At 42.5% G+C, this 72,089-nt stretch overlaps 2 protein-coding genes and 1 long non-coding RNA gene across 4 annotated transcripts in view; all 3 read left to right on the top strand.

The window, feature by feature from the left end:
- Window positions 1-4,480, top strand: part of LOC120053828 — a 7,321-nt gene extending 2,841 nt beyond the window's left edge. The window contains exon 2 of the long non-coding RNA XR_005477549.1: window positions 3,910-4,480. This is a non-coding gene — a long non-coding RNA (uncharacterized LOC120053828). The remainder of the gene's footprint in view (window positions 1-3,909) is intronic.
- A 22,954-nt stretch (window positions 4,481-27,434) lies between these two features.
- On the top strand, window positions 27,435-50,069 carry LOC120053826 (SUMO-activating enzyme subunit 2). Its single transcript, XM_039001089.1, has 17 exons — window positions 27,435-27,627; window positions 28,168-28,251; window positions 28,888-28,958; window positions 29,045-29,109; window positions 29,242-29,342; window positions 29,466-29,587; window positions 32,955-33,022; window positions 33,170-33,291; window positions 33,422-33,521; window positions 36,263-36,411; window positions 36,552-36,645; window positions 37,213-37,325; window positions 37,594-37,749; window positions 38,033-38,129; window positions 48,746-48,851; window positions 48,960-49,099; window positions 49,319-50,069. The coding sequence occupies exons 1-17, from the start codon at window positions 27,487-27,489 to the stop codon at window positions 49,522-49,524; spliced, it is 1,935 nt and encodes a 644-aa protein (XP_038857017.1). The 5' UTR covers window positions 27,435-27,486; the 3' UTR covers window positions 49,525-50,069.
- A 909-nt stretch (window positions 50,070-50,978) lies between these two features.
- On the top strand, window positions 50,979-62,539 carry LOC120053825 (carbonic anhydrase 5B, mitochondrial-like). Of its 2 annotated transcripts, none has more exons than XM_039001087.1 (7): window positions 50,979-51,549; window positions 53,808-54,005; window positions 54,458-54,576; window positions 55,512-55,607; window positions 57,448-57,510; window positions 59,762-59,920; window positions 60,065-62,539. In XM_039001087.1, the coding sequence occupies exons 1-7, from the start codon at window positions 51,408-51,410 to the stop codon at window positions 60,233-60,235; spliced, it is 948 nt and encodes a 315-aa protein (XP_038857015.1). In that variant the 5' UTR covers window positions 50,979-51,407; the 3' UTR covers window positions 60,236-62,539. The 2 variants fall into 2 exon arrangements, with proteins under 2 accessions (XP_038857015.1, XP_038857016.1); XM_039001088.1 differs by lacking the exon at window positions 50,979-51,549 and adding an exon at window positions 52,830-53,680.
- Window positions 62,540-72,089: the final 9,550 nt, after the last annotated feature.

The raw sequence follows: 72,089 nt of genomic DNA, 5'->3' as shown, positions 1-72,089 counted from the left end.
AAAACACACACAAAAAAAAAAAATTAACATGCAGTTCAGAATTGAAAGACACCCTGTTTGTTGTTTTGTGATGTATTGTGTCACACCCTGATCTGTTTCACCTGTCTTTGTGCTTGTGTCGACCATCTTCCCCATTATCCCCTGTGTATTTCTCTGTTTGTCTGTTGCCAGTTCGTCTTGTCTTACCAGGGTTCTTTCCCGCATTCCTGTTGCGCTATTTCTGTTTCCTAGTTTTCCCCGGGTTCTGACCATTCTGCCTGCCTGCTGTCCTGTACCTGTCTGACTCTGACCTGATCACGAACCTCTACCTGCCCTTTGCATGCCCTGTGTTTCTAATAAATCATCTGAGAACTGTACTATCCACCTTCCGTGTTTTCATCTGGCTCATATCCTGAGTCGTGATAGTATTGTTGTATTTCTGTGCATCATCACACCCCCTAAACTCAAAGTGCAGAATAATGCCTGGATGGATTGGGAATGGCCCACATAAGCTCATGTAACCAAATATTGCAAGTTCTAATATTGCTAACATTTGGAATACAAGTATTCAGTTGTCTGCCCTACATAATCAAAAATAATTAAGATCTCTTAATATGTGGACACCCCTTCCAATTAGCGGATTCGGCTACTTCAGCTACACCCGTTGCTGACTGGTGTATAAAATCGAGCACACAGCCATGCAATCTCCATCAACAAACATTGGCAGTAGAATAGCCTTACTGAAGAGCTCAGTGACTTTCAACGTGGCAACGTCATGGGATGCCACCTTTCCAACAAGTCAGTTTGTCAAATTTCTGCCCTGCTAGAGCTACCCCGGTCAACTGTAAGTGCTGTTATTGTGAAGTGGAAACATCTAGGAGCAACATCAGCTCAGCCGCGAAGTGGTAGTCCACACAAGCTCACAGAACGGGCGGCCGAATACTGAAGCGCATAGCGTGTAAAAAATTGTCTGTCCTCGGTTGCAACACTCACTACAGAGTTCCAAACGGCCTCTGGAAGCAACATCAGCACAACAACTGTTCGTTGGGAGCTTCATGAAACCGGTTTCCATGGCCGAGTAGCCGCACAAAAGCCTAAGATCACCATGCGTAATGCCAAGGGTCGGCTGGAGTGGTGTAAAGCTCGCCTCCATTTTACTTTGGAGCAGTGGAAACCCGTTCTCTGGCATGATGAATCACGCTTCACCTTTTGGCAGTCCGACAGACAAATCTGGGTTTGGCGGATGCCAAGGCATAGTGCCAACTGTAAAATTTGGTGGAGGATGAATAATGGTCTGGGGCTGTTTTTCATGGTTCGGGCTAGGCCCCTTAGTTCCAGTGAAGGGAAAACGCCACAGCATACAATGACAGTCTAGGCGATTCTGTACTCCCAACTTTTTGGCAACAGTTAGGTATGACCCTTTCCTGTTTCAGCATGACAATGCCCCTGTGCACAAAGCAAGGTCCATAAAGCAATGTTTTGTCAAGATCGGTGTGGAAGAACTTGACTGGACTGCACAGAGCCCTGACCTAAACCACTACGAACACCTTTGGGATGAACTGGAACGCCAACTGTGAGCCAGGCCTAATCGCCCAACATCCGTGCCCGACCTCACTAATTCCCTTGTGGTTGAATGGAAGCAATGAAGCAATGCAGCAATGTTCCAACATCTAGTGGAAAGCCTTCCCAGAAGATTGGAGGCTTTTATAGCAGCAAAGGTGGGACCAACTCCATATTAACGCCCATGATTTTGGAATGAGATGTTCGACGAGCAGTTGTCCACATACTTTTGGTCACGTAGTGTATGTTGGGAATCCAATATCCCCACCATAATTACTCAAACACTTTTGCCTGTGTATATAAAAGGCAGCAGACTGCCTGGCATGGCAACACCAAGTATTTCAATTCACAAGCCTCTTTGAGGATCAATGAGGCAACGATGAGGCTCCAATGAAAGGAAAGAGAATACAACCATGGACTCGGACACCCGCTCCCTCGCTTTACAGCTTGCCCCCCACTGTGGAATATAACTTAAGCCTACAGAATTGGGCTATAATGTCACCTCCTTATCATATAGAAGTGAGTTTGATTCATATAGTCCAATATGGCTGCCTGAATCCAACATTACCTTATGCTGGCTTACTGCATTCGTGATGCACATTGACATGTTCCGGTGACACTCTTATGCTGTTCCGGTTGAAAAGTCTGCCCTGGAGTTGCTGTATATGTTTACTTGGTGACATCATGGTATGTCGAGAGGATGAAACCACACACATGACAAGCGCATAAAGGCAGGTGTTCACCACAATGAACCAACACAACCTGACACTCATTGACAAGAAATGCCATCAACTTAGAGGGCCTTCACATGTCATAGGAATTGCACCTCACCAATGTTAATGTCATCCTGAATCTCCCAGAACTTAAATCCGCCATCAGTCCTCCCCTCTGGCAGTTACTACAGACAGAGACACCATGGAACTGAACTGCCACATGTCAGGAAGCCACTCAGCAGCTAAAATGCCATCTGGAAAGTGCTGATGTGCATTGCCCTTATATGTACCTAATTTGCTAACACCCATTGTTGACCAGCCCATGTGACACCTGAATTGGACTGGCATATGAAGAATGAGCTCTCATGCTGGGGTTATTCATGCATTTGTCTGGGAAACTGTTCCTTAATCCCAACTTCCCTATAAGGACATGCCGTATATTTCAAACAAGGCACCTTAGGATGGTCAAACTTAGACAAAGATAAGTGTGATCGTGAATGGTGGCTGGGACTTGACTGTGAGATAGTGGCCTTTGTGAACCATTCTTGATCAACTCCATTGATCAAATGATTTTGGGTCAGACTCGAATCTTTTGCGCTGGTGCAAAACAAATTGTAGTCAACTGAATGCGCCGCTTAGTTCATAGCCGTGGTTACGTGAAGCTCCCAAAGTAATCCACCACTCTAATAAATGTAAAGCAATCGCTGTGTGTGGTCAACTATAATTTTTATCACCGTTTTGATTGGGACAGCGCCATTGTGCTGCTTTGAAAACAGCATGGGATCTCGTCTTGACAAAATCAATCAATGTCAGATTATTGTTTTCACTGAATCTCCGTTTGGATATTTGGTTACAATTAGGCTGGGAAGTGTTAGCTAAATTGAGGTGAGTGCTCATGACCATTAGTCTAGCAATTGATAATGTAAATTGTCCAGTGGCGATTTTTATGAATTGTTTAGCAGTCTAATGGCTTGGGGGTAAAAGCTGTTGAGGAGCTTTTTGGTCCAAGACCTGGCGCACCGGTACCGCTTGCCGTGCGGTAGCAGAGAAAACAGTCTATAATCATGAGTGACTGGAGTCTCTGACAATTTTATGGGCTGAAACCGCCTGGATGGCAGGAAGCTTGGCCCCAGTGATGTACTGGGCAGTTTGCACTACCCTTTGTAGCGCCTTACGGTCAGATGCCGAGCAGTTGCCATACCAGGCGGTGATGCAACCGGTCAGGATGCTCTCAATGGTGCAGCTGTATAACCTTTTGAGGATCTGGGGACCCATGCAAAATCTTTTCAGTCTCCCGAGGGGGAAAAGGTTTTATCGTGCCCTCTTCACGACTGGCTTGGTATGTTTGGAGCATGATAGTTTGTTGGTGATATGGACACCAAGGAACTTGAAACTCTTGACCCGCTCTCGACCCGCTCTCGACCCGCTCTTTGTGTTTGAAGCTGTGTTTAAAATTCACTTCTCGAATGAGGGACCTTACAGATAATTGTATGGGGTACAGAGATGAGGTGGTCATTCAAAAATCATGTTAAACATGATTATTGGTCACAGATTGAGTCCATGAAAAGATGACAAAAATATATATTACACTTTGACATTATGGGGTATTGTGTGTAGGCCAGTGACACAATCTCAATTGAATCCATTTTAAATTCAGGCTGTACAGGTTATGAGCAGAAGGTGGTGGAGTGGTTCAATCGAGACGGGTCCAAGACAGCTGGGGAGGATGTAGCAGAATGGATCTTCCTGGTGTCTGAGGACAGGATCCAAATGACATACCACAGGGAGGATGACCGGGTTATTCCTGCTTGGAGAAACTTCAAGCCCAGAGATTCAGGGGATTCCCAAATCCCACACTCCTTCACCCTTCAGATGGCTCCCACCTATCCACCTGGCATCCACCTTTCAGGTGTAATCTTCAGGGGCAATAAACAGTAGCTAAGCAATCTACAGAATTTACACCTGGCTTAGATCATCTATTTGGTGCCACCAGCAATTTGAGATATAATGTTCTTCCGTTATGTGGGTTAAGTAACTGTGGTGTTTGTCCAATGGTCTTTATGTATGTGCTTTCAGGTAGATCCATTTTAGAAGCCAAGTAAGAATCTCTGTATGAAATGTTAGTCTATATGATGGAGGAGGAGAATGTGGCACAATCAAGGAGTCTGAGAAAGAGGTGTGCATGTGTTGTGTATGTACTTTGGCATGAATAAATAGACCTTTTCTGACATGTCTTCAAATTAGAGAAATAAAAAAGTAATAAACAGTATTTTTGCTCAGGTGAGGGCAATACTGGGTGTAAGAGAACAAGAAGAGGGCAGTACTGAGCTTCACATCTCCATCTACAACACAGTGAGGAATGAGAGAGCACGCTGTCGCTGAGAGGCACTAGTAAGAATTACACTCACCCTCTCATCACAGAAGGCTGGCTGACACTCGGTGCCGCCTTCTTACCCTACAGTATTTCCTCTCTACCTCATGTCATGTCCAGGAGAGCATGGCCAAAGAGGAGCGTCTTTGACAGGAGGTGAAAAAGCTGGACATCTTAGCACCGTTTCAGCTGGGTGACCCAGAGAACCTGACCAGACAGGCTGCTATACAGCTGACCTGAAGAAGTGGCTTGTCGATAAGGCCAACCTCATACATGCTCGTTTTGAGAGGGTACTTCAAAACATATGATAATAGGATAAACATAGGATAAAATCTAAAGAACTAAAGGGTTCTTTACAGACAATAACTGTGTCATAAAAATGTGTGGTTGACAAAAACAAACAAAGATTTAGTATTACTTAGTTCATACATTTGTAAAAGATGGTTTTAATTTTGATAGATATGTCTGTATTTTTCTAATGTTGGTCTGTATTGCTGTTATACAGTATAATGTAATACATAATATATCTGTAGGAGACCCAGGACCTTCAGCAGAAACAGCAGTGCTGCAGAAAAAACAGCCCACTATGACCAAGGAGGATGAAGATGAATACCTTGCTTACTGCTCTGATGCCATGTGCACGATACATATTCTCAAACTGTGTTTGAGCAGGTAAAGCACTGTAAAGGCTTGATTAATAGTGGAGAATTATTTCACATGAAATCAAATACAGCTGTATTTGTCACATGCTTTGTATACAACAGGTGTAGACTAACAGTGAAATGCTTACTTACAGGTCCTTTTCCAACAATGCAGAGTTAAATCATTTACAAAAAATAGTGACAAGAGGAATAAATACAGAGTGAACGAATAACAATTAAAAAAATAACATGGCTATATACAGGGAGTACCAGTCCCGAGTCAATGTGCAGGGGTAAAAGGTAATTGAGGTAGCTATGTACAGTGCCTTCAGAAGTATTCATAGCCCTTGACTTATTCCATATTTTGTTGTGTTACATCTTGAATTCAAAATGGATGAAATGTTCTTTCCCATCTACACACAATACCCCCATAATGACAAGGTGAAAACATGTTTTATAAATGTTTGCTAATTTATTGTAAATTAAATACAGAAATATCTCATTGACATAAGTATTTACACCCCTGAGCCAATACTTTGTAGAAGCATCTTTGGCAGCGGTTACAGCTGTGAGTCTTTCTGGGTAAGTCTCCAAGAACTTTCCATACCTGGATTGTGCCACATTTGCCAATTTTTTTATTTTTTATTCTTCAAGCTCTGTCAAATTGGTTGTTGATCATTGCTAGACAGCCATTTTCAGGTCTTGACATATATTTTCAAGTAGATTTAAGTCCAAACTGTAACTCGGTCACTCAGGAACATTCACTGTCTTCTTGGTCAGCCACCCCATAATCTTAGAAAAAATGGTTCCAATAGGGTTCTTCGGATGTCCCCATAGGATAACCCTTTTTTGTTCCAGGTCGAACCCTCTGTAAAAAGGGTTCTACCTGGAACCAAAATGGTTATACCTGCCACCAAAAAGGGTTCTCCTACGGGGACAGATGAAGAACCTTTTAAGGTTCTAGATAGCATATTTTTTTCTAAGAGTATAGTGTAGATTTGGCCTTGTGTTTTAGGTTATTATCCTGCTGAAAGGTGAATTCATCTCCCAGTGTCTTGTGGAAAGCAGACTGAACCAGGTTTTCCTCTAGGATTTTGCCTGTGTTTAGCTCCATTTTGTAAATTTTTTACCCTGAAAAACTCCCAGTCCTTAACAATTATAAGCATACACATAACATGATGCAGCCAGCATTATGCTTGAAAATATGTTGTTACTCAGTAATGTGTTGTATTGGATTTGCCCCAAACACAACACACTTTGTATTCAGGACAAAAAGTTAATTGTTTGGCCATTTTTTTTGCAGTTTTACTTTAGTGCCTTGTTGCAAACAGAATGCATGTTTTGGAATATTTTTATTCTGTACAGACTTCCTTCTTTTCACTCTGTCAATTAGGTTAATATTATGGAGCAACTACAATGTTTTTGATTCATCCTCAGTTCTCTCATCAAATCAAGTTTATTTTATATAACCCTTCGTACATCAGCTAATATCTCGAAGTGCTGTACAGAAACCCAGCCTAAAACCCCAAACAGCAAGCAATGCAGGTGTAGAAGCATGGTGGCTAGGAAAAACTCCCTAGAAAGGCCAAAACATAGGAAGAAACCTAGAGAGGAACCAGGCTATGAGGGGTGGCCAGTCCTCTTCTGGCTGTGCCGGGTGGAGATTATAATAGAACATGGCCAAGATGTTCAAATGTTCATAAATGACCAGCATGGTCAAATAATAATAATCACAGTAGTTATCGAGGGTGTAGCAAGTCAGCACCTCAGGAGTAAATGTCAGTTGGCTTTTCATAACCGATCATTAAGAGTATCTCTACCACTCCTGCGGTCTCTAGAGAGTTGAAAACAGCAGGACTGGGACAGGTAGCACGTCCGGTGGACAGGTCAGGGTTTCATAGCCGCAGGCAGAACAGTTGAAACTGGAACAGCAGCAAGGCCAGGTGGACTGGGGACAGCAAGGAGTCATCATGCCCGGTAGTCCTGACGCATGGTCCTAGGGCTCAGGTCCTCCGAGAGAGAGAAAGAAAGAGAGAAGGAGAGAATTAGAGAGAGCGTACTTAAATTCACACAGGACACCGGATAAGACAGGAGAAGTACTCCAGATATAACCAACTGACCCTAGCCCCCCGACACATAAACTACTGCAGCATAAATACTGGAGGCTGAGACAGGAGGGGTCAGGAGACACTGTGGCCCCATCCGATGATACCCCCGGACAGGGCCAAACAGGAAGGATATAACCCCACCCACTTTGCCAAAGCACAGCCCCCGCACCACTAGAGGGATATCTTCAACCACCAACTTACAATCCTGAGACAAGGCCGAGTATAGCCCACAAAGATCTCCACCACAGCACAAACCAAGGGGGGCACCAACCCGGACAGGAAGATCACGTCAGTAACTCAACCCACTCAAGTGACGCACCCCTCCTAGGGACGGCATGAAAGAGCACCAGTAAGCCAGTGACTCAGCCCCTGTAATAGGGTTAGAGGCAGAGAATCCCAGTGGAGAGAGGGACACCGGCCAGGCAGAGACAGCAAGGGCGGTTCGTTGCTCCAGAGCCTTTCCGTTCACCTTCACACTCCTGGGCCAGACTACACTTAATCATATGACCTACTGAAGAGATAAGTCTTCAGTAAAGACTTAAAGGTTGAGACCGAGTCTGTGTCTCTCACATGGATTGGCAGACCATTCCATAAAAATGGAGATCTATAGGAGAAAGCCCTGCCTCCAGCTGTTTGCTTAGAAGTTCTAGGGACAATTAGGAGGCCTGCGTCTTGTGACCGTAGCGTACGTGTAGGTATGTACGGCAGGACCAACTCGGAAAGATAGGTAGGAGCAAGCCCATGTAACGCTTTATAGGTTAACAGTAAAACCTTGAAATCAGCCCTTGCCTTAACAGGAAGCCAGTGTAGGGGAAGCTAGCACTGGAGTAATATGATCAAATTTCTTGGTTCTAGTCAGGATTCTAGCAGCCGTATTTAGCACTAACTGAAGTTTATTTAGTGCTTTATCCGGGTAGCCGGAAAGTAAAGCATTGCAGTAGTTTAACCTAGAAGTAACAAAAGCATGGATACATTTTTCTGCATCATTTTTGGACAGAAAATTTCTGATTTTTGCAATGTTACGTAGATGGAAAAAAGCTGTCCTTGAAACAGTCTTGATATGTTCGTCAAAAGAGAGATCAGGGTCCAGAGTAACGCCGAGGTCCTTCACAGTTTTATTTGAGACGACTTTACAACCATCAAGATTAATTGTCAGATTTAACAGAAGATCTCTTTGTTTCTTGGGACCTAGAACAAGCATCTCTGTTTTGTACGAGTTTAAAAGTAGAACGTTTTCAGCCATCCACTTCCTTATGTCTGAAACACAGTCTTCTAGCGAGGGCAATTTTGGGGCTTCACCATGTTTCATTGAAATGTACAGCTGTGTGTCATCCGCATAGCAGTGAAAGTTAACAATATGTTTTCGAATGACATCCCCAAGAGGTAAAATATATAGTGAAAACAATAGTGGTCCTAAAACGGAACCTTGAGGAACACCGAAATGTACAGTTGGTTTGTCAGAGGACAAACCATTCACAGAGACAAACTGATATCTTTCCGACAGATAAGATCTAAACCAGGCCAGAACTTGTCCGTGTAGACCAATTTGGGTTTCCCGTCTCTCCAAAAGAATGTGGTGATCGATGGTATCAAAGGCAGCACTAAGATCTAGTAGCACAAGGACAGATGCAGAGCCTCGGTCTGACGCCATTAAAAGGTCATTTACCACCTTCACAAGTGCAGTCTCAGTGCTATGATGGGGTCTAAAACCAGACTGAAGCATTTCATATACATTGTTTGTCTTCAGGAAGGCAGTGAGTTGCTGCGCAACAGCTTATTCTAAAAGTTTTGAGAGAAATGGAATATTCGATATAGGCCGATAGTTTTTTTATATTTTCTGGGTCAAGGTTTGGCTTTTTCAAGAGAGGCTTTATTACTGCCACTTTTAGTGAGTTTCTTACACATCCGGTGGATAGAGAGACGTTTATTATGTTCAACATAGGAGGGCCAAGCACATGAAGCAGCTCTTTCAGTAGTTTAGTTGGAATAGGATCCAGTATGCAGCTTGAAGGTTTAGAGGCCATGATTATTTTCATCATTGTGTCAAGAGATATAGTACTAAAACACTTAAGTGTCTCTCTTGATCCTAGGTCCTGGCAGAGCTGTGCAGACTCAGGACAGCTGAGCTTTGGAGGAATACACAGATTTAAAGAGGAGTCCGTAATTTGCTTTCTAATGATCATGATCTTTTCCTCAAAGAAGTTCATGAATTTATTACTGCTGAAGTGAAAGCCATCTTCACTTGGGGAATGCTGCTTTTTAGTTAGCTTTGCAACAGTATCAAAAATAAATTTTGGATTGTTCTTATTTTCCTCAATTAAGTTGGAAAAGTAGGATGATCGAGCAGCAGTGAGGGCTCTTCGATACTGCACGGTACTGTCTTTCCAAGCTAGTCGGAAGACCTCCAGTTTGGTGTGGCGCCATTTCCGTTCCAATTTTCTGGAAGCTTGCTTCAGAGCTCGGGTATTTTCTGTATACCAGGGAGCTAGTTTCTTATGACAAATGTTTTTAGTTTTTAGGGGTGCAACTGCATCTACGGTATTGCGCAAGATTAAATTGTGTTCCTCAGTTAGGTGGTTAACTGATTTTTGTCCTCTGACGTCCTTGGGTAGGCAAAAGGAGTCTGGAAGGGCATCAAGGAATCTTTGTGTTGTCTGAGAATTTATAGCACGACTTTTGATGCTCCTTGGTTGGGGTCTGAGCAGATTATTTGTTGCGATTGCAAACGTAATAAAATGGTGGTCCGATAGTCCAGGATTATGAGAAAAAACATTAAGATCTACAACATTTATTCCATGGGACAAAACTAATTCCAGAGTGACTGTGGCAGTGAGTAGGTCCAGAGACATGTTGGACAAAACCCACTGAGTTGATGATGGCTCCAAAAGCCTTTTGGAGTGGGTCTGTGGACTTTTCCATATGAATATTAAAATCACCAAAAATTAGAATATTATGTGCTATGACTACAAGGTCCAATAGGAATTCAGGGAACTCAGTGAGGAACGCTGTATATGGCCCAGGAGGCCTGTAAACAGTAGCTATAAAAGTGATTGAGTAGGCTGCATAGATTTCATGACTAGAAGCTCAAAAGACGAAAACGTCATTTTTTTTTGGTAAATTGAAATTTGCTATCGTAAATGTTAGCAACACCTCCGCCTTTGCGGGATGCACGGGGGATATGGTCACTAGTGTAACCAGGAGGTGAGGCCTCATTTAACACAGTAAATTCATCAGGCTTAAGCCATGTTTCAGTCAGGCCAATCACATCAAGATTATGATCAGTGATTAGTTCATTGACTATAACTGCCTTTGAAGTGAGGGATCTAACATTAAGTAGCCCTATTTTGAGATGTGAGGTATCACGATCTCTTTCAATAATGGAAGGAATGGAGGAGGTCTTTATCCTAGTGAGATTGCTAAGGCGAACACCGCCATGTTTAGTTTTGCCCAACCTAGGTCGAGGCACAGACACAGTCTCAATGGGGATAGCTGAGCTGACTACACGGACTATGCTAGTGGCAGACTCCACTAAGCTGGCAGGCTGGCTAACAGCCTGCTGCCTGGCCTGCACCCTATTTCATTATGGAGCTAGAGGAGTTAGAGCCCTGTCTATGTTGGTAGATAAGATGAGAGCACCCCTCCAGCTAGGATGGAGTCCGTCACTCCTCAGCAGGTCAGGCTTGGTCCTGTTTGTGGGTGAGTCCCAGAAAGAGGGCCAATTATCTACAAATTCTATCTTTTGGGAGGGGCAGAAAACAGTTTTCAACCAGCGATTGAGTTGTGAGACTCTGCTGTAGAGCTCATCACTCCCCCTAACTGGGAGGGGGCCAGAGACAATTACTCGATGCCGACACATCTTTCTAGCTGATTTACACGCTGAAGCTATGTTGCGCTTGGTGACCTCTGACTGTTTCATCCTAACATCGTTGGTGCTGACGTGGATAACAATATCTCTATACTCTCTACACTCGCCAGTTTTAGCTTTAGTCAGCACCATCTTCAGATTAGCCTTAACGTCGGTAGCCCTGCCCCCTGGTAAACAGTGTATGATCGCTGGGTGATTCGTTTTAAGTCTAATACTGCGGGTAATGGAGTCGCCAATGACTAGGGTTTTGAATTTGTCAGAGCTAATGGTGGGAAGCTTTGGCGTCTCTGACCCCGTAACGGGAGGAGTAGAGACAAGAGAAGACTCGGCCTCAGACTCCGACTCGCTACTTAATGGGGAAAACCGGTTGAAAGTTTGTCGGCTGAATGAGCGACACCAGTTGAGCATTCCTACAGCATTTCCCTCCAGAAGCCATGAGAAAGTTGTCCGGCTGCGGGGACTGTGCGGGGGGATTTATACTACTATCTGTACTTACTGGTGGCACAGACGCTGTTTCATCCTTTCCTACACTGAAATTACCCTTGCCTAACGATTGCGTCTGAAGCTGGGCTTGCAGCACAGCTATCCTCGCCATAAGGCGATCGTTCTCCTGTATATTATGAGTACAGCGACTGTAATTAGAAGGCATCATGTTAATGTTACTACTTAGTTTCGGCTGTTGAAGGTGCTGACGAACCATGCCCAGATAAAGCGTCCGGAGTGAAACAGTTGAATGAGGGAAAAACTAAAAATATAAACGGTAATTAAAAAGTAAAAAGTAAAAACCGTAAAGTTGTCAGCTAGCAAAGTAAGGTTGGCAACAAAACGCACAGCAACACGTCTGCAAGTTCAAGAGGAAGATCAGGAGATCACAGCTATTAAACTCTGTAACAGTTTTAAAGTCATCCTTGACCTCATGATGAAATCCCTGAGCGGTTTACTTCCTCTCCGTCAACTGAGTTATCTTTGTAGTGACTGGGTGTATTGATAGACCATCCAAAGTGCAATTAATAACTTCACTCTGCTCAAAGGGATGTTCAATGTCTGCTTTTTATTTTTACCCATCTACCAATATGTGCCATTTGTATTTGTATTTGTATTTATTATGGATCCCCATTAGCTGCTGCCAAAGCAGCAGCTACTCTTCCTGAGGTCCAGCAAAATTAAGGCAGTTTATACAATTTTTAAAACATTACAATACATTCACAAATTTCACAACACACTGTGTGCCCTCAGGCCCCTACTCCACCACTACCACATATCTACATTACTAAATCCATGTGTATGTATGTATGTTATCGTGTGTGTATGCGTGTGTCTGTGCCAATGTTTGTGTTGCTTCACAGACCCCGCTGTTCCATAAGGTGTTTTTTTAATCTGTTTTTTTTTAAATCTAATTTTACTGCTTGTGTCAGTTACTTGATGTGGAAAATAGTTCAAATCAAATGTATTTATAAAGCCCTTTTTACATCAGCTGATATCTCAAAGTGCTGTACAGAAACCCAGCCTAAAACCCCAAACACCAAGCAATGCAGGTGTAGAAGTTCCATGTTGTCATGCCTCTATGTAGTACTGTGTGCCTCCCATAGTCTGTTCTGGACTTGGGGACTGTGAAGAGACCTCTTGTGGCATGTCTTGTGGGGTATGCATGGGTGTCCGAGCTATGTGCCAGTAGTTTAGACAGACAGCTCGGTGCATTCAACATGTCAATACCTATCATAAATAAAAGTAGTGATGAAGTCAATCTCTCCTCCACTTTCAGCCAGGAGAGATTGACATGCATATTATTAATAATATTAGCTCTCTGTGTACATCCAAGGGCCAGCCGTGCTGCCCTGTTCTGAGCCAATTGCAATTTTCCTAAATCCTTTTTTGTGGCACCTGACCACCCAACTGAACAGTAGTCAAGGTGCAACAAAACTAGGGTCTGTAGGACCTGCCTTGTTGATAGTGTTGTTAAGAAGGCAGAGCATTGCTTTATTATAGACAGACTTCTCCTCATCTTAGCTACTACTGCATCAATATGTTTTGACCATGACAGTAGTTTACAATATAGGGTTACTCCAAGCAGTTTAGTCATCTCAACTTGCTCAATTTCCACATTGTTTATTACAAGATTTAGTTGAGGTTTAGGGTTTAGTGAGTGTTTTGTTCCAAATACAATGCTTTTAGTTTTGGAAATATTTAGGGCTAACTTATTCCTTGCCACCCACTCTGAAACTAACTGCAGCTCTTTGTTGAGTGTTGCAGTCATTTCAGTCGCTGTAGTAGCTGACGTGTATAGTGTTGAGTCATCCACATACATAGACACTCTGGCTTTACTCAAAGTCAGTGGCATGTTGTTAGTAAAAATTGAAAAAAGCAAGGGGCCTAAACAGTTACCCTGGCGAATTACTGATTCTAACTGGATTATATTTGAGAGGCTTCCATTAAAAAACGCCCTCTGTGTTCTGTTAGACAAGTAACTCTATCCACATTATAGCAGGGGGTGTAAAGCCATAACACAAGTTTTTCCAGCAGCAGACTATGATCGATAATGTCCAAAGCTGCACTGAAGTCTAACATGACAGCCCCCACAAGCATTGTATCATCAATTTCTCTCAGCCAATCATCAGTCATTTGTGTAAGTGCTGTGCTTGTTGAGTGTTCTTCCCTATAAGCATGCTGAAAGTCTGTTGTCAATTTGTTTACTGTGAAATAGCATTGTATCTGGTCAAGCAATTTTTTCCCCAGAAGTTTACTAAGGGTTGGTAACAGGCTGATTGGTTTGCTATTTGAGCCAGTAAAGGGGGCTTTACTATTCCTGGTTAGTGGAATGACTTTTGGAATGACTTTCTGGTTAGTGGAATGACTTCCCTCCAGGCTTGAGGGCACATCTTGGTCCAAGATGGCGTAGCAGTGTAGACGTGTTTTGTTTCGTCCTCTCATGTACGTTTGTATTTTTCGTATTTCTTGTATACCTTTAAAAAAAATCTCTTTTCGATTTTTAATTTGATTATACCTTCCGGTAACCTACCTCACCCAATGTGATACGGAATCGCTATTATTTTTTAACTTTGGAACACATTCAAGAACCCCCAGTAGCTAACCAGCTAATCAGCTACAAGCTATTTAGTTATTTTTAGCCGCTGCTAGCAGCTTTTACCTTCTGCACAGACACCAGCCCTGTTATTAGCCTGGATATTACTCACCAATTTACCAGCATCGGACTCTCTCTCGACAACAACGCCGGATTCCTGCCGTAATCCCTGAGCCACTACTTCTGATCCTCACAGCTAGCTTGCAGCTAGCGCAGCTAGCGCCACTGCCACGAAGCTAGCACCAGTTAGCAAACACAATTCTACAATTACAACCTCTCTTTCGCCATCGCCATCCGGCTTGGATTCTCTGTCGACACGACCACGTCTGGTCTGCAGACGAATACCCCATCCGCTGTGCCCTCAACCGGCCTCCGTCTGAGCAGACCCCCTCCGTCTGAGCAGACCACCCCCCGGGCTACTAACTTTAAACGCCGCGTGCTAGCGTAGTGGCGGCTTCCCTGCTCCATCTACGGCTGCCCCCTGGACACTATGATCACTTGGCTACATAGCTGATGCCTGCCGGACTGTCCATTAATTCACGGTACTCCATTCTGTTTATTTGTGTTTTATCTGTCGGCTCTGTGTTTTAACTCAGGCTCTGTGTGTAGTTAATCCGACCCTCTCTGCCTAGTCGTCGCCATTTTTACCTGCTGTTGCTGTGTTAGCTGACTAGCTGCTGTTATCTCACCTGTTGTTTTAGCTAGCTCTCCCAATCAAGACCTGCAATCACTTTATGCCTTACTGTATGTCTCTCTCAAATATCAATATGCCTTGTATACTGTTGTTCAGGCTAGTTATCATTGTTTTGGTTTGCAATGGACCCCGTAGTTCCACTCTCCGTACCTCTGATACCTCCTTTGTCCCACCTCCCACACATGCGGTGACCTCACCCATTGAGACCAGCATGTCCAGAGATACAACCTCTCTTATCATCACCCAGTGCCTGGGCTTGCCTCCGCTGTACCCGTGCCCCACCATACCCCTGTCTGCACATTATGCCCAGAATCTATTCTACCACGCCCATAAATCTGCTCCTTTTATTCCTTGTCCCCAACGCTCTAGGCGACCAGTTTTGATAGCCTCATCCTACTACTCCTCTGTTCCTCGGGTGATGTGGAGGTAAACCCAGGCCCTGCATGTCCCCAGGCACCCTCATTTGTTGACTTCTGTGATCGAAAAAGCCTTGGCCTCATGCATGTCAACATCAGAAGCCTCCTCCCTAAGTTTGTCTTACTCACCGCTTTAGTACACTCTGCCAACCCTGATGTCCTTGCCGTGTCTGAATCCTGGCTTAGGAAGGCCACCAAAAATTCTGAGATTTCCATACCCAACTATAACACTTTCCGTCAAGATAGAACTGCCAAAGGGGGAGGAGTTGCAATCTACTGCAGAGATAGCCTGCAAAGTTCTGTCATACGTTCCAGGTCTATACCCAAACAGTTCGAACTTCTAATTTTAAAAATTAATCTCTCCAGAAATAAGTCTCTCACTGTTGCCGCCTGCTACCGACCCCCCTCAGCTCCCAGCTGTGCCCAGGACACCATCTGTGAATTGATCGCTCCCCATCTAGCTTCAGAGTTTGTTCTGTTAGGTGACCTAAACTGGGATATGCTTAAGGCAGTCCCAGGCAGTCCTACAATCTAAGCTAGATGCCCTCAATCTCACACAAATCATCAAGGAACCCACCAGGTACAACCCTAAATCCGTAAACACGGGCACCCTAATAGACATTATCCTGACCAACTTGCCCTCCAAATACACCTCTGCTGTCTTCAATCAAGATCTCAGCGATCACTGCCTCATTGCCTGTATCCTCTACGGGTCCGCGGTCAAACGACCACCCCTCATCACTGTCAAACGCTCCCTAAAACACTTCTGCGAGCAGGCCTTTCTAATCGACCTGGCCCGGGTACCCTGGAAGGATATTGACCACATCCCGTCAGTTGAGGATGCCTGGTCATTCTTTAAAAGTTACTTCCTCACCATATCAAAAAATGCAGAACTAAGAACAGATATAGCCCCTGGTTCACTCCAGACCTGACTGCCCTCGACCAGCACAAAAACATCCTGTGGCGAACTGCAATAGCATCGAAGAGCCCCCGCGATATGCAACTGTTCAGGGAAGTCAGGAACCAATACACGCAGTCAGGAAAGCAAAGGCCAGCTTTTTCAAGCAGAAATTTGCATCCTGTAGCTCTAACTCCAAAAAGTTCTGGGATACTGTAAAGTCCATGGAGAACAAGAGCACCTCCTCCCAGCTGCCCACTGCACTGAGGCTAGGTAACACGGTCACCACCGATAAATCCGTGATAATCGAAAACTTCAACAAGCATTTCTCAACGGCTGGCTATGCCTTCCTCCTGGCGACTCCAACCTTGGCAAACAGCCCCGCCCCCCCCGCTGCTACTCGCCCAGGCCTCCCCAGCTTCTCCTTTACCCAAATCCAGATAGCAGATGTTCTGAAAGAGCTGGAAAACCTGGACCCATACAAATCAGCTGGGCTTGACAATCTGGACCCCCTATTTCTGAAACTGTCCGCCGCCATTGTCGCACCCCAGATTACCAGCCTGTTCAACCTCTCCTTCGTATCATCTGAAATCCCCAAGGATTGGAAAGCTGCCGCGGTCATCCCCCTCTTCAAAGGGGGAGACACCCTGTACCCAAACTGTTACAGACCTATATCCATCCTGCCCTGCCTATCTAAGGTCTTCGAAAGCCAAGTCAACAAACAGATCACTGACCATCTCGAATCCCACCGTACCTTCTCCGCTGTGCAATCCGGTTTCCGAGCCGGTCACGGGTGCACCTCAGCCACGCTCAAGGTACTAAACGATATCATAACCGCCATCGATAAAAGACAGTACTGTGCAGCCGTCTTCATCGACCTGGCCAAGGCTTTCGACTCTGTCAATCACCATATTCTTATCGGCAGACTCAGTAGCCTCGGTTTTTCTAATGACTGCCTTGCCTGGTTCACCAACTACTTTGCAGACAGAGTTCAGTGTGTCAAATCGGAGGGCATGTTGTCCGGTCCTCTGGCAGTCTCTATGGGGGTACCACAGGGTTCAATTCTCAGGCCGACTCTTTTCTCTGTATATATCAATGATGTTGCTCTTGCTGCGGGCGATTCCCTGATCCACCTCTACGCAGACGACACCATTCTGTATACTTCTGGCCCTTCCTTGGACACTGTGCTATCTAACCTCCAAACGAGCTTCAATGCCATACAACACTCCTTCCGTGGCCTCCAACTGCTCTTAAACGCTAGTAAAACCAAATGCATGCTTTTCAACCGTTTGCTGCCTGCACCCGCACGCCCGACTAGCATCACCACCCTGGACGGTTTGTGGGGTTTTGTAAGGTTTTTTGACATGCTTAACTAACTATAAGCTAATAGGGCTTCTTATGCATTAAAGTTTGAATTACTGACTCATGTGAACCTGCATTTTCCATTGTTCTCACTCTTACCAGTGCTCTGTCTAACCATGAGGCCACAGCCTGAAATGTGTGTGTGTTAAAAGGAGCACTGTACTGTGTGAAATATGTGTGTATGCAACAAATGTATCTGAGCTAAGATATGAACAGCAGTCTGAAATGTGTGTGTGTTAAAAAGGGCGCTTTACTGTACTGTGTGACCGAGACTGTGCTAATCTTAGAGAGACACAGGAGGGGGTGAATCATGAGACTGCTGACTGTGGTGTACAATGGACAATAACAGATAAACTATACACATGAAGAACATATGTGAGGTTCTGAGTTATACTATAACACACGTGATTGAATATTAGCAACTGTATTATATGTGATTGAATACTATAACAAACGTGATTAGCAACTGTATTAAATGTGATTGGATATTGACAAACTGTTGGCCTGGGAGTCTGGGTGTCTGTGTGTGTGTGCTGGAAGTAACAGTTAGCGCCAGATAAGAGTGCTGGGAAGCTGTAGTTAGCCTTGAGCGAGAACAGTGGACATTGTATACAGGTGCGAATATCTCAGACAATGTTATAAAACTGTCTGACCCCAGTCTCTGGGGTGAGGGAGCGTAATCTACACAGCAACAGCGACTGGACACCAGAGAGCGCAAAGAGGCTGGGACCAGCTTATGTGCCAACACCAACGATAGGCTGGGTGAGTCTAAACCACGCCCAGTCTCTACTCTTGACAGGCCGGCTCGGAAGTGGGAACTAATCTCTGTCACGAGTATAATATACTATCTTTGTCAGGAACAAATCAGTTCTCTGTCTTATCCTGCGTGATGAAACATTGAACCCGTATACAGTGATCCCTCGCCACTTCGCGGTTCACTTATCGCGGATTCGCTATTTCGCGGATTTTCATAATGCATTTTTTTTTTTTTTTTGGTGCATTGTGCTCTGCATTCTGATTCGCTAAAAACTCACTCCCGCTTCTTGTATCAAAACATGCTACGAATTGTGAGGAATGGGACCCTTTGATGAGCCGTTCATTACAGTTCTCCAACGTAATCGATGGTGGCATGTCGGTGTACAAGGATCTTTTTGCAAAGAAGAAAAAAGAGCGACAACAGCTGCCTATCACTATGTTCTTCTCCCGAACAAACACACCTGCACCGCGGGCTTCAGAAGAAGAGAACACTGCAGAGCGCAGTCAGGATGCAGCGGCCCAGTCTGAAGAGCAGTGAAACGGCCTACACGTGAGTCACTGTATTTGTATACATGTAATAGTTGCTAATTGTAAAAAAAAAAAAAGTTTTCTATTTCGCGGATTTCACTTATCGCGGGTCATTTTCGGAACGTAACCCCCGCGATAAACGAGGGATTACTGTATACGGAAATTGTATTTGCCATTTATTAACTTTTGAATTAAACAATTATTTTAACCAAGTTCAGGTGTGCTACTGTTCCTATCTCAGTTGAACTTTCGCAGCCCTAACAATTGGTGACCCCGACCGTGAACTGAGGGAACTTCGCTGGACATTGAGCCATCCAGCCTTTGGCCTAGACTGTCGCCAGACGGGGTCCTCTCACAAAAAGACCGGTCTACTAAAGCAGGTAAGCAGAGCCTATTGTTTCAAAACTGAAATTCTGCATATTGGCGTTAACCAAATTTATTTTGTGAGAAAACCTAACTGGTGTAAGTTACAAAATTTTCGAACCATATGTTCACTACAGCAAAGTAAGGATAAAGCGAACTACGTATTATTTAATTACGTACTACTTGATGGCGAATGCATTTTCAGTTGGCCAACAGAATAACAATGGAATGACTGTATGTGTATGAAGTGAAATTAAAAGCCTGATTGTGTGTGTGTATGTATGTAAGCTAGGGTTGTCTCAAATGTCTATAAGATTAGGGAAGTGAGTGAGGACAATGGCAACATTAACCACCGTGAATGACGGAATATTGGAAATAAGATAAGTTCTAATAATTGAGCGGCAATATACCGGGTTCACGGATTTTTATGTGTGTACATGGTGTGTTGGATATAAGATAAATTGTCGCTTAATGTTAAAGTGGACGGCAACATAGTCCAGGGAAAGGCAGAAGAATTGGAGATAAGATAAGTCTAGGTGGTCCCTCGACGGCAATTCACTGTATAAGACATGTTCCCTGTAACAAGTGAACGGCAAAACATTGGAGATAAGATAAGGCTGGTTTATGTGCACATATTACCTACGGCAGTGTTTTGGAGATAAGATAAGTTCGCTGATTGAATAAGACGTGTTGGAGATAAGATAAGTCACACTGTATGATTGTTTTGCTTTATGATTGAACTTTTATGTATGTATTGTGTCAGGCTGCTATAATAACAGAAAGTGTGGTCATGCATGTAGATTACATAACCATATATACTTAAGTTGTACATTAACCACATACTATAATCTCACATTATTTGTCACGGACACCCTAGTCTCACTAGGTAATAACAGATAAAGACAAAAATTATAAAACATAAAACAAAAAGAGATAAGAGACTGGGTGGAGAGCTGTACAGAGAATGGACAGAAGAGGGCAGCATTGCCACACTCAACGTGCTCCCAGTCGACGGGGAGCCTGGTTGAATGCTGGTGACATAACGAAAAATTTAAAACCAATTTGGAGCAGAGAATACAGTTAATAACTTATTTAGGTTAAATTTAAAGACTAATGTTATTATTGTTATGGATTGGCTGACATGCGATATAAATTTAGCGAAGTATATGGTACGTTTACATTTTGGAGTAGAGAAAGTTGAGAAGTTGATTTTACTTATACGATAGTTTTGATGCAAAACTCAGTTGGAGTAAGTAGATGTTTTGCTAGAAGCATGAATAACAGAGTTGTTTTGGTATTGTATTGGCTACTAATTTTCAGGGTACGTTGCTAGAGACAGGATGATTTGTTGCGTAACGACGTAGAACAACGTCATTAGGTTGGATACACAATTACGTTACTCGAATGGATTCGGCCATTGTTCAGGTAAATTATTTTCTATACTTGTGGCAGTATGGTTTTGATTGAGAGATGTTGATTGACGTTGTAAATTCTATTCAAGGTCCAACCTTTGTGATAATTTGTGTTTGGTTTATCGAACCCGTACTATTGCCTGTTGCAGTTAGTCAACAATGATTTAGAGTTCGTTGAAAGTTGCTGCGTTCTGAACACAGGTTGAGCGCTAGTAAACGCATATCTTTATTTGAACTATACTAATCTATTTGATAAAATTACTAAACCTGTATATTCAACATTTGATAATGATTGGCAAATCCGTATATTTAACCACAACGTTGAATTTAGCATTGGGTATTATAGGAGGAACGGGATACAATTTGTACTTTCCCCACTGGGTGTGGTCGTATCAAATTATGCCAGAGAAAATTAGTTGTGTCATTTAGAGGGAAATGCGTGCATTATAGCTTTGAGTCACTTTTCAAAAGTGGCTAAAGGTTATTGGTTTTTGGCTAGGTGACACCAGGGAATTCGAACAAGAAGTAAACGTATTCTAAACGTGATCTGAAATTTAAAACGAATGATTTGAGGGTATTATCATAATTATTAGGTTTTGTTTTTGTAGTAAACGTTTGGGTTAAGGGGTTTCCGTGTTCCCAGAGACAAGATATCTTAAAGGGGTACACTCATATATATTAGGAGTTTTATTTTCTGAGTTTTATTTAGACAAGGGACTTTTTTAAGATAAAGGGTTCTTTTGGTATGTCTGGACATTGTATGGAACACGAATGTAAGGGGGTGGTGTAACCTTTGACCTGTTTTCATTGCATTCCCAGGTGGTTTGATCACCCACAGGGGGGGGGGCAGTGAAGATAATAAATTTGTGGTCATTTGGGATACTAGTTTTGAGGTATATTGATTATAATGGAGTTTATAGCTCTTGAACATAATTGTAGTTTAAACCACAGAGGAGTCAGGATTCTGTTTTTAAACATTGGCTATGAAGGTTTTTAATTGGCTATTATTGATTTGGTATTACAACAGAAAAAATCCCATTTGTCATCGATAATAAATGGGGGAAGATGTGATACATTGAGGTTTGAACAGGAGATATTTTAAGCCAATAGGGCAGGAATATACATAAGCATTTAAATAAAGGATTTGATATGGTTAGCATTTGTTTTGGCCATTAGAAGATTTTTATTTAAATAGTATTAAAATTGACAGGGGTATATGACATATGTGATGATTTAGGATTATTGATAGGATGGAGATAGGTTGATTAAGGTTATGTAAGGACTTTAGAGATTGACACTATAAGACATGTTGTTGTTTTTTAACTCCATGATTTTAGATCTTAATATTGCAAAGGAACACATAGTTGTTATTGACTATTATGAGAAAAAGGCAGACAGAGGGGTCTACCCCACACTGTTGAGACTTTGAAGGTTTGAGAGCAGAGAAGGGAGTTTTGTAAGGGGTGGCAGGACATAGATAACAGAATGGGTAGATAACAGTTACTGAATGGAGACAAAAGGGACAATTGGACATGTGGAAAATGAAAGGGGCGTTCCTACATGATAATGTAGAACATAACAATATTTTACTAATCTTACCTAAGTCATTATTTAGAGTAGGTAAGGTTGTTACCTGGCCAGAGCCAGGTATCAAAAGGGGGATGGGTACATTGTGGTCTAGGATAGGATGGGGCCTATTGGATAATAAACTAATAAAAAATAAAAAAATAATAATAATTATAGCTAACAAATAGGCATAGAAGTTAAGTATATAATCAGATAGAACAAATGAGAAAATGTTTGTTAACCAAACCTGTATGTCCAAGATTTTATGCATTACAGGTGAATTAAAGGAGAAGGTGATTCACTCGACCTGGGGGCATATCGCACTTGGAGGGTGAGACACACTGACACTGCCGAATGATCACAGAGTTAAGGAGAAGAACCGTAGCTATTAAAGTTCGGGGGTCAACTCCTTAATGAAGATTCCCTGACCCCGCCCTCTCATCACTGTGTACGTTCATAGAAGTGAAAGTGTTGCTTGATCTCTGGCTGATGATGTGTTCTCTGGGAGAGGGTGGGGCTTTACAGGACTGCTTGTAGTACTGAGCTATCTAATTGGGATACGATGGGGATGGTTACCGTCACAGTGCTGCCAGAGCCACCACCAGTTCCAACGGGCCAGGTTCAGCCGGCCTCCTCCACCACTTCAAGACCAAGTCCCACACCATCACCTAAGCTCTCCAATCCGGTACAGGTAATAAATGTGAAAGACATCTCAGATAGTGACCAATTGGGGACTGAAACTGGTTATGAGAGAAGGGAAAATATGTGGTTGGCCTATATGAGATATACAGCCAAAACACTTAATAGAAAGGACTGTGTCGTATGTGGACATGCTAGACTTGTTCTGGCTACTCACCCATTTGCCCTAAGTAATGGGGAAGGTTGGATGTGGATATTGGAAAGTTTCTATTATAATAAGCCAAATTCAACCCTGTATAAAACTCTGAGTCTTGTGTTCCCAGAAGTCCCTCCCCAGAAGACACCATGGGGGGTTAAGGCATATGGGGGAAATTACAGCTGTATCACTGGTACAGGTAGAGGTATAAACTATGGGAGGCTCCCTACTACTGACTGCATCACTAATGTCACTATTAACTAGAGGTGTTGCTGATGTATGGTGGATGTGTGGATCTGCCAGGCGGTTGACCCCCATTTTGAAAGGAGACTGGCAGGGCACATGTGCTTTGGCCAGTCTGATAACACCATTGACTATTATTGAGGTTACAGCTAACCACCTCCTGGGAGCTGCACATGACACAGAGGCTCGGGACCAACCCAGGAGACGGCAGAAACGTGACGCTCCTTGGTCCGAGGGTACAGATAACATCCACACCAACCTGTTGGGGTCCCAATAGGGGTCCCCCACGAATTCCAGACATTAAACAGGTATGATGGCCTGTGGCATTTATTGCCCATTATTGGCCCAGCTATTGTTGCTGCTAAGCAGAATGCCTGGATCAATTATATCTACTATAATCAACAACGATTTGTTAACTACACCCACACTGCACTTATAGGGATGGCTGAACAATTGGATGCCACCTCTCGAACCAGTAGACAAAATAGACTAGCACTAGACATGATTCTGGCCAACCAGGGGTTATCCCTAACAATACCAGTCCGGATGGGAGCATTTCAAAAGCTCTGAGCGGGTTGGAAAAGTTATCTGTGGAGATGAACGGTCTTGCAGGTGTGGAGGAGAGTGGACTGTTCTCCTGGCTGGGTGGCTGGTTTGGTGAGTACACTGCATTGATGGTTACTGGATTTCTGACCCTAATAATTGTATTTTGCTATGTTAATGTGTTGTGCTGCTTGCATTTTACCTTGTGCCAAGAAATCCATTGCAGATGCTGATAAAGCTTCTGGCATGATGCCCCTGCTTGCAGCTAGTGGGGAGGATGCCGAGACCAATGAACAGAGGGGGTTGACTGAGGATGACCCATGGTTTGCTGTAAAAGAGGTTTATGAATAACACTGTTCTCCCTAAGAAGGTTATAAGTTCCTGGGTGGTAACGAGCCCACCTAGTATATGGAAAAGGGATGAAATGTTTATTGTATGTGACACCTTTTTGGTGTCAAACGGGGGAATCAAAAATGTCTATGTTGACACCTTTTAGGTGTCAAATGGGGGATTGTGGGGTTTTGTAAGGTTTTTTGACATGCTTAACTAACTATAAGCTAATAGGGCTTCTTATGCATTAAAGTTTGAATTACTGACTCATGTGAACCTGCATTTTCCATTGTTCTCACTCTTACCAGTGCTCTGTCTAACCATGAGGCCACAGCCTGAAATGTGTGTGTGTTAAAAGGAGCACTGTACTGTGTGAAATATGTGTGTATGCAACAAATGTATCTGAGCTAAGATATGAACAGCAGTCTGAAATGTGTGTGTGTTAAAAAGGGCGCTTTACTGTACTGTGTGACCGAGACTGTGCTAATCTTAGAGAGACACAGGAGGGGGTGAATCATGAGACTGCTGACTGTGGTGTACAATGGACAATAACAGATAAACTATACACATGAAGAACATATGTGAGGTTCTGAGTTATACTATAACACACGTGATTGAATATTAGCAACTGTATTATATGTGATTGAATACTATAACAAACGTGATTAGCAACTGTATTAAATGTGATTGGATATTGACAAACTGTTGGCCTGGGAGTCTGGGTGTCTGTGTGTGTGTGCTGGAAGTAACAGTTAGCGCCAGATAAGAGTGCTGGGAAGCTGTAGTTAGCCTTGAGCGAGAACAGTGGACATTGTATACAGGTGCGAATATCTCAGACAATGTTATAAAACTGTCTGACCCCAGTCTCTGGGGTGAGGGAGCGTAATCTACACAGCAACAGCGACTGGACACCAGAGAGCGCAAAGAGGCTGGGACCAGCTTATGTGCCAACACCAACGATAGGCTGGGTGAGTCTAAACCACGCCCAGTCTCTACTCTTGACAGGCCGGCTCGGAAGTGGGAACTAATCTCTGTCACGAGTATAATATACTATCTTTGTCAGGAACAAATCAGTTCTCTGTCTTATCCTGCGTGATGAAACATTGAACCCGTATATACGGAAATTGTATTTGCCATTTATTAACTTTTGAATTAAACAATTATTTTAACCAAGTTCAGGTGTGCTACTGTTCCTATCTCAGTTGAACTTTCGCAGCCCTAACAGGTTCCGACCTAGAATATGTGGACATCTATAAGTACCTAGGTGTCTGGCTAGACTGTAAACTCTCCTTCCAGACTCATATCAAACATCTCCAATCCAAAATCAAATCTAGAGTCGGCTTTCTATTTCGCAACAAAGCCTCCTTCACTCACGCCGCCAAACTTACCCTAGTAAAACTGACTATCCTACCGATCCTCGACTTCGGCGATGTCATCTACAAAATAGCTTCCAATACTCTACTCAGCAAACTGGATGCAGTTTATCACAGTGCCATCCGTTTTGTTACTAAAGCACCTTATACGACCCACCACTGCGACCTGTATGCCCTAGTCGGCTGGCCCTCGCTACATGTTCGTCGTCAGACCCACTGGCTCCAGGTCATCTACAAGGCTATGCTAGGTAAAGTGCCGCCTTATCTCAGTTCACTGGTCACGATGGCTACACCCACCCGTAGCACGCGCTCCAGCAGGTGTATCTCACTGATCATCCCTAAAGCCAAAACCTCATTTGGACGCCTTTCCTTCCAGTTCTCTGCTGCCTGCGACTGGAACGAATTGCAAAAATCTCTGAAGTTGGAGACTTTTATCTCCCTCAACAACTTTAAACATCTGCTATCCGAGCAGCTAACCGATCGCTGCAGCTGTACATAGTCCATCGGTATATAGCCCACCCAATTTACCTACCTCACCCCCCATACTGCTTTTATTTATTTACTTTTCTGCTCTTTTGCACACCAGTATCTCTACTTGCACATGATCATCTGATGATTTATCACTCAAGTGTTAATCTGCTAAATTGTAATTATTCGATTTATTGCCTACCTCCTCATGCCTTTTGCACACATTGTATATAGATTCTCTTTTTTCTACCATGTTATTGACTTGTTTATTGTTTACTCCATGTGTAACTCTGTGTTGTTGTCTGTTCACACTGCTATGCTTTATCTTGGCCAGGTCGCAGTTGCAAATGAGAACTTGTTCTCAACTAGCCTACCTGGTTAAATAAAGGTGAAATAAAAAAAAAAAAATAAACACTCTCAAGATGTGGCAAATAGGAGTGGCAATATCGTATGCTATTATCCTCAGTAATTTTCCATACAGATTGTTAGACCCCAGTGGCTTGTCATTGTTGATAGACAACAATACCTTTTTCACCTCTTCCACACTGACTTTACGGAATTCAAAAGTACAATTCTTGTCTTTCATAATTTGGTCCGATATACTTGGATGTGTAGTGTCAGCATTTGTTGCTGGCATGTCATCCCTAAGTTTACTTATCTTGCCAATGAAAAAGTAATTAAAGTAGGTTGCAATATCAGTGGGCTTTGTGATGAATGAGCCATCTGATTCAATGAAAGTGACTAGGCAACAGGGTAGATAATAGACAGTAGCAGCAGCATATGTGGTGAGTGTGAATTGTGTGTGTGTGCTGGGGTGTCAGTGTGAGTATGTGGGTAGAGTCTAGTGAGTGTGCATAGTCAGTGCAAGAGAGTTAGTGCAAAAGTGGACTTCAGTATATATGTTTACCACCACTCAAAGCAATAAACTAGTTTTATGTCAGTGATACTCTGGCTCTCAATAAGTTTCATCATGACTACTTTTTTTTTTTTTTAGCTTGACTGGATGTTTTTGTCAATCTGAAATGGAATTAATTTGCCACTGCACTATCTTGAACTAGCTATATCATCAAAACTGGTATCCACAATATCTTCCCACCCACATAGTGAGAAAGGCAGCAACAAAGCCTATTTTGGTCATGGTTTTTGGTGTGCAGTTCAGCACTGTACTGTCAGAGAAGGAAACTCAACGAACTCAACTCAAAAGCCTAAACCTCGCCTCTCCAGAAGGCGGCACTATAGGCATAGTGTTTGAGCAGTCTTTGTGTGCGTATGTCGTAGGGCCCCCTTATCGGAGTGAGGAGGTGGTGCCTGCTGCTAGCTAGCCACATAGCTAGCTCCTCTCTCTTCTGGTCTACTGCAGTTTCTGTCTTTTTCTGATCAACAATGGTACAACTAGTGGGGTCTCTCCGAAAAGAGCTCGCTGATTCCTTATCCGCTTGCCGGGTGCTGGTGGTCGGAGCTGGAGGAATTGGTTGCGAGCTCTTGAAAAATCTTGTACTCACCGGCTTCAAAAATATAGAAGTGGTAAGTCGTGCAGGGGGCGGACATTTGCTGGGTCTTTGTGCAGCTACAGGCTGATGTGTGAAAGGCCTAGCATGCTAGCTAGTCTGAAATAAGTGTATATATTAGAACATTTTCATATGGACCTGGCTATATGTAAGTGGTGGAGTTAGCAATGTAGTTATATAGCTAGTTAGTTACATGCATGTATATAAAGACAACATTTAGGCCACTTCGTCCATAATTTCAATTGCGCGCCATGTTGTCCCGACCTCTTTGTGGTCTGCTAACGTTAGCTAGACAATGCTAAGCTGTCCATACCGGTATGCTTGAAGGCTAATTAGTTAGCTGCTAGCAATGCCGGTGATTTGTGATAAGCAATGTAAACTACAATGCAGCTAGCTAGATATATAATAACGGTAGGTAGGTAGCTAACGTTATACACTTTGTAGCAGTCTTTCATACCACGTTCAACTTTTTTGTGAACCTGTCTTGATCTTATTAATTGCATTTTTTGTATCATTAATTGTGTTTTAACTTCGATTTGCTGTGTCTCTTTTATAGATTGATCTGGACACTATTGATGTGAGCAACCTGAACAGACAGTTCCTGTTCCAGAAAAAACATGTGGGGAAGTCCAAGGCGCAGGTAGGGCATAGATGCTTTGTTGTTCTTTCACAAACATGAGATCACTTGGTCGTGCATTCTAAAATACACTGAGTTTACAAAACATTAGGAACACCTTCCTAATATTGAGTTGCACCCCCTTTTGCCCTGAGGCTGTTCAGCCTCAATTCGCCAGGGCATGGACTCTAGAAGGTGTCAAGCGTTCCACAGGGATGCAGGACCTTGTTGACTCCAGTGCTTTCCACAGTTGTGTCAAGTTGGCTGGATGTCCTTTGGGTTGTGGACCATTATTGATATACACGGGAAACTGTTGTGTGAAAAACCTGGCAGTGTTGCAGTTCTTGACACACTCAAACAGGTGCGCCTGGCACCTACAACCATACCCAATTCAAAGGCACTTAAATCTTTTTTCTTGCCCATTCACTCTCTGAATGGCACACATACACAATTCATGTCTCAAGGCTTAAAGATCTTTCAGTCACCTGTCTCTTCCTCTTCATCTACACTGATTTGAAGTGGATTAAACAAGTGACATCAATAAGGGATCATATCTTTCACCTGGAAAGAGTAGGTGTTCCTAATGTTTTGTACACTCAGTGTATCCTGTACACAATCTAAATACTATTTGTGAACTTACGGCTGCTGTCTGTCTTGCAGGTGGCCAAAGAGAGTGTGCTGCAATTCTGTCCCACTGCCAACATTACAGCCTATCATGACAGCATCATGAAGTAAGTCAACTAGTGTTGTGAGTTACCGGTGTGAGAACTTAATGTCCTTGATCCTGTTTAATGTTTGTTATGTTTGTCTTTCACAGCCCAGAGTACAATGTGGAATTCTTCAGGAACTTCATGCTTGTCATGAATGCTTTGGACAATCGAGGTAGAGTAATATCTACTTCCCCCTAACTACACCCTCTTTCCCTACCCCTAGTCTGTCCGTAGAGTATGTTTGGTATCTTTTCCCTGTTGTGGTCCTGGTCTTACCGCCAGCTGAATCTTTTCTTCCTTGCAGCGGCTCGTAACCATGTGAACAGGATGTGTCTTGCAGCTGACATTCCCCTTATTGAGAGTGGCACAGCTGGCTACCTTGGGCAGGTGACTGTTATTAAGAAGGTAAGACACGGATGAAAACAACGTGTGGATGCCGATTAGATGCATGGTCATGTTCAGTGCAGTAAAAATTCATTAGATACAGAGTGTAATAATCACCTCCCTCCTTGCTTTCCCACACTATAGGGTCTTACTGAGTGTTATGAGTGCCAGCCCAAACCCACACAGAAAACCTTCCCTGGTTGTACCATTCGCAACACCCCCTCTGAGCCTATACACTGCATTGTGTGGGCCAAGTACCTGTTCAAGTAAGTGTTGTTGATGTGCTTTTTTAATTTATTTTATTTAAATCACCTTTATTTAACCAGGTAGGCCAGTTGAGAACAAGTTCTCATTTACAACTGCGACCCGGCCAAGATAAAGCAAAGCAGTGTGACAAACAACAGAGTTACACATTGAATAAACAAACGTACAGTCAATAACACAATAGCAAATTCTGTATACAGTATCTGCAAATGAGGTAAGGCAATAAATAGGCCAATAGTGGTGAAGTAATTACAATTTAGCAATTTACACTGGAGTGATATATGTGCAGATTTGCAAGTAGAAATACTGGTGTGCAAAAGAGCAGAAAAACAAATATGGGGATGAGGTAGGTAGGTGGTTGGATGGGCTGTTTACAGATGGGCTGTGTACAGCTGCAGCGATCGGTAAGCTGCTCTGACAGCTGACACTTAAAGTTAGTGAGGAAGATATAAATCTCCAGCTTCAGTGATTTTTGCAATTCGTTCCAGTCATTGGCAGCAGAGAACTGGAAGGAAAGGCGGCCAAAGAGGTGTTGGCTTTGGGGGTGATCAGTGAAATATACCTGCTGGAGCGCGTGCTACGGGTGGGTGTTGCTATGGTGACCAGTGAGCTGAGATAAGGCGGGGCTTTACCTAGCAAAGACTTATAGATGACCTGGAGCCAGTGGGTTTGACAACGAATATGTAGTGACGGCCAGCCAATAAGAGCATACAGGTTGCAGTGGTGGGTAGTATATGGGGCTTTGGTGACAAAAAGGATGGCACTGTGATAGACTGCATCCAATTTGCTGAGTAGAGTGTTGGAGGCTATTTTGTAAATGACATCATCGAGGATCGGTAGGATAGTCAGTTTTACGAGGGTATGTTTGGCAGCATCTTTGTTGCGGAATAGGAAGCCGATTCTAGATTTAACTTTGGATTGGAGATGATCTCCCGGGTGGCGCAGTGGTCTAGGGCACTGCATCGCAGTGCTAGCTGCGCCACCAGAGTCTCTGGGTTCGCGCCCGGGCTGGGCTGGGTTCGCGCCCAGGCTCTGTCGCAGCCGGCCGCAACCGGGAGGTCCGTGGGGCGACGCACAATTGGCATAGCGTCGTCCGGGTTAGGGAGGGTTTGGCCGGTAGGGATATCCTTGTCTCAGTATGTAAAATGTAATAAAATGTATGCACTCTACTGTAAGTCGCTCTGGATAAGAGCGTCTGCTAAATGACTAAAATGTAAATGTATTTAGAAGGCAAGTTGGTCAGGATGATATCTATAAGGGTGCCAATGTTTACGGATTTGGGGTTGTACCTGGTAGGTTCCTTGATAATTTGTGTGAGATTGAGGGCATCTAGCTTAGATTGTAGGACGGTCGGGGTGTTAAGCATATCCCAATTTAGGTCACCTAGCAGTACGAACTCTGACGATAGATGGGGTGCAATCGATTCACATATGGTGTCCAGGGCACAGCTGGGAGCTGAGGGCGGTCTATAACAAGCGGCAACAGTGAGGCACTTATTTCTGGAGAGATGGTCTTTAAAAGTGGAAACTCAAACTGTTTGGGCATAGACCTGGATAGTATGACCGAACTATGCAGGCTATCTCTACAGTAGATTGCAATTCCGCCCACTTTAGCAGTTCTGTCTTGAAAATGTTGTAATTGGGGATGGAAATTTCAGATTTTTTGGTGGCCTTCCTAAGCCAAGATTCAGAAACGGCTAGGACATCAGGGTTGGCGGAGTGTGCTAAAGCAGTGAATAAAGCAAACTTAGGGAAGAGGCTTCTGATGTTAACATGCATGAACCCAAGGCTTTACGGTTGCAGAAGTCAGCAAATGAGAGCGCCTGGGGACACACAGGGCCTGGGTTAACCTCTACATCACCAGAGGAGGAGTAGGATGAGGGTATGGCTAAAAGCTATAAGAACTGGTCATCTTGTGCTTTGGGAACAGATAATAAAAGGAGCAGATTTCTGGGCGTGGTAGGATAGATTCAGGGCATAGTGTACAGACGGGTAGGGTGAGAGTACAGTGGGGGTGAACCTAGGCATTGAGTGATGATTAGAGGCACAAGTTAGGCTAGGTGTGGTATCTGCATGTGTGGGGGGTGGGACAAGGGGGCTATCTGAGGGCATGTTGAGCAGGACTAGGGGCTCCGCAGTAAAATAAAACAATGAGAGCTGTCCTAAACAACAGTATACAAGGCATATTGACATTAGAGAAAGGCATAAAGCAATCACAGGTGTTGATTGGGAGAGCTAAGACAACAAAGGGTGAGACAACAATGGGTAAACAGCTAGGACAACAACAACAGGTAAATGGCGATGAATGGGCAGAGAGGGTCAGTTAGCTCCACACAGGGCCTGAGTTCGAGGCTGGGGCCGACAGATAAACAAAATTAAGTACCGTGTTAATGAACAGTCCAGCAGGCATCAGCTGTGTAGCCGAGTGATCATAGGGTCCAATGAGCAGCAATAGATGAAACAGGGAGCCGTTCGGTAGTCGATTACTATGCTTGGCGAGCGGGAGACACGGCGTTCAGGAAGCTAGCGGGCCGGGGCTAGCAGATGGATCATCACCAACATCCATGACGCAGAGGCCGGGTGAGAGCACATCGGCCGAATTACGTCAGCAGACCAGTCGTGATGGATCGGCGGGGCTCCATGTCGACAAAGGGTCCAGGCCAATTGACAAGAGAGGTATTGTAGTTGGTGTACTTCGTTTGCTAGCCGGGAGATGGGCCTAGCTTGAGGCTAACTGGTGCATGCTTCTGGACAAGGGCGTTAGCCACAATAGCCACTCGGTAGCAACTAGCTAGCTGCAAAGATCCGGTGTAATGGTCCAGAGCTTGCGTCAGGAATCCGGGGATGTAATGGGGGGAAAGCAGTCCGATATGCTCAGGGCTGATATTGCGCTGTGCAAACTGGCACGTATTATCCGGGTTAAAGCGTCTGGAGTCTGAGCTAAAGGTAAAGACCGCTAGCGGTGGCTAACAATGACTAAATAGCTAGTAGCTAATTAGCTGGCTAGCTGCTGATGGGGGTTCCAGTTATAAGGTCTAAAAAATAGCAGATCCGTACCACCTTGTGGGAGGCGGGTTGCAGGAAGGTATATTTAATTCGAAATTGGAAAAAAGAGATTGAAATGTATTAAAAAAAACAGAAAGACTGAATATTTAAATGGGACGAAAACAAACACGTCTTACTGCTGCGCCATCATGGAAGATAACTTTTATGTATCTCACTAGTTGTAAACCAATGAGGAATAGGTCATGATTGTTATCTTCATCCTTAGGTGAGTTGGTATTGCTTGCAGAGATATGTTTTATTGCTGGGAGGTTGAGATTAAGCCCATGATAATGACAATCCAGTTTTATTTTAATCTCCACCTCAGCCAGCTCTTTGGAGAGGAGGATGCAGATCAGGAGGTGTCCCCTGACACAGCTGACCCAGAGCTTTCATGTGAGTAGAGCGCAACACTAGAGAATTCTAATACTGCCACCTCCCTGCCCTCTATAGACCAGAGGGGTGAGATGCACTGACACGTATGCAGTAAAAGGCTGCTGTGTACACTGGTTTTCATTGAGGTCTCTTGTCTCCTATTCTCAGGGAACCCTGCAGACACTGAAGCCCGAGCCACAGCATCTGATCAGGATGGAGACATCAAGCGGGTGTCCACCAAGGACTGGGCACGATCCACAGGCTACGACGCAGTCAAACTCTTCAACAAGGTAGGCTTTAGTGTGAACAAGCCATTAATAAAGGACTGCTTAAGTGAAAGTGTCCCCTCGTCTTGTTGTCAACAAGCTTATTAGCCCCTCGACTTTGGCTAATAGCCATTTGATTTGTGTGGTCCTCCAGCTTTTCAAAGATGACATACAGTACCTCCTGACCATGGACAAGCTGTGGAAGAAGAGGAAAGCGCCACTCCCTCTGGATTGGCTTGAGATTCAGAAACTTGGTAAGATATTAGCATCCTACACTGAACAAAAAATATAAACGCATTGTGTATTATGTCGGTCCCATGTTTCATGAGCAAAAATAAAAGCTTATTTCTCTCAAATTTTGTGCGCAAATTTGATTAAATCCCTGTTAGTGAGAATTTCTCCTTTGCCAAGATAATCCATTCACCTGACAGGTGTGGCATATCAAGAAGCTGATTAAACAGCATGATCATTACACAGGTGCACCTTGGGCTAGGAACAATAAAAGGCCTCTAAAATTTGCAGTTTTATCACACAATGCCACAGAAGTCTCAAGTTGAGGGATTATGCAATCGGCATACTGACTGAAGGAATGCCCACCAGCTCTGTTGCCAGAGATTTTAATGTTCATTTCTCTACCATAAGCCGCCTCCAACGTTTTTTTAGATAATTTGGCAGTACGTCCAACTGGCCTCACAACTGCAGACCACGTGCATGGCGTCGTGTGGGAGAGCGATTTGCAGATGTTAAGAGTGCCCTACGGTGGGGTTATGGTATGGACAGGCATAAGCTACAGACAACGAACACAATTGCATTTTATCAATGGCAATTTGAATGCACAGAGATACCGTGATGAGGTCCTGAGGCCCATTGTCGTGCCATTCCTCAGCCGCCATTATGTTATGTTTCAGCATATAATGCACTAACCATGTCGCAAATATCTGTACACAATTCCTGGAAGCTGAAAATGTCCCAGTTCTTCCATGGCCTGCATACTCACCAGACAGGTCACTCATTGAGTATGTTTGGTATGCTCTGGATTAGAGGTCGGCCGATTTATGATTTTTCAACGCCGATACCAATTATTGGAGGACCAAAAAAAGCCGATACCAATTTAAATCGGCCAATAAATAAAATAAAAATAGATTTGTAATAATGACAATTACAACAATTGTGAATGAACAATGAACGCTTTTATTTTAACTTAGATTTTATTTATGTATTATATTATTTCGTCTCAAATAATGAAACATGCTCAATTTGGTTTAAATAATGCAAAAACACAGTGTTGGAGAAGAAAGTAAAAGTGCAATATGTGCCATGTAAAAAAAGCTAACGTTTAAGTTCCTTGCTCAGAACATGAGAACATATGAAAGCTGGTGGTTCAATATTCCCAGTTCTTCAATTTTCCCAGTTAAGAAGTTTTAGGTTGTAGTTATTATAGGAATTATAGGACTATTTCTCTCTCTACCATTTGTATTTCATATACCTTTGACTATTGGATGTTCTAATAGGCACTTTAGTATTTCCAGCCTAATCTCAGGAGTTGATCGGCTTGAAGTCATAAACAGCGCTGTGATGCAAGCATTGCTAAGAGCTGCTGGCAAATGCATTAAAGTTTCAATGAATGCTTACGAGCCTGCTGCCGCCTACCACCGCTCAGTCAGACTGCTCTATATCAAATCATAGACTTAATTATAATATAATAAACACAGAAATACGAGCCGTTGGTCATTAATGTGGTCAAATCCGGAAACTGTCATTTCGTAAACAAAACGTTTATTCTCTCAGTGAAATACGGAACCGTTCCGTATTTTATCAAACGGGCAGCAACCCTAAGTCTAAATATTGCTGTTACATTGCACAACCTTCAATGTTATGTCATAATTATGTAATATTCTGGCAAATTAGTTCAGAGTTCGCAACAAGCCAGGAGGCCCAAACTGTTGCATTTAACCTGACTCTGCGTGCAATGAACGCAAGAGAAGTGACACAATTTCCCTACTTAATATTGCCTGCTAACATGAATTTATTTTAACTAAATATGCAGGTTTAAAAAAATATATACTTGTGTATTGATTTTAAGAAAGGCATTGATGTTTATGGTTAGGTATATTCGTGCAACGATTGTGCTTTTTTCATGAATGCGCTTTTGTTAAATCATCACCCGTTCGGCGAAGTAGGCTGTGATTCGATGATAAATTAACAGGCACCGCATTGATTATATGCAATGCAGGACAAACTAGTTAACCTTGTAATATCATCAACCATGTGTAGTTAACTAGTGATTATGTTAAGATTGATTGTTTTTTATACGATAAGTTTAATGCTAGCTAGCAACTTACCTTGGCTCCTTGCTGCACTCGCGTAACAGTTGGTCAGCCTGCCACGCAGTTTCCTCGTGGATTGCAATGTAATCGGCCATAATCGGCATCCAAAAATGCAGATTACCGATTGTTATGAAAACTTGAAATCGGCCATGCCGATTAGTCGGTCGACTTCTACGCTGGATTGACGTGTACGACAGCGTTTTCCAGTTCCCGCCAATATCCAGCAACTAAGCACAACCATTGAAGAGGAGTGGGACCACATTCCACAGGCCACAGTCAACAGCTTAATCAACTCTATGCGAAGGAGATGTGTCGCACTGTATGAGGCAAATGGTGGTCACACTAGATACTGACTGGTTTTCTGACCGAAGCCCCTACTTACATTTGATTTTTTTTAACAGGTATCTGTGACAAAAAGATGCATGTCTGTATTCCCAGTCATGTGAAATCCATAGATTAGGGCCTAATTCATTTATTTCAAATTACCGATTTCCTTATATGAACTGTAACTCAGTAAAATCTTAGAAATGGTTGAGTTTATATTTTTGTTCAGTATATATTATATTGCTCCAAGCTGCTGGAGAGTGCAGTGGACCAATTTGATTTAGAAGATTTTTGTTGTGGTTTAGTTTTGTCATTGTCTCTCTCTCTCTCCGGTTGTGTGATAGCGTGTCCCCAGGAGGTGACTGGGACGGGACTGAAGGACCAGCAGGTGTTGGGTGTGGCAGGTTACTCCCAGCTCTTCTCCCGCAGCGTGGAAACTCTGCGCTCCATGCTGGCTGACAAAGGGGATGGAGCAGAACTTGTGTGGGACAAGGTGAGGACCTAATAATGGGACATTGCAGAATCAACACTGTTCCACTGGAACAAAATATTTTGGTGGAGATAGAAAATAGACCTGGGAAGATTATGCTCTTTTGGCATTGCATTTGAGTAACATTTTCCTCCTGTTGCTAGGATGACCCTCCAGCGATGGACTTTGTGACAGCAGCCGCCAACTTGCGCATGCATATCTTTAGCATGAACATGAAGAGCCGTTTTGATATCAAGTGTGGGTATTTTGGGTGAAAGATGTCGAGCTGTTAAGTTCTTATTGTGACAATTTATTATTGATACAGATTCATACAATTGATTTTACTTTCTTGCTTTAAAGTTCCAATGCTGCTGTTTTTATCTCAATATCTAATAATAACTGCTTAACAATTAAGTACCTTACTGTGATTGTTTGTTTTTAATTAAAATGGTAATTTTCTCAAGCAAGAATATGGCTAGGACTGTATGGGAGGGGTCTGAGTGGGCAGGGAGAAACTGAAAACTATATGTTATTGGCTGAGAGGTTTGGAACTCTTTGTTATTGGTCTGTTAACTAATGTACCACTTGATGTCACACAAGGCAGGCCAAAACTCCATCCCACAAACAGGCAGAAATTTTAGGCAGTCTTTTCAAACAGCTCTTACACTAAAAAGAGCATGATCATTTTCATAATTTCACAGTATTATTCCACCCTCATATTGTGGAAATGTATATAAATCATGTTTTTGACTGCACTGGGCATTTCTATGTTTCTAAGTATGATACCTATTAAGGTGTTTTGATTTTGTAAATTGTTCCTTGCAGCCATGGCAGGGAACATCATCCCAGCAATCGCCACAACCAATGCAGTCATTGCTGGCCTCATTGTGCTGGAGGCTCTGAAGATCCTGTCTGGAGATGTGGAGCAGTGTCGCACGGTGAGAAATCAGGAGTGATCCCTTCTACTCTTAGAGGGTGGTACTCTACCTTTAATCATGTGCCCCTAGTCTGCACACTCGGGGAAGCTTTGTCAGTATGAATGGGGCACTATTTTCAAAATGCAGCATATCACTTACTTGGCCCAGCATTTCATTCACTAATAGTAGCCATGATGGTTGTAAATAATTTAATAGCAGATTATGGGTGTTTGGTGTATGCCTACTGTGCTCTGAAACATTTTCCAATTTTCCTTCCTGTATGGCTTAGATCTTCCTGAACAAGCAGCCTAACCCCAGGAAAAAGCTGCTTGTTCCATGTGCTTTGGACCCACCCAGTGCCAACTGTTATGTGTGTGCCAGCAAGCCAGAGGTTACAGTCAAACTGAATGTGCACAAAACTCTTGTGCTGGCCCTTCAAGACAAGGTAACGTATGCCTCTCTGCCTCCTGTATGCGTGTGACCATGCTTGCAATCAGACTGATGAAGACAGACAAACACACAGACTGGTACGGACGTTGTTGGCCAGTGAAGACATTTTTGACCATAGAGGCAGAGATGAAGCCAGATGGATATTGACTGCTTAGAAAGTTGCATGTTGATCTATACAACATCAATCTGGTTTGCTTGTTTGTTGCAACCACCACAACACAGTGAAAAGTGATCAGCATATCTATGTGTTCCGCTAAAGATTCTTGTTTCTTTGTTAGATATTAAAGGAGAAGTTTGGGATGGTGGCGCCAGATGTGCAGATCGAGGATGGGAAAGGGACAATCCTCATCTCCTCTGAGGAGGGTGAAACTGAAGGTATAAGACAATCACAGAATAATATCAGACTGTTCCCAAGGAGACCAGTAGAGGATGCCAACCTGTTCCCATGGTGACTGCAGGCCTTGAAATTAACATTTTTAGCCACTTTACAAATAAAATACATTACTATCTTTTTTTACCCTCGAGAATCAGACAAAAAAGGTAGGCTAGCCTATTAGCTTCTTTGCATAGTCAAGCCTACACTTTGCCTCTTTAAGGCTCTCCTGAAAGATGGTTGGCCACCCTTCGTAGCCTATAAAATAATGCAACATTACAAGTACAACCAAATACTTTTTTGGTTTATAAAATAATTCCCTCCAGGGCTTGAAATTAAGGGTGTCCCGTTGTCCCTGGGACGATAAACAATGTCTACGGTTCAAAATACAACCACTGCACATATTATTTTGAAAAAATCAAATCACATTTTATTGGTCACAGACTTATTTAGCTGATGTTATTGCGGGAGTAGCGAAATCCGAAAAGCAATGAGTTCGATGCAACAGATCAGACCGTTTAGCTTTAAATGTTGATAAAGTTTTATTTCTTCATATTATAAGCTCAACAATGCGCTCATGGCTGTAGGCTACGTACAAATGTTCCAAAATGCAATTAGCGGAAAAACACTCGCTTTTAAGTTAGTTTTAACAGTGGTCAAGTAGGCTACTGTGGCTATTTGATCATAATGTAGTCCTAACAGAGTAGCCTACCATCAAAAACAATGAAGAAAATGCATCCAATAACATTTTAACATGGAAATAGCTGTTCTATCATTCAGCCTACAGTAGCAGCCAATGTGTTGTGTTCAATGTAGGTCTACATTGAGACTTTTGAAAAAAACATTAACCAGGGCTCCCGAGTGGCGCAGCGGTCTAAGGCACTGCATCTCAGTGCAAAAGTTAAATAAAGGTTAAATTAAAAAAATGGAGAAACTGTTTATCCACGTGTCCTTCAGACAAGGTGACTGAACATGTTGTTTGATGCAAGAAACCACTTTACAATATAAAATGCATCATTATTCCCATACCATTATTACAGTGAATCAGACAAATTATTCTACCCTCTGCCTATTGGCCACTTAGCTTATTCAAGCCTGTCTCAAAATACGTTGCCCCTTTAAGACAAAAAAAAGCTCTTTACCTGACTGACGTTTCAAAGGTGTCTTGAAATGCACACATTTGTGCTCTTGTAGGGAATCAGTCACTCCCCCATTGCTGACTACAAATGATCTATAACTGGGCTAATAACTCACTAACTAGCAAAGGATATGAACAAATGTACACACGTCCCTACATGAAGCTCTTGCTTTGATCTCAAAACAAGTGCATCTTGTGACGGCCCTGAATATTTCTGAACCGTCTCAGTGCTTCTCCTTCTAATAGGGCGCTTCCCCTTTAATTCCCCATTAAATAGCCAGCATCAGCTGCGCAAAGGTGAAGTTGTGATTGAGACATGAATGAGGATGTGTGCAACCCTCAGTTCATGAAGCTTCGCTATTCCGTTTGTTTTGTTGCCTTAAAGTGTGTTTTGTAGCCTTAAAGCGAGTTTACCCAGGATTGGATCCACTCTGTGCGTCTGTGGACTACACCTCTCCGTTGTTCAAAGTGGCCTTTTCTCTGCTGGAGATATGTTGGCGGATTGGATTGTATGACTGACCACAACTTTTTGTACACGGTATTTCATTTGCTTTGGGGTGATGTATACTGTGATTTATGTAGTTGTGAGGACGTATTAGTCTTTGATTAGTCTTTGATACGCTTTATAGTTCTGTTGCAAAATAAGTGTTATTTTGAGTGTATGAATAATACTGGGTTTACGCTACGGACAAACGTTGCGTGACTAAGGTCACTTGAGTCCCTGAACTTATTTACCGGGCTGGACTCTTTATGCCCGAGGTACAGGACATTTCTAAATGAACAAGAGCGCATTATTTGTTATATTGTTGTGGGTGTGATCATTTATGTTGTTAATACAACCACGCAAAAGAATACACTTGTTTGAAGTTCTTTCCAATGTTTTAAGGGTTTATGAAAAGTATATTTCCATCCTGACTTTTACATAAATCCTTTGTATTGGTGTGACTTGACGGACCAGATGGGACTCATTCCCTCCCAAACCAAAAGTAGAAACCAATGTTTTCTCTGGTAGGCACAACCTACCTGGCACTCCTATAAATAACCTCAAGTCAAAACCGTTACAATCTACTCTCGACTGCTGATGCTGCAAAAAGTCCAGTTCAAAGTGAATGGCACAGATCTATATATGGCAATGGTCTAATCCTGAATGCTGATTGGTTAAAACAGAATTCCCAGCCGGTGTCTATTCCACAAGTTACCACCGTCATACCAATCTATGATGTTAAAATGCCTATTTACTTTGTTCCATCTGACTGCGCAATCCACTGTCTCATCAGCCCAGCCAGGCACTTTATAAACTTGATCTCCACTATAAAAAGCATATAAACATTAACTCACATTTCTTTTAGACTAACATTTTAGTTTTCAACAGAGGAGATTTGTATTAATCTTGCTGTCTGTCTCTCCGACATTTGCAACATTATCTCAATATTGAAATTCTATCTTCAGCATTCCCATAGTAATGAACGTGTCGGGACGAGACAGTCAGGCAGCGTTTCTCAGCCAGTTGAAATCATGAATCAGCTGGCATAATTTGTTTGTATTTATACAAAGAAATGTCACTAGAAAACAGCTTAAACAAATGCAAATGAGGATAAGAACATTGCCAGCCAGTATGGCAATGGAACATTTATAACGAACGACTGAGTCGTGTCCATAGATACAGAACAAAATGACTGAATGACTTGGTCATTCAGCAACCGAACCAATAGAACGAACGACCAGCCGGCTTGGGTAGCAACCCTAGATTTGTGTTGGGACTATATCTTTTGGAAGGATGAAATGGTATGAATAAATAAATCAAAACCTTTTAAATTAAAATATGGCAATCATTATTTGAATATGTTGGTAACCCGTTTGTATAAAAGTGATAATGCCCTCGAAGCCGGTGTTTGAGCTGCAGTAGGCAGCCAGAGAATAGCAGAGAAGCCGGTGTTTGAGCTGCAGTAGGCAGCCAGAGAATAGCAGAAAAGCCGGTGTTTGAAGGATATATTGGCACGGGTGTTAGGCCCGAGACGGCAAACCATGCCAATATATCCTCCAAACACCGGCTTCTCTGCTATTCTCTTGCTGCCTACTGCAGCTCTGATTTGGTTACGATGCACTGGTCTGTGTAGTGCTGCCTGCGTTGTGCCTGTCATGCAATAGACTCCTACTCAGATGCATTCTGCCTACAAAAAATGTCTTAGTTTCTTTTGTTTCGGTATGTTGCATTGAAAGTGGCTAATATTGTGTAGATTCCGTCACAATTCCCACAGTAAAGGGAAACGTTGATAGTGTTAACTAATGAGGAAAACTCTAGAAAGTTGAGTGAAATTCAATCTCGTGCTTCTCTGTGTGCACTGATATTTCGTCTGCTTGACAGTCCCGGGGGGAGCACATGCGCAGCTTAGAGGGAAAATTTCTCTCCAATCTTGTGATCATTTGTTCTGAACGAACCGTGCCTCGAGTATTTTGACAGAATCCAGGCTTTTGTACGTTAATGTTAATTATCCTTCATTATATTTGTCAAACATGACTGCCGTTTAGCCTATATGTTATTAAAAGTTTGGCAAAAATTTCTGGCGCCTCATGTCAGCGTCGATTTGGACATAATATGAGGCTGTAGCCAATATGCATAGCACCTACACTTTGACATGTAGGCTTTTATTTATGTACATGAAAGATTATAATATTGGCCCCTCTTATCCAATTCCGATCGGAGTAATTGTTTTATATTGTTATGTGTGCTTTGACAATTACATTTTTTGGGGACTTAAATCTTACTTTTATTTTTTCTTGTCCCGGACAAAAGGACAAGCGTTGTCAAGCTATGGACTGTATATTGTACTAGGGTTGGACGATGTCAACATTTGTCCTATTGCGATTATGTACTCGTAAAACATTGTGATATACGATGGTATTGCCCCCTATTGGCCCTACATTTGGAGAGAGAAAAACAAATAAAATAAACAGTTGGGCTACAACTGGACAATTCAGGATGAGATGTTGTTGAAAGCCTGGGCAGAGGCAAACATCTTCTTATATTCCTTTCTGGTGGAGCTTCAGCGTGGAACAGATTTCTATGAGTGTGTGTGACGCTCACATGACGTAGCAAAGTAACAGTCAACTGATGTGGAACGGTCTGTAGTGAGTTAGGTTATAAATCATGGGCTGGAGAGAAGCAAAGTCTACCATCAGAACTTGATAATTGCTTTGTCTCGTCCTCTCTAAATATTGTTTGTTCAATCTCTCAAAGCTGTGGCTGAGAATAGCCTATGTCTAGGTGTATTGACTCCGATTTCATTCTTGATTTTGAAAGCGGCAACGTTAAGACAACACCAACAGGCTATTATAATATTTGGGGATAAGGCTACTGTTTATAATTTTTACTTTTCTTGTAGCTTCTTTAATGTCTAGTAGGAATATAAACTCAGAAAAAAAAGAAACATCCCTTTTTCAGGACCCTGTCTTTCAAAGATAATTCGTAAAAATCCAAATAAATTCACAGATCTTCATTGTGAAGGGATTAAACAATGTTTCCCATGCTTGTTCAATGAACCATAAACAATTAATGAACATGCACCTGTGGAACGGTCGTTAAGACACTAACAGCTTACAGATGGTAGGCAATTAAGGCCACAGTTATGAAAACTTAGGACACTAAAGAGGCCTTTCTACTGACTCTGAAAAACACCAAAGGAAAGATGCCCAGTGTCCCTGCTCATCTGTGTGAACGTGCCTTAGGCATGCTGCAAGGAGGCATGAGGACTGCAGATGTGGCCCGGGCAATAAATTGCAATGTCCGTACTGTGAGATTCCTAAGACAGCGCTACAGGGAGACGGAACGGACAGCTGATCGTCCTCGCAGTGGCAGACCACGTAACAACACCTGCACAGGATCGGTACATCCGAACATCCTGTACCTGTCCCGCAGGTGTGATGGCAACAACAACTACCTGAGTTACACCAGGAACGCACAATCCCTCCATCAGTGCTCTGACTGTCCACAATAGGCTGAGAGAGGCTGGACTGAGGGCTTGTAGGCCTGTTGTAAGGCAGATCCTCACCAGACATCACCGGCAACAACGTCGCCTATGGGCACAAACCCACCGTTGCTGGACCAGATAGGACTGGCAAAAAGTGCTCTTCACTGACGAGTCGCGGTTTTGTCTCACCGGGGGTGATGGTAGGATTTGTGTTTATCGTCGAAGGAATGAGCGTTACACCGAGGCCTGTACTCTGGAGCGGTATCGATTTGGAGGTGGAGGGTCCGTCATGGTCTGGGGCGGTGTGTCACAGCATCATTGGACTGAGCTTGTTGTCATTGCAGGCAATCTCAACGCTGTGCGTTACAGGGAAGACATCCTCCTCCCTCATGTGGTACCCTTCCTGCAGGCTCATCCTGACATGACCCTCCAGCATGACAATGCCACCAGCCATACTGCTCGTTCTGTGCGTGATTTCCTGCAAGACAGGAATGTCAGTGTTCTGCCATGGCCAGCAAAGAGCCCGGCTCTCAATCCCATTGAGCACGTCTGGGACCTGTTAGATTGAGTGTGAGGGCTAGTGCCATTCCCCCCAGAAATGTCCGGGAACTTGCAGGTGCCTTGGTGGAAGAGTGGGGTAACATCTCAAAGCAAGAACTGGCAAATCTGGTGTCCATGAGGAGGAGATGCACTGCAGTACTTAATGCAGCTGGTGGCCACACCAGATACTGACTGTTACTTTTGATTTTGACCACCCCTCCCCCCTTTTGTTTAGGGACACATAACATTTCTGTTAGTCACATGTCTGTGGAACTTGTTCAGTTTGTCTCAGTTGTTGAATCTTATGTTGATACAAATATGTACACATGTTAAGTTAGCTGAAAATAAACGCAGTGGACAGTGAGAGGACGTTTCTTTTTTTGCTGAGTTTAGGTTATTGGCCATTTGGTTTTCCAGACTCACATGGAGGGATTTATATCATAATAAGCTTAAACTTGTCATTCAATTTTTCTATAGGCTATTGATGTTTGTTCTCTCATTATTAGTCCCCTGGCTACTTTATGTTTTTAGGCTATTCAAACTTATTTTGGTGATGTAACTTAGCTAGCATTCAGCATTCATTGTTTGATCAGGAGAACGGCATGCATGCATAAAACGATGAAAGCATAGCCTAGCCCAAAGTCATATTCATAGCCTATCGAATGGAGAGAGAGAAGGGAATATAGCTTACGTTTTTTTAAACGCCTAGCCACAAGATAGTTAAGGACTGTCCGTTATTTACAGTGCCTTCAGAAAGTATATACATACATCTTGACTTATTCTACATTTTGGTGTTACAGCCTAAATACAAAATTGATTAAATGTTTTTTTAAATCTTACCCATCTACACACAATACCCCATAGTGACTAAGTGAAAACATGTCTTTAGACATTTCTACACATTGAAAATGAAATACAGAAATCTTATTTACATTGGTATTCACACCCCTTTGCCATGTCACTCCAAATGAGGTCAAGGGCATCCAATTTCTGTTGATCATCCTTGAGATGCCAATACAGCTTAATTGGAGTCCATCTGTGGCCAATTAAATTGCGTGGACATGATTTAGAAAGAAGCACACCTGTCTATATAAGGTCACACAGTTTGACATTCCTGCAGTCAGCATGCCCATTGCACGCTCCCTCAACTTGAGACATCTGTGTCATTGTGTTGTGACAAAACTGTACATTTTAGAGTTGCCTTTTGTTGTCCCCAGCACAAGATGCATCATGCTTGATATTGATCATGCTGTTTAATCGACTTATTGATATGTCAGGTGGATGGATAATCTTGGCAAAGGAGAAATGCTCACTAACAGGGATGTAAACATTTTAGAGAAATAAGCTTTTTGTGCGCATGGGATCTTTTTTTTTTTGCTCATGAAAGATGGGACCAACACTTAATGTTGCGTTTCATATTTTTGTTCAATATATTTGGCCTGAATGCAAAGCGCCGCCTGGGGAGAACTAGGCCACAGCTCATCACCCGTCAAACATAACCCCTACCGTGAAGCATGGTGGTTGCAGCATCATGCTATGGGGATGCTTTTCAGCGGTAAGAACTGTGAGACTGGTAAGGATAGAAGGAACATTAATGGAGCCAAATACAGGCAAATCCTAGATGAGAACCTGCTTCAGAGTGCAAACGACCTTCGGTTGGGGCAAATGAGCCCAAGCATACAGCCAAAGCAACGCTGGAATGGCATCAGAACAAGAATGTGAAAGTCCTTGAGTGGTCCAGCCAAAACCCAGACTTGAATCCCATTGAAAGTTTGTGGAAAGACTTGAAGAATGCTGTTCACTGGAAGAATGGGAGAAAATCCCCTAATTCATGTGCATAGCTGATACAGACATACCCAAGACGGCTCAAAGCTGTAATCACCGCCAAAGGTGGTCCTGCAAAATATAGACTCAGGGGTGTGACTACTATGTAATAGAGATATTTAATTTTCAATAGATTTGCTAACATTTCTAAAAACATGTTTTCACCTTGTCATTATGGGGTATTATGTATAGATGGGTGAGGGAAAAAATCTATTTAATCAATTTTGAATTCGCCCTGTAACACGTACTGCATTGAATAGCCCCCGCGATATGCAACTTTTCAGGTAAGTTAGGAACCAATATACACAGGTAGGAAAGCAAAGGCTAGCTTTTTCAAACAGAAATTTGCATCCTGTAACACTAACTACAAAAAATTCTGGGACACTAAAGTCCATGGAGAATAAGAGCACCTCCTCCCAGCTGCCCACTGCACTGAGGCTAGGAAACACTGTCACCACCGATAAATCCGCGATAATTGAGAATTTCAATAAGCATTTTTCTACGGCTGGCCATGCTTTCCACCTGGCTACCCCTACTCTGGTCAACAGCCCTGCACCCCTCACTGGAACTTGCCCAAGCCTCCCCCATTTCTCCTTCACCCAAATACAGATAGCTGATGTTCTGAAAGAGCTGCAAAATCTGGACCCCTCCAAATCCACAGGGCTGGACAATCTGGACCCTCTCTTCCTAAAATGATCTGCTGAAATTGTTGCAACCCCTATTACTAGCTTGTTCAACCTCTCGTATCATCTGAGATCCCCAAAGATTGGAAAGCTGCCGCGGTCATCCCCCTATTCAAAGGGGGAGACACTCTAGACCCAAACTGCTACAGACCTATATCTATCCTCCCCTGTCTTTCTAAGGTCTTCGAAAACCAAGTTAACAAACAGATCACCGACCATTGCGAATCCCACCGTACCTTCTCCGCTATGCAATCTGGTTTCCAAGCTGGTCATGGGTGCACCTCAGCCACGCTCAATGTCCTAAACGACATCATAACCGCCATCGATTAAAGACAGTATTGTGCAGCTGTATCCATCGACCTGTCCAAGGCTTTCGACTCTCAATCACCAAATTCTTATCGGCAGACTCAACAGCCTTGGTTTCTCAAATGACTGCCTCGCCTGGTTCACCAACTACTTCTCTGATAGAGTTCAGTGTGTCAAATCGGAGGGCCTGTTGTCCGGACCTCTGGCAGTCTCTATGGGGGTGCCACAGGGTTCAATCCTTGGGCCGACTCTTTTCTCTGTATACATCAATGATGTCGCTCTTGCTGCGTGTGATTGTCTGATCCACCTCTACGCAGACGACACCATTCTGTATACTTCTGGCCCTTCTTTGGACACTGTGTTAAGTAACCTCCAAACAAGCTTCCATGCCATACAACTCTCCTTCTGTGGCCTCCAACTGCTCTTAAATGCAAGCAAAACTAAATGCATGTTCTTCAACTGATCGCTGCCCACACCTACCCACCCGTCCAGCATCACCACCCTGGACGGTTCTGACTTAGGTATTTGTAGTTGTCCACATATTCTAGGTGTCTGGTTAGACTGTAAACTCTCCTTCCAGACTCACATTAAGCATCTCCAATCCAAAATGAAATCTAGAATCGGCTTCCTATTTCGGAACAAAGCATCCTTCACTCATGCTACTAAACATAACCTCGTAGAACTGAATATCCTACCGATCCTTGACTTCGGCGATGTCATTTACAAAATAACCTCCATCACAGTGCCATCCGTTTTGTCACCAAAGCCCCATGTACTACCCACCACTGCGACCTGTATGCTCTTGTTGGCTGGCCCTCGCTTCATATCCGTCGCCAAACCCACTTGCTCCAGGTCATCTGTAAGTCGTTGCTAGGTAAAGCCCCGCCTCATCTCAGCTCACTGGTCACCATGGCAGCACCCACCCGTAGCACACGCTCCAACAGGTATATTTCACTGGTCACCCGCAAAACCAATTCCTCCTTCGGCCGCCTTTCCTTACAGTTCTCTGCTGCCAATGACTGGAACAAACTGCAAAAATCACTGAAGCTGGAGACTCGTATCTCCCTCACTAGCTTTAAGCACCAGCTGTCATAGCAGCTCACAGATCACTGCACCTGTACATAGCCAATCAGTAAATAGTCCATCCAACTACCTCATCCTCATATTGTTATTTATTTTGCTCCTTTGCACCCCAGTACCGCTACTTGCACACTGATCTTCTGCACATCTATCACCCCAGTGTTCAATTTGCCATACTGTAATAATTTTGCCACTATGGCCTATTTTATTGCCTCACCCCCCTTATCCTACCTCATTTGCACACACTGTATATAGACTTTCTCTATTGTATTATTGACTGTATGTTTGTTTATTCCATGTGTAACTCTGTTGTTGTTTGTGTCGTACTGCTTTGCTTTATCTTGGCCAGGTCGCAGTTGTAAATGAGAACTTGTTCTTAACTAGCCTACCTGGTTAAATAAAGGTGAAATAAATTAAATTAAAACAGAACAAAATGTGGAATAAGTCAAGCGGTATGAATACTTTCTGAAGGCACTGTATAATATAGAAAATTGGTTTAGGCCCTAAGGCCCAAGCATCCGACAGAGGGGGGAGAGACAATATTTTCTGAATGGCCAATTTGCGCTGCTTTGGTGTACTACTCTGCTCTGTCTCGCCTACATTCCTCTTGCGTTCTGTATAACATATTTATTGAAACAGGCCAGCCTTTATTAATATGAAGCCTTTCATAAAACAAGATTATAGCAAATAGGAATAGACAAATTACTTGGAATGTCACTGAGCTGCCCTGCCCGACTCTGTTATTTATTGCGCGGTGCTACTCAAGTTCAAATAGGCTAAACCAGGGGTCTCCAACCCTGTTCCTGGAGAGCTACTGTCCTTTTCTCTTCAACCCCAGTTGTAACTAACCTGGTTCAGGTTATCAACCAAGTATTACGGTTGCTCTCCAGAAACAGGGATGGAGACCCCTGGGCAAAAACGTTGTCTGTCACATCACAATGTTGTCACCATTGGCAATGGCTGTCGATCATCGTCGATAGACGATACTATCATAATATCGCTAAACCCTATATTGTACTCAACGGTATACTCTTATCAGGTATACATATTTATTATCATGCACCATTCTCTTCTTATAGCAAACAACAGCAAGTTTCTGTCTGACTTTGGGATACGACATGGTAGCCGTCTGCAAGTGGATGACTTTCTGCAGGATTACACACTCCTGGTTAACGTGATTCACTGGTAAGAGAGGATGTATTTCTCTGTGTGCTGTATATGCCTTTGCATTTGCATGACTAATGCAAATTTGTTTCCCTAATGTAAATGTATTTCTGCGCTTGTCTGGAAAAGTGAGGACTTGGAGAAGGATGTGGAGTTTGAGGTGGTGGGTGACGCCCCTGACAAGGCCCCAACCCCACCCAGCGCACAAGAGGACAAGAATGTTGCCAACGGCAACAAAGACTCTGCAGAACCGTCCACCTCTTCCAAAGGTGAGCAAAACTGACATTGACTACAGAGAGACTGTTTTAGACGGTCTAATAATCAAAATCCTGGTCATAAGTCACCTGTCCTGTCCTTTAAACCATTTTGTTTATAGTACTGAGAATCATGTGCAGCTATGTTTATTTTGTAACTGAACGTAAACTCTAAAATGGTATATGTCAATCGTCTCTCGTCTGACTTTCTCTTGCTTTCCTTTCTCCTCTTAGCCCCTGCTGAGCAGGATGATGTTCTGATAGTTGATTCGGACGAGGAGGAGCCGTCCTCCAGCACTATGGATGTCCGCATGGAGTCAGGAGGCCACAAGAGGAAGCTCCATGATGCTGAGACAGGCGAGGCTTCAGCCAAGCGCCAACGCCTGGATCAGCCTTCGGCTGCCGATGAGGACGATGATGACATCATTGCACTAGACTAGTATGTCTCTCCTGGCCCCTCCCCTCTTCAGAAGGATGAAACTCTGTTTGTGTTTTCATAAGCTGTTCCTCTTACCAAACATGTGTAAATATAAATGTACAAAAACTGTTAAGTGTGCCAGTTTTTTTATTTTGGTCCATCACAGATTGATAAAATACTTTTAGCTTTTTGTATTTTTTATAATGTATTTGTCATGTCACGGTTTGTAGGGAGACTGAAAGAAACATTTAATAGCAAATGTTTTTTCAGCGTATTTCATCCAGTAAACTTACACCTCCATTGAAGGAATGGGGGAAAAAAGTTATCAAACCCAATCATTTCTTTGAGTCAAGCATTGATTGAATTTTCTTTGTAATTGTTAACCATTGACCACTTGCAGGGTGAGTTGCTTTGTCACAGCTGGTTAAAAAAGAAATTGTACTGGAGTTTGTTACTTTATTTATAAATCTTTCATGTGGTTTATAGTTGGAGCCATCATATCCAGGCCTCAACCTCCTTTTGGACCAAATAGATAACGACACAATAAACACTTACACATCTAATGACCCCAAACTTGTTTTCTTAAGCTTTAGCATACACCTTATTACTGGTATACAGTATTTGTTTGGAACATCAGTACTTTGGCTTGTTTTTACTGGACACACCATCAAATTTCAATTTGCTAACTTATTTGTGGTGCTTTTTTTGGGGAGGGGACTATAAAGCCCTTTCATTGCTTGGTTTTGGTTTGACAATAAATTGTCTGGTTTTGCCACAGTTGTCTTCTAAAGGGTTCAGACTGAGAAAATGCCTCATAGCAATTACAAGTTTGCCGAAAGAGCGAATGAGTTTCATAACGTCCCTTTAACGTTTATCTTCCAACGTTCTGGGACTGAAGGAAAAACATTTTTCAGAGCAAATATTTTGAAATTGAAGGTGTGCGTAGGGATTATAGTCCAAAAGAGTCATCTCAGCCCTGTCAGTAATTGGAGTACACAAGAAAAGCCATAACATAAGCATGTTTACAATAAACATGACATTCCTAAGGAGCTTTAGCTGAACATATTCTCAGTCCCATGTTTGTACAACATTTGCAAGACTTCCATGTTATTCAAAATAACCTCATCCAATAATTTACAATTAAATCAGAATAGAACACTTGAGCTGTTTGTAAAGATGCATGTGTGTTCATCCACAATTGGAAACGACACAGTCAATGAGTGAGTTTTTGTTATAGAGAAAGCACTGCACATTTGACCATGTATCGTATTGAAGATCATGAGGCTCAGATTATTTGTGCTGTTATGACATATGACAAGAACCACACAGACATGTAAACAAAACTAAGCAAAAAGTACACCAAATATCTATGTCACGGGTCTAGATCTAGCGCATGTTGTTTGAAACGCCTCTCAGAGGATAAAGCCGATTGGTCGAAAGCTTTACACGAGCCCCACTCAACGATCTCTTCCTTTTGGAACGACATTATCGCTTCGCAAACAATATTTCACCTTCATTGATTCGGAGCGTGCGATAGCAGTAGGTAGCCAATATAAATAGCCGCGGTGTTAAAGTAAGCACGCATCAACAGGTCAAGTGAAAACGTTTGGAATTTATGTGAACGTTTCAATCGTGTGAAAGCTTGTCTATTTTCCAGACCAATCAAGCGATAGCGTGGAGAGAGCCAGGCGGCAGCCATCCGAAATTGTCACTGTCACAGTGTGGAAGAAGAGGTGCCATAACGCAACTCCCGTTGTTGTTTCTGATTGAAAACATATGAAACTGAACGACTCGGGAAACGGGAGCAGTTTTAATTCATTTGACGTTTTGCCTTACCTGAAAAGATAACACAACAGCTCATTTTGACTCGCAAACTTCGAGTAGCCTATTCGAAGAACCGTGGTCATGGTGGCTCTCTCATCGATCGTAAACCCACTTGCCCGGCATCTGCAAAGACATATCATCAAGCAAACTAAAGGTCAACGGTTGATACCTGTGAGAAGATGCAACCTCACTGCATGTTCAAGCAAATATGTGCTTTCAGCGTGTAAGTGTCGAAACTTTAAAAGTACGGTAGCTTTCATCATATTACAGTTGAATTATCATTAGTTGCAGTTGAATTCGCTAGCTGCTTGCTCTTCATTTCATAAGACTAGAACAGTGGCATTAATGGTCAGTCCAGCTGGCCGCTGAGATTACACGAGAAATAAGACTGTTTCAATCGCTCAAGCAGCAGTAACATAAATGGCTGCGTTGTAAAGTTTTAATCGACATCCACAATGTCTACATTACTAAAGGGTTAATTAATGGCGTTGTTTTTCATCGCAACGGGTGCACAAAGAATACATGGAAACCAAGGACTGGATTTCTAGATGAGTGAATTGGCGTCACATTTTCAGGGGGAATTCTAAACTTCTGTCCGGGTACTGGTTTTGATTAACTATGGTGTGTACATACACATGTCAATTTGATCGTAACTGTGATCACAATTTATGTTTATCTTTTGTATTTTGTTTTTTAACTTGGCCTATTTTACACTGCATGTTTGTTTATGGTCTGTCTTTATTCAAGACATTCATAAGGCCTGACTTTTCTCTCCAGAACCCAAGGCATTATGCATTATTCCAAGGGTTCTCAGATATAAGCACCACATACCGGTGGGAACATGTGAACTTAAATCCCAGCGCTCTGTTTTAATGTTTAGAACCATCAATCATCGCTTGCAATACGGTTTTTGAAACATACTGTATAAGCGAGAAATAATATAAAAATATATATATATTCACTTAATGTAGCAGATTTGCACAGATCCATATGGCTGTGTGTGCATCCAGCTGATGAACTACACTTCCGCTACACCTTCCCAGTTACGCTTAGCACAGGTGGTCGCCTCTATCTTCCGTAAACAAGCATTAACAAAGGTGTTCGCTGGGATTCTTCCACACCGATCTCGACAAACCATTTCTGTATGGACCTCGCTTTGTGCAGTGGGGCATTGTCATGCTGAAACAGGAAAAGGCCTTCCCTAAACTATTGCCACAAAGTTGGAAGCACAGAATCGTCTAGAATGTCATTGTATACTGTAGCGTTAAGATTTCACTTAACTGGAATGAAGGGGCCTAGCCCGAACCATGAAAAACAGCACCAGACCATTATTCCTCCTCCACCAAACTTTACAGTTGGCACTATGCATTGGAGCAAGTAGTGTTCTCTTGGCATTCACCAAACCCAGATTTGTCTGTCGGACTGCCAGATGGTGAAGCATGACTCATTACGCCAGAGAAAGTGTTTCCACTGCTCCAGAATCCAATGGCGGCAAGTTTTACACAATGTTTGTCTATGGCGATTGCATGGCTGTGTGCTCGATTTTTATACACCTGTCAGCAACACACCCGTCCACATACTTCATGAATATCCAGCAGATTGTAAGTAACGAGTAATGAGATCTATTAGTCATTGCAGGATAGCTACTGTTTGGCGTAGCACAGAGAATTTTCGATCAACCTTAACTTGGCGACACTATCTTCGTCCTCGATTCAAACATATCTTCTAATAGGTCTGTGTTCAGTTGTAGGTGGTTCGTTTGAATTTAGAAAATGCTAGTAAGGATAGGCCTTTTTTTTCAGGTACAGTAGCAAAATGGATAATTAATACATTTTTCCAATAAATACCTTTTCCAAATGACCTTTGTACAGATATAGGTTAAGCATTCACAGTCCCATTGGCAGAGCGGTCAGTGACTGATGTAAATTGCATCATAGGCAGTTATAGTTTTGCAGCCCAATGGCAAAACCAGGAAGTCATAGTAGATTTATTTTAACGCCAGAAGATGTATATCTATGAAACATTCCATACAGAGCTGAACTAGTGTCTCCCTTTCCTGCTGCGGAGTAGACCTGGTGGGCTGCCAATACATTCCGCGAGTCTTTCTGTAGCCTACCCACATTTGACTTATTCTGTCATTTCCTTTCAATAGGAGTTAGTGAAGGAAGTGTCGCTTTTTCCTCCTGCTTTTCTAATTTCTTAAACGGAATCAACGGAGGAGGCTTAGACTACTGGTCTCACTAAGTTTTCACAATTGCTTGTCTACTTTGAGACATTTGATCTTATGTTATTTGGGAATTGGACTATTATTGCCAATTTAAGAATGCAGGAAGCTGGAGAGTACACTATGAAAAGTAAGTGTCAGCATTTGTTATAGTAGGCTAAGCAATAGGACCTAATGTGATTTACTAAAGACAAGCTGTCGTTTTACATTTAATATCAGACTAGATTTAAATCCCCTCTCTCATGCTTTGACTCCAGTGCATCCGATGTGGCAGGGACCACTTGTTGCTCCTGGGGGCAACAGACAATCTCCTATCGATATTCGGGTGCGCAAGAGTGTCTTTGATCCGCATCTCAAGCCGCTGACCCCGGATTACGACCCCAGGACATGTTCACAGATATGGAACAACGGGTACTCATTCCTGGTTGAGTACGATGACACCACCGACAAATCCAGTAAGCAGTTTCTGTTCTGCCGCGTGACCTCCTGATTTAAAACTGCAATGCCTGCCACGTGGAATTTGACTTTGATTTACATTTAGGTATCCCTGCCCTTGGCTTATTTCTCAACATCATGGTCTTAACTTATTTAGACAGTCTAATTTTCAATCCAATATTATTTCAGAAATGTATATTTTATTAACCGCTAGACTTTACATAAATATTTATGCCAAGAATACAGTAGGCTAATTATTCTATAATTTAATTCTTAGTTCTGCTTTTAATGTGTGTTTGTGTGAGAAGAGGATACATTTGTTTTAACAAGTATGTTTATATAATCATGTTTATAATTCGCCACAGCTGTTGTGTGTATTAGTTACGGTTTCTTCTCATTATTGTATGTGTCTCTAACACAACATTGATGAGTGGTCGATTTCTTCTCGTCGATCTCTCGCTCTCTCTCTTAGCACTTAAAGGGGGTCCTCTGGAGGATAACTTCCGGCTGTGTCAGTTCCACTTCCATTGGGGGGAGAGCAACGCATGGGGCTCTGAGCACACAGTGGACCGCCGCCTCTTCCCTGCTGAAGTAGCTATTCCACATCCTCTTACTTAACATTTAAATACAGACACTCTCTGTTAACTTTGTTGAATGACTCTAGCTATGCTATAGTAAGAACCTCCTAACATGTCAAGTCTAAGAGTCATAGTCTTCAGGAGACTGTGGCATGGAACAGTAGATAGTAGGGACTGCTTAGTCATCAAGTCAATGCTGATGCCCTAGCCAATCCATGATGACATTGGCATGCATTTTCTGTGACAGGGGGATTGTGCTGTTGGAAACCTCTACGTATAGAAGCAGAATGCATTCTGTTCTATCCTTAAGGCCCACCTTTTAATGTGTGATCTATTTTCATATTGTTCCACCCACCTAAAGCATACTTATGCAATAGAGAGAGTACTACTGTATGTCTGGGGGAGGGTGCCATGCCAAGCTGGTGTTAGTGGCTGTGAGAATCTGACCATGTCAGGGTTCTCAACACTCCCCAGGTGCAGTATGTGTACAGAGGCTCAAGTTACGATTACAGCACACAACTCACTCTCTGTGCCTAATAGGAGCACACCAGTGGGTAACAGAGATAATGGATCCTTCTCAGTTTACATATTGGGTTGTACTGTTCTTTATAGAAATCTCCCTAGATCCCAGGGTGAATAGGGATCTGTGTTGTGCGTATGGGTAGAGTTGGCCACTCAGATGGAGTAAAACAAAGAGCAGCTGCATGTGACCCGTCTGTTCAGGATGGAGGATTTTGGGGTGGATTTTCATTCAGAATCTGATAATTTGTTGTTAGTTTTGATAATTGATTGTTCTACCACAAAGGTGACCGTTTATCTTGAGAATGATATTAAAGATTCATAATTATCCAGCAGCAAATATAATCTGTGACACATTGCATTTGAATTCTCTTGGTGTGTGGATAAATACGTTCTAATTAATGTATGCGTCGCCTTTTCTGTTAATAGCTCCACATGGTCCACTGGAACTCTGATAAGTACAGCCGGTTTGAGGAGGCGGTGATGGAGGAGAATGGACTGGCTGTTATCGGGGTTTTCCTCAAGGTAACTTATTGCTTATTGTTAACATAGCGATGCATCCCTACCATATGCAACCCACCACCACTGTCATACATACTTGACCATATACAGTTGAAGTCAGAAGTTTACATACACTTAGGTTGGAGTCATTAAAACTCATTTTCCAACCACTCCACAAATTTCTTGTTAACAAACTATAGTTTTGACAAGTCGGTTAGGATATCTACTTTGTGCATGACACAAGTAATTTTTCCAACAATTGTTTACAGACAGATTATTTCACTTATAATTCACTGTATCACAATTCCAGTGGGTCATAAGTTTACATACACTAAGTTGACTGTGCCTTTAAACAGCTTGGAAAATTCCAAAAAATGATGTCATGGCTTTAGAAGCTTCTGATAGGCTAATTGACATAATTTGAGTCAATTGGAGGTGTACCTGTGGATGTATTTCAAGGCCTACCTTCAAACTCAGTGCTTCTTTGCTTGACATCATGGAAAATCAAAATAAATCAGCCAAGACTTCAGGAAAAAAAATTGTAGACCTCCACAAGTCTGGTTCATCCTTGGGAGCAATTTCCAAACGGCTGAAGGTACCATGTTCATCTGTACAAACAATAGTACGCAAGTATAAACAGCATGGGACCACGCAGCCATCATACCGCTCAGGAAGGAGATGTGTTCTGTCTCCTAGAGATGAACGTATTTTGGTGCGAAAAGTGCAAATCAATCCCAGAACAGCAGCAAAGGACCTTGTTAAGATGCTGGAGGAAACCGGTACAAAAGTATCTATATCCACAGTAAAACAAGTCCTATATCGACATAACCTGAAAGGCCGCTCAGCAAGGAAGAAGCCACTGCTCCAAAACCGCCATTAAAAAAGCCAGACTACGGTTTGCAACTTCACATGGGACAAAGATCGTACTTTTTGGAGAAATGTCCTCTGGTCTGATGAAACAAAAATAGAACTGTTTGGCCATAATGACCATTGTTATGTTTGGAGGAAAAAGGGGGACGCTTGCAAGCCGAAGAACACCATCCCAACCGTGAAGCACGGGGTTGGTAGAATCATGTTGTGGGGGTGCTTTGCTGCAGAAGGGACTGGTGCACTTCACAAAATAGATGGCATCATGAGGGAGGAAAATGATGTGGATATATTGAAGCAACGTTTCAAGACAGTCAGGAAGTTAAAGCTTGGTCGCAAATGGGTCTTCCAAATGGACAATGACCAAAAGCATACTTCCAAAGTTGTGGCAAAATGGCTTAAGGACAACAAAGTCAAGTTATTGGAGTGGCTATCACAAAGCCCTGACCTCAATCCTAATGAAAATGTGTGGGCAGAACTGAAGCGTGTGCGAGCAAGGAGGCCTACAAACCTGACTCAGTTACACCAGCTCTGTTAGGAGGAATGGGCCAAAATTCAACCTACTTATTGTGGGAAGCTTGTGGAAGGCTACCCAAAACGTTTGACCCTAGTTAAACAATTTAAAGGCAATGCTACTAAACACTAATTGAGTGTATGTAAACTTCTGACCCACTGGGAATGTGATGAAAGAAATAAAAGCTGAAATAAATCACTATTATTTTGACATTTCACATTCTTAAAATAAAGTGGTGATCCTAACTGACCTAAGACAGGGAATTTTTACTAGGATTAAATGTCATGAATTGTGAAAATCTGAGTTTAAATGTATTTGGCTATGGTTTATGTAAACTTCCGACTTCAATTGTACACGTCATATACAAACCATTTCAATATTTACTGACATTGAAATGTAAACACCCCATGCAGTGAATGTAAACACACAGCACATGCCTGACAAAGGACTCAGTGCTCAGACACCGATTATTTTCTTCCTCAGATAGGGAAGAGACACGAGGGACTGCAGAAACTAGTAGATGTCCTACCTGCTGTCAGACACAAGGTGAGTTCAATGATTGACCACTTAAACCATGCAGGTGATTTTGTTACCAAGGTTTCAGAGAGAACGTTTCAAGCAGGTGTTATGTCGCTGAGTTTCTGAGAAGGTCGCCCAAAGCTTAAGAACATAAGTAGTCAGTGCTGTCAGACTCAGGTTGGTGTTCTAGATAAGCCTCTCTCCGGTGGGGCACACATGACATTTGTGTGGCTATTGGAGTGTGAATTACACCGGGCTATTCGGGGGATTCTCTATCAAATCTATCGGCCTGATAATAGACGTAATTTTAAATTGTAAAACATAAATGACCTTTTAATGTGTCATGAACACAACCAGTCATATTTATCTGATTGTCAAACAAATTACTTCAGAAAGTAGGCATGTTGGTCCACTCCAAAATAATTCCAGCATCCAAACTGCATGTATACTTGCGCTGTTTGACTTAATAGATTTGTTACAAAGCACCAAAATTGTTCCTAATGTCATTCAGCGATTGCCATTGATTATTCTTACATTAATTGATGCGTCTTGCTGACAAATTGATATTTTTTGTAGCCTGAAAAGTTGGGACACTTGAAATGGGGCTGAAACTGTCCTGGGGAAAACAGGATGGTCACCCTAACACACATGGTGAACTTACTAGACTAGCCTACAATGTGTATTAGCATGAATTTCAAATAGGCCTACCAGTAGTCAGTGATGTAGTGTTCAAAATGAAAAAAGTACCGCTTTCAATGCATTAAAAAAATAAAATAAATGTAAGGTGGGTAAACAAGATTTACTTACGTTTATCCTTCACTAGGGCTACACCACTGCCGGTAGCCTACCCCCTCATCCAAGGCAATTTCAAACACATGAACACACACAGAATAGGTAGTTTACACTCAATATAATACAGTTGATTCCAAACATGTTTTACACCCTAGTTCATGAATTGTCCATAAGTCATGAGTTAATGTTTGGAGTCTTCACAGATAATGGGACATAAAACAGTACCTTTCTTTCCTTATGTTAATGACATTTGACAGTTGTCATTTATTAAGTATTTAACAATTGAATTAGAATATTGAACTTAAACCCTGTACAAATAATGGATCTTGGGGATTGTGAAAGTCCACTAAGTGTAACATTTCATTATGTTGTTTCGCAGTGAAAACAGTTCTCATGGGCACACATCCAAAGTAATGTAGGCCTATGCCATTGCAAAACTGAATGCTTCTAACCGAAAGAGTCAACTACTGTCATTAAGGTAAACTTGTTGGATGGATTGGATGCGCATTGGTGTCTAGTTGTCTAGTGATATTGTCGACCATCAGGTGATCAAGTAAAGAAAACCAATATTGATAGGGGGGAAAAATGGTCTGCTACTTCTGGCCACGGTTGGCAGGGTGAACACTGGTACCTACTTCTGGCCACGGTTGGCAGGGTGAACACTGGTACCTGCGCACACCTAAAAAACAGCAATGAGTGCTTTAAACAGCTGACTGACAAAAGCAAACAATGATAAATCAATGGCTAAATCTAATGCATTGGAATAAAGACACAGGCTATTTTTATCAAGTCTGCATGGGAAACAAATGAAAAGGTATTTATGCTGAAAGGAGCTCAGCTGAAGCTGAAATTCAGCACCAGCCTACTGGATGGACAACACTGCCACAGAAATAAATGGTTTAAACGTTACGTTTCATATTTACCACTGCATTTTAAACAAATAGGAGAATGGGTAAATTAGCATTATTTAGAGCCCCCCCCCCTTTGTTACCTTCCAGAAGTATTACTGCAAAGGAACTTACTGTATGATCTGAGATGGGGAGACTCAACTTTATCTGCCGTCTAGTGGCCATGAGTCAAATTACATTTTTTTCCCCCTCAACCTTTTTAACTAGGCAAGTCAGTTAAGAACAAATTCTTATTTACAATGACGACCTACCAAAAGGCCTCCTGCAGGGACGGGGGCCTGGGATTAAAATAAATAAATATAGGACAAAACACACATCACAAGAGACACTACATAAAGAGAGACCTAAGACGACAACATAGCAAGGCAGCAACACATGACAACACAGCATGGTAGCAGCACAAAACATGGTACAAACATTGGGCACAGTCAACAGCACAAAGGTCAAGAAGGTAGAGACAACAATACATCACACATTAAGGTTGTGGTTGGGAAATGGCAATAATAATTGTTATTATAACTTATGACACGGTTGGCAGCACCATGTAACCCTTTCCTCTTCCCCTTTTTGCTCCTTAGGACAGTGTTGTTGAGTTCACTAGGTTCGACCCAGCCTGCCTACTGCCCACTAACATTGATGATTACTGGACGTATGCAGGGTCACTGACCACGCCTCCTCTGACCGAAGCAGTGACCTGGATTATCATGAAGCAGCACATCGAAGTCAGCCATGACCAGGTTAGTGTGTAAGTGAGAGCGTGTGCATGTGTGTGGTGAAAGGGAAGGAATGTTAGAACTACTGGTGGACTACACTTTAGTGACTTCACTCGGCTGTTCCATGTCTGCATAACACATTCTCTCCCTGTCCTGTCTCTTCCTCAGCTGGCTGTGTTTCGGAGCCTTCTCTTCACCTCAGCAGAGGAGGAGGTGCAGAAGAGCATGGTCAACAACTTCCGTGTGCAGCAGTCGCTGCAGGGCCGCACTGTGCGTTCCTCGTTTACCCCCTTCCTGAAGGAGGAGCAACCTGCAAAGGGTCCACACACAGGCCACTGACCTTTCGACAGAGACTCACTCGGACCCTTCAAACCAAAATAATGCAATACCCTGGGAAGCACATTTTTGGGCTAACAAAGTCTTACATTTGACTCTACAGAAGTCATACTGCTGGCATCTTTCCAAACGCTTATGCATTCAGAAAGCACTCTGATTTCACTTAAGTGCCAGGGATTTTATAATTCCAATGTCACCATCTAAAAGCTGTTTTGTTGACCATCCTTGGCACTAGACAGCTGTCTCACTGCCTGCTGTCCTGTCAATAAGTGAAAGGCATCATCAACACATGGCAGGTGTATTGCTGTAGTCTATGCTAACATATTTTTTAAACCCCTGTCTCTTAGGTGAATCAGGTTGTTTTTTTTATAGATGCTTTGAAGGTTTAAGTTGTAAACCTTTTTTATTCAGTCCTTAACAGTCCCACTTGAAATGCTTCCAGAAACCAATGAGGGATTCTGCTGAAATACAGGTAACTGTCAAAATAAAGGAAAACACCAACATATTGTAAGAGGGTGTTGGGCTTAAGAGGGTGTTGGGCAACCACAGCTTTAATGTACAAGTGTCTGGAAGTCTTGGAGGGCTGCGACACCATTCTTCCATGAGAAATTCCATAATTGTGTGTTTTCCTCCAGGATTTCCCATAAGTGTTGAATTGAGTTGAGATCTGGTTACTGAGATGGCATATGGCTTACATCGTTTTTGTGCTCAAAACATTCAGTGACCACTCGTGCCCTGTGGATAGGGGCATTGTCATCCTATGGGGGCGTAGCCAAAATAATGATCTGCCCAGCGTTTTAATACATCACCCTAAGAAAGCATGATGGGCTGTTACCTGCTTAATTAACTCAGGAAGTGCACCTGTGGAAGCATCTGCATTCAGTATACTTTGTTTCCCTCATTTACTCAAGTGTTTCCATTATTTTGGCAGTTACCTGCACTTATATTATCACCGATTTAATAATCTAAAGCATAAGAATATCACCCTCGTATGAGCAGTACTCTTGCAGTAATTGTTCTCCTTCCTTGACAAAGTATTTGAGGTGAAGGGGCTCCATATTTGGATGTGTGATTTAGGTTGAAGGTTTAAGCTCTGAACTTGTTTACTGCACACAGCCGAAGAGATTTGGTTCATTGTATTTGGGCCTAGCTAAGGCTCCAAACTGCACAAATGAGTGTTGCTCATTGCTTTGAAAGATGTTTTAGATGCATTTGTGATTGATTTTATTACATAGTATATTGAGTGGACTAGAATGTACATCTCACTATCTGTAACTTAGAGGTAAAAATCATATGTGTAGGATCGACATCTTTAAGGCCTTATAAGCACAGGGACACAAAGGCATTTGTTACAACTAATATGCAGAACTATTTTGTTGAATTCTATAGCAAACATCTGTATTTTAGCATGGGTTTCTAGGCATATTTCCTCTTGTAATCAAATTGTTCTGTTCTACTAAACAGGAATCTACCATAGTGCCTTCTATTTTATGCATCATACTGACACATGGCGGTCACCTCTGTTCTCATAGATCAATAGCTCACAGCAGTGTGTCTATTCTGTTGGGGCCTGCTGGTCTAACGCATATCGATAATATTCTGCCCCTACCAAGCTTAACAGTCGGTCAATTTGTATGTTTGCCAGTTTCTGGTTTAGGCGCTGGGAGAGTATCACATCATGCATCATTAACCTGTTATCTTGTTGGTTCTGTATTTATTTATTGGTGGAGGTCGATAGGTTTTTACTTGCCTTTTTAGAAGCACACGGACAGGAATCATTCTCCTCCTGATATTTGTATGTCATTTCTTGAGACTTAAGCTTTTTCTGTACTTAAATATGTATATATCAAATTTGAGATTTTAAAGTTTCCAGCAGAACTGGACAGGGATTACAGTGGAACCAACTACATGCATCAACTTTAAAACATAACTACACTTAATGTTACGCTTTAATAGCGTTCCAAAAGGTTAACTGTAATATAAGCACTGCTATTCCCCATGTTGACACAAAACCATGAAACATGATATAGCAGTTGTAATACCTTGCTGCCTATTTTCCATTAGCCTACTTCTAGTTGCAGTTTTCTGGGTGTGCCTTCCAGTGCTTCACTATTTTCATCAAAGAAAGGGAGTGATTGGATAAAGAGGGGGGTCTTATGTTTGCAGTGTTCAGAGAAAGTGAAGTAGGTGCTAAAAAGATTGGAGGAGAAAGGGATTGATTGGTTCTATAAACAGGGAATGAAAAGGGAGAGCAGACATTGAGGCAACATTGGTATTGTTTGTTCTATAAAGCATTAAGTGAGTGAATGGTTGTCTTTGTGATCATTCAATAACAATGTTCCTGTATAAACTGTCCCTTGTGGGGCCTCTCCCTTGAAAGAGCCACCTGGCCCTCTCCCCACTAGGTCGATTGCAGAGAAGTAGCTTGACACTAACCTGTTTTGAAAACTGTAAAGCACTGTCCAAACACTGAGGAACTGTAAGACTCTTGCCCTCTATACCCAACTGACACTTGCCTGTTTCACTGCGTTCCCTATGAAATTAAAGGTGGCATTTTGTTACACCAGAGTTTAGGGGAACAATGTTGGGGTACAGGGAGGATTTGAACACAGTTATGATTGGTTACACATTTCATGTGGGTATTTTTATGGGTGCTGATAGGTTTGATGGTAGTAGAGAGATTTTATTTTCTGTTAACTGGTACGTGGCCTATTTTCAGCTTCCATTTGTCTTGGTCTGTTTAGTTATGTTCTGCCTTTTTTAATATTTGAAATGATACTCTCCAGTGGGAGGTTTCCATTCATTTAACTGTTTTTATAGTTTTCAAATGATAAATACTAAACTGACACAAATGTTGTTGTACTATAATGACTATGTACTTTAAAAATGGATCATTAGTCTTGGTTAATATGTCCTCTGGTGAACTGCTGTATTTTAATGTCTGCCATCAATGCCCATTTTAAACGTGTAAAAGTTAGTATGCACAATGATCTTGATCGATATACAATGTGTACAAAACATTAACACCTTCCTAACATTGCTGGCCGATGTTGACGCCAATGCTTCCCACAGTTGTGTCAAGTTGGCTGGATGTCCTTTGGGTAGTGGACCAATCTTGATACAAGGGAAACTGAAAAACCCAGCAGCGTTGCAGTTCTTGACGCAAACCGGTGCGCCTGGCACATACTACCATACCCTGTTCAAAGATACTTCAATCTTTTGTCTAGCCCATTCACCCTCTGGCACACACACAATCCATGTCTCAAGGCTTAATTTTTTTTTTTTTTTTACCTGTCTCCTCCCCTTCATCTACACTGATTTGAAGTGGATTTGTCAAGTGACATCAATAAGAGATCCTATCATTCACCTGGTCAGTCTGTCATGGAAAGAGCATGCGTTCTTAATGTTTTGTACACAGTGTACTTGTTTTACATAAATACGACTTGCAGTACTTCCCCTTTCTTTGTTTGCTACTTGGCAGGTGTTTTCCTGAGGCTAGAGGAGTGTTCTGTGTTGTGCTGTAGTACATGTTGTATTTGTTTGATCGTCGGGCGGCCACATTCCTGCCCCATGGGCCTTGAGGAGCTGTGGTTCGAGGGATAAGTTGGGGCCCCTCTTCCAACAGCCCTGTTATTGCACCAGGTGCTGGATTGGCCCAGTCCAGCTGTGCAACCAAGAAGTGGTGCTACTATCATGTCCCACAGGCCTAAAGCACCACAGGGATGGACCTTACATCCACTGCTGACAGAAAATGTTTATATATAAGATTCTAAAGCCTATATTAAAGATTAATATAATAAAGAAATGCCTATTTTATTTTAATGTGCAGGTGGTATTAAAACTATGGAATGGGGTGCTAATCTGGGCCAAGTCATGTAGTTAAAGTAAGGGTGATTGCATCTCCCATATAATACCACAAGTCATTTATGGGACATGCCATCACCTTTTACTTTTTTGGACTTTGCCTTTGATTTGATTTTGTGAGCCCATGTGGTTATGTTATAGGATGGTCATATTGGGGCGTGTTGAATGTGTCTCTTATGATATCCTCAATAGGGTGGGAAAAGGAGGGAGGGTACAATAGTCAATATTGTGGAAAGATGGTTTGCCTGTGGAACAAGGTACTTGTTGTCTTTAGTCGTTACTCAGCATTGGCCTTGTCATGCTGAGGCATGTGGGGCAGTAGTAGGCACTGAAGTAGCAGAATATGCTGAAGTTACAGGGCTTGTACCTATGAAGCACTTCCATACACTTTTTCAATACACCAAACACTGAATTACATGAAGGTTCCTCTTCACTGTTATGCACATATGTAATGCTTCGCTGCAATTTCAAGCCAGAATGCACTACACATGAACTAAGATGAGGGTCTGCAACAGAAACAATGTCACAGAGCTCTGGATTATTGTTGCACTCCATTGTTCCCTATCAGACAAGAGCCTAGGCCCAGACATTCAATAAGGACCTGGACCGCCACAGAAGGGCAAGACGGCACCTTTGAAGACAACAGAGAATGGGGTGTGGGTGTTTATAAATGTTAGGAAACCTGGTTTGAGTTTTGTCTCAACTTGATTCAAACAGACCCCTATTCGTGTTTATTATGGTTCGCCACGGGGGATATAAAAGTGGGATGAGATATCTCCCAAAAGGCTGCATGGTTTCCCACTATTGTGTGGGAGAGTTTGAGAAGCTGTTCTTTGAACTGTGTAAAAACAAATGGCGAAGTTAAACGAACAGGCGATCAGAGTGAATATTTCTGTGACTACATGGCTATCATTCAGAGTATGGGAATAAGCGTCATGTCCGTCTGTGGTCCTCATGCTTGAGCTGACCTCTTTCCACTGACCTTAAGTTACAAGATGAATGGCAGTTAGAAGATGAAAGAAAATGTCTAATTAAAGAATTTCTTCTTCTCTTGGTTTTGTTCTTTGTTTTAAGAGGATATTTTTAGAACAAAAGATGAGCCACCGGTCTCCCAAAGCCCACATACTAGGACTGTAAACAGGAACTTGCAGCTTCAGGACATTCTCAGAACTCCCATCCAGCTGCTCTTTCTCCCCCTCAACTCAAAAGTTTGTTTGGTTTATCAGATATTTCAATCTGTTTCTCATAAATAGGGTTTGAGAACTAGAAGTCCTCTCTGATGTGAATGGAAGACCCCAGCTTCAACTGAAATTGGCTCCTTGAAACATGAAAGGAGGATAGTCCAGGCTCTGGTTATGAGAATGGTTGGCAGGAGATTGGGCACTCCTTATGCCAGTATGTTTTGTTCACAGGATCTTCAGATGTTGTTTTGAACTGAAGAAAATAACCTGTGTTCATTGTTTTGTCAATCAGAAAATGCAATGTCAAATGTCTTTATTGATCTCAGTCCAAAATACATCACACAGAGACCCTGGGGACTTCTGTTCTTGATTTTTCAATGGACTTGCTGAATTTTTAAAGATGCAGTGAATGTTAGGCTACTTCTGAGTAAGTTTCTCACCTCAGACAATGTGAGCCTACATCACAGAGCTTGTATAACATTCATTTAGTTGTGTCACTGTATTTACTTATCCTCATTGTTTTAAGGATTGCTGTTCATGGGACTCCTTATCCTAATAGCCACACTATGTACAAACATATGTTCCATGCAATCTCAACAACAGCCTCAGATCCTCCCTGCGCCCCCGCTGGCAGGCCCTCTGTGGGCTCCATTCAGAGGATGGTTGATTGTTTTCGCTTCCTTATGTTGACCAGCCCTGTATTAGAGGTCAGTCCCACCCTTAGATCACCTGCCGGGAGAGAAAGCAGAACCTCCACATCTGGAGGCAGCAGTACCTTCATCACTCTGTCAGTGATGATCACCACTTCACCTTGCCATGATGCACACAAACTGCCCAACCACCATCGTGCTTAGTCCTCTGATACCTGGGTTAACGAATGATGAGTTCCACAAACCAGTGATTCAGTTGAGTATATCAGTAGGTATTAAAACGTCTGGACATCATGAGAGGGAAGAAGACAAAAAGAGAACTGGGAAATAAATAAGGGAAATAAGTCTTCCAATGTGCGTTAACATTTGTGTTCTTGTGACTGACTAAACTAAAAGAAGGATGTGGAATGTCATATTGTGCAATATGAGATCGTAGCAGTGGAGGCTCCTCAGAGGAGGATGGGGAGGACCATCCTCAATAAATTTCATAAAAAGTGAAAAATAGTAAAAGTTAACCTTTTTAGATAAAACTATACTAAATATATTCACGTCACCAATAATTGCTGTAATCTGTTGAAAAACGTTTCTTAAAACGGAAGATTTTTTTTTTTTAATTAACATATCTAAATTTGTCCAATAGAAACTCTTGTTTGCAACTGATGGGCTAATGATTACACCCTAGATCAGCTAGATGCAGACAAAAGTGTGTAAGGCGGTATTGAATGTGTCAATTTCTCTCGAACTGTGCACATACTTTGTAAACTTTCTAGGCTAGGTTGTTGCAACCGCATGATGGTTATAGGGAAAATGTGAGAATCATGTAGTAGCCTGAACTTATCGACGTTATATTGAGTTGAGTGAATGGAATATGAATGACAGTCATCCAATATGCTGTAATTGAAATTAAAAAAGTATCCTCATCTTAAACGGCACCGGCCACTGAATCGTAGGGCCGGATTCTAAATAAATTATCAGGAGTTACACAAGTAGAGGGCATAGTCAGACACCAAGGTACACTACATGACCAGAAGTATGTGGACACCTGCTCGTCAAACATCTCATTCCAAAATCAGGGCATCAATATGGAGTTGGTCCCCCCTTTGCTACGGTAACAGCCTCCACTCTTCTGGGAAGGCTTTCTACTGGATGTTTTAGCATTCCTGCTGGGACTTGCTTCCATTCAGCCACAAGAGCATTAGTGAGGTCGGGCACTGATGTTAGGCGATTAGGCCTGGCTTGGAGTTGGTGTTCCAATTCATCCGAAAGGTGTTCGATGGGGTTGAGGTTGGGGCACTGTGCAGGCCAGTCAAGTTCTTCCACACCAATCTCAAGAAACCATTTCTGTATGGACCTTGCTTTGTGCACAGGGGCATTGTCATGCTGAAACAGGAAAGGGCTTTCCCTTTTTGTCTAGAATGTCATTGCAGGCTGTAGCGTTAAAATTGCCTTCACTGGAACTAAGGGGCCTGGCCCGAACCATGAAAAACAGCCACAGACCATTATTCCTCCTCCACCAAACTTTATAGTTGGCACTAAGCATTCGGGCAGGTAGAATGTTTCTGGCATCCGCCAAACCCAGATGTGTCCGTCGGACTGCCAGATGGTGAAGCGTGATTCATCACTCCAGAGAACGTGTTTCCACTGCTCCAGAGTCCAATGGCGGCGAGCTTCACACCACTCCAGCCAACACTTGGCATTGAGCATAGTGATCTTAGGCTTGTGTGCGGCTGCTCGGCCATGGAAAGCCATTTCATGAAGCTCCCGACGAACAGTCCTGATGCTGACGTTGCTTCCAGAGAGCAGTTTAGAACTTGGTAGTGAGTGTAGTGAGTGAGCTTGTGCGGCCTACCACCGGATAAGACAGGAGAAGTACTCCAGATATAACAAACTGACCCTAGCCCCCTGACACAAACTACTGCAGCATAAATACTGGAGGCTGAGACAGGAGGGGTCAGGAGACACTGTGGCCCCATCCGATGATACCCCCGGACAGGGCCAAACAGGAAGGATATAACCCCACCCACTTTGCCAAAGCACAGCCCCCACACCACTAGAGGGATATCTTCAACCACCAATTTACCATCCTGAGACAAGGCAGAGTACAGCCCACAAAGATCTCCGCCACGGCACAACCCAAGGGGGGGCGCCAACCCAGACAGGAAGATCACGTCAGTGACTCAACCCACTCAAGGACGCACCCCTCCTAGGGATGGCATGGGACCTTGTAGCAGTCATAAGGGCCAGGATGTGGGGGAGGCAGCCAGGGAGAAATGCAAATAGGTCTACTGTATGTGAACGTGTTGATTTTATTTACACAGCGCTGGTGAGCTTCCAAGAATGTGGATATATTTACATTGACATACAAACTTCCGTTCAATATTTCAGTCTTCAAAAGAAAAAGCCTATAACAGGCAAACCCTGTTCTTAACCATACAAGACACAGGTGGGGTGTAGCAGGGTCAAATGCACCCTCCCTTTACTAAAACAGAACTGATGAGAACATCCCCAAATGGGCATTTAGGCAACACATGTGGTGCGCAGACCAGAGCGGTATACTGCAAAGCAAGATAGAAAACCCTGAGTAGAGCTAAAACTAGAGAACTTCAGTTAGCTTCACATTCCAGCTCAGGCTTCATCTGTATTACAACAGTGGATATTGGTCATCCGCCTGCAGGCTTAACTACATGTGCATGTCACACATGGCTAGTCTAACACCAAACTCTTCATTGAGACAATGCTGAAACATCAACCCATGGGCAAGTCACTGCCACATTTTCATTTGTGCCAAAAATGAAAGAAAAGTTCTTGAAAATTCAACCTGGTTATTGTGTGAAATAGACTTTTACAGTAGCCAAGGCCACAGAGAGAGTAGCCTAGTCAACACTTCTACACTCCCTCTCATTCCATGGCAGTGATTTCAGCAGGTAGGGTTCTATTCTCTTACCCTCATTGTGCTGTGACTGCCCTGAAACATTATGGCAACATGCCAGAGTAGTCAATACCTTTCCACTCCCTCTCAAGGTCACAGACAGACCATTACTTTATTACTTTGGCATGGTTATCAATGCAATCATCACAAAAGTTTTACTGTGCATGAACTTTCAAATTCATCCTGCCATTACTAAATGTGGAATGTGAGTTAGCCTGCCCTGGAGCAGGTTAGTTCAGAAGGATTTGATGACATAGAAACTTGTATGACCAGTTACCCCGAGTTGGACTCAGTTAACCAAAGTTCCCTCACTGCAATAGTGTGCTCTGTAATAGGCTATATGCCAGCGGTTCCCAAAATAGGGGGATCGTGACCCCATGTGGGGTCGCCTGATTTGAAAATGGGGTCGAGGGAGATTTGACAAAATCCTGAATATATATACACACACACAAAAAAGGGTCATAATATCATATTTGTATCTCAAAATCATTGTAATGTGGTTAACCTTATATCTAAATTACAATTATTAAAATCTTAAAGATAAAATTCAACCAGTGTGCCCTTAGATCATGGGAAAAGGCCGAACTTGACCATTACACTTGAATCATTCGCACGGTGAATGACTAGGTCCGCTACGCTTTGAAACCACACACTATTGCAGACTTTGATATTACCAGCTACAATTGATATGATGAAAACAATGTGTGGGGGGGCATAGGCACAGAAACTCACATCAATACCTTTGTCAGATAACACTGTTAAAAAAATTATTAATGTTATTGCTAGCAATCAGGTAACTGACATAAATGACTCAAATATTATCCAGCTTATGCTCTCCAAATGGATGTTAGCTGTGAGGGCCAAGACGCCTATGCATTGGCTGTTGTTTGATGTACATGACGTGGGGTGCTATGAGAACATATTGTTCCGTCTCATTATTCCCGAGCATGAAACGGCACAGGGGATGTTCAGTGAGCTGCATGGCTATTTTGACGAAAAAACGATTCCATGGGATCGAATGGTGGGCTTTTGCACAGATTGGGCTCCATCCATGGCGGGACGACATGCAGGCGTTTGCACTCTAGTTATGAATGTGTCTCCCTCTGCCATATGGACGCGTTGTATGACATGCCGAGAGCAACAGTCGGCAAAAGAACTGAGCACATAACTCGGCGATATACGGGAGCAGGTAAATTTGATTGTAAACTACATTAATCCACATCCACTGCGTACACGACTGTTCACACATCTATGTGGAGATATGACCGATTCAGCGGAAATAATTCTTATTGGATAGTTTTTTTCAAAAGCCAACCATGCCCCCTTCCTCCTGCAGTACATGTTTCGAAAAGAAAACAGCATCAGTAAATGTCCCACACGAGTGATGACTGCTTACCTCCAAAGCTTGGAAGAGCACTTTGGGACCTACTTCCCAGTGATCCTGGCTCAGTTAACATGCCGGTAAGGGAAATCGAACAGCTGATCGAGCTGTCATGTGACCAAATGCTGCAGACAACGCATTCACGGGTCACTACGGATGAGTGTTGCGGTCCAAACACTTAAAAGACACACCCTATCCCCTCAGTCCTCAAATGAAGTGGAAACTTCTGATGGCGTTGCATGACGTCTGACGAGTATACACCTGCAGGGCGAGGGAGGAAGGAATGATTTTTAAATGTACAACCCCGAAAATCTCCCCCCTGCCAGAATTCCCCCTTCTAATTTCCTTCATTTTGTGGCTAGTCAAATACTTTCTGTGACACACATCAGTCAAATACTTTCTATAGAACAAACTTCACGTCAGGATAGGCAACCGAAATTAATAATTAATGTATGTGTGTCATATTAAACATAGAGGGAATAAAATGATGGCAAGCAATAAACATTTCAGAACAACTATGGCTGAATTATTATCCTTACACTTTCAAAAACACTAGTCGAATAAGACATGGCAAAGAGATGTATTTATAGACTAATACAAAATCTAGAACCGCCACATACACTTGAAACAAATAGCCAAACCAAAAACTGCAGACAGAAATGCTTTCTGCAACTAAGATCAGTGACATGTAGGCTAAACTAACAACGGGGTGAAGAGCAGAAATCTCAACGAGCAAGCAAGTCGCAGCAATGAAGAACGTAAAGGTGGGGTGATTCTGGCAGGGGGGAGATTTTCGGCACAACACCGGAAATTCGTCACTAGTTCATCCAGCAAAGATTGTGTTTTCAGCCACCGGTAGCTTGTGAGTGCTTTATATAGGCTACAGTCAATTACGAGCGCATATCTACTTATATTAAATATATAATTATTAATATACGTCTACTGTATGATAGCTAGCACATTTATTAGCTAACTAAGGTTAGCCTGCCTAGCTGGAACTTCTGAATATTTGTTTTTATTTCTATAATTTCCAAAAAATAACCAAACATAACCAAACTGAAATCTCCGACTTCAGTGCGTTCAAGACAACTGGGATTTCGGGAAAAACGAGCGCCAACTGGGAAAAATCTATTTGAACGGTCATCCAACTCGGAATTCCAACTCGGAAACTCGGGCCTCTTTCTAGAGCTTTTTTAAAATTGTATTTATTTTTATTGAATCAAATATAACAGATAATCTGACATAATTGAGTCAATAATTAACAAGAACCTAAAGGACAAACAAAAACAGAAACATGTGTTATGACAGCATAAGAGAATGAGACAATATGACTTATTCAGAAAATAATTAATTATAGAATACAACCGTAGACAAGCTTTTCTTATTATATAGTAATTTCAGAGACTCAATTAGAAACAAACTCTCAAAAACACTTTAAGCAGTTTTTTTTGGGGGGGGGGGGGATATAAAAATGTACCAACCAAAATCATGACATTAGTTATACAGTTCAAAGAGTTCAGAGTACAGTAAAAAAAATAAGTTAATAACGTCATTGCATTTAATATCAATAGTGTGACCAGTTTTACTCAATATGTACTCTTCCATTTCTCTCCAAAATCTAATAGTGTACAAACAACTGTATAACAAATGTATCAGCGTTTCAGGTCCATCACTGTAGAAAGTACATGTCATGTCTGTAAACCGTAACACCATTGTGTTGGAGGGGTATATATTGTGCAAAATCTTTAGGTGCACCTTTCTTAATAGAAATAAAAAATAAATTAAGATACAAAGCCTTTTGCCATTAAATGTCTGATAGTTGTAAATTCCAAAAGGGTTTCCCTCTTATGTG

This window comes from Salvelinus namaycush, chromosome 9 (assembly GCF_016432855.1).
Source record: "Salvelinus namaycush isolate Seneca chromosome 9, SaNama_1.0, whole genome shotgun sequence".
Taxonomy (NCBI): Eukaryota; Metazoa; Chordata; class Actinopteri; order Salmoniformes; family Salmonidae; genus Salvelinus; species Salvelinus namaycush.
This window is presented reverse-complemented; position numbering and strand designations above follow the sequence as displayed.

Excerpts from the sequence above, each read along its gene's own strand:
- LOC120053826 (XM_039001089.1), top strand. The coding sequence starts at position 27,487 with ATGGTACAACTAGTGGGGTCTCTCCGAAAAGAGCTCGCTGATTCCTTA. Across the intron at positions 27,628-28,167 it reads GCTTCAAAAATATAGAAGTG|ATTGATCTGGACACTATTGA; the intron begins GTAAGTCGTGCA and ends TCTCTTTTATAG. Across the intron at positions 28,959-29,044 it reads TATCATGACAGCATCATGAA|CCCAGAGTACAATGTGGAAT; the intron begins GTAAGTCAACTA and ends TGTCTTTCACAG.
- LOC120053825 (XM_039001087.1), top strand. The coding sequence starts at position 51,408 with ATGGTGGCTCTCTCATCGATCGTAAACCCACTTGCCCGGCATCTGCAA. Across the intron at positions 54,006-54,457 it reads TGACACCACCGACAAATCCA|CACTTAAAGGGGGTCCTCTG; the intron begins GTAAGCAGTTTC and ends TCTCTCTCTTAG. Across the intron at positions 57,511-59,761 it reads TACCTGCTGTCAGACACAAG|GACAGTGTTGTTGAGTTCAC; the intron begins GTGAGTTCAATG and ends TTTGCTCCTTAG.